Consider the following 72,089-nt stretch of genomic DNA (forward strand, 5'->3'; position numbering starts at 1 on the left):
GTGTGCTGTATAAACCATGTTTTGTTTAAGTTTCTTGCAGTAGATGAATTTGTCTTATTGTAACAGCTAAAACTATGTGAGTGGCCACGAATTGATGAATATTTTTAATAAAAGCTTTATGCCGGGATGAAAATATTTTGCTTGTAAAAATTATATAATAGCATTATATTGTTGACGATAATGCAAAACATGATTTACAGAATATCGTATTGAATTGGATACGGTATATGGATGTCCGCAGAGCTGGAGAATGTGAGTTCAAATCCAGTTTGCAGCAGACTTCTCATCCTTAAAACTTTATCCCTATGTATATTATTTTCAAAGGTAGTAAGAAACTAGTTTTCAGTGTTGGCAATGATATACGGCCCCGCACCAAGGATAGGCGACGGACATAATGTGGGCGGGGCTTTCGGGAGGCTGTATACAGTGTCGTATAGGGACATGTCCCTATACGACACGGGCTGTATATCGTTAGTGTGGGTAGCGGCGGAAGTGTGCTGATACAAAGACCTTATTATACAGTTAACTTGACAGAATTACCGTAGACCGGTAGAATTGGTAGTCGGTACTCAAATGTTTACACAGCATTTAGAAAAAGTGAGCAAGACTAATTTTTAATTTTTGTTATTTGAGGCCTTTGAAACATTCATAATAATGTATCTGTAGTAGGGTTTAAAATTTTATTCTAACCAACATGAGCAAATACAAAATAAAGTATATGCCGATAGAGCCACGTAGGACTAGACTTTTATCGCAAATAGCCGATGTGAATACGAGATATATTGACAGATAAATTCACTTGTGACATCATTTTGGGCAAGTCTGGGCATGTTTTTTTGGCCTGAGCGTTTTTACGGCGACCATATTTTTCCGATTTTAATCTTCAAATATCTTGGCAATGAGATTGCCTAACACAACATACAACATATCAAATGATAGAGAAAAAAATGCTTTCTTTTAGGATCAACTCAAATTTGACACAACCACATTTTTAACAGTAAAAATCCTACCAACAGAAAACAGTATAAGCCTACAAGTGTTGCGAGGTAGCATCATATCCTAAAAAACAAATGAGCTAACAACGACTCTTTTTTATATATGTTGGGTAATATGTGATGTGCTCTCATGTGTGACACAACAGTTGTGATGCAGTCCACCAAAAAAATTCACAGACGTTATAATTAATCACTTTTTGTCAGATTTAGCTTTCTGTAGCAGAGTTTAATGTATGACACGAGCTAATTAAAGTTATCAAAGCGTTTTTCATGAAAATATTAAAATGTTGATATCATCTACATGTAAATTGTTGCAACTTTTACCTACTATTTATTGAGTATAACGCATAACTAATCTTGATGTCATTATTTGGCAAATAATTTCCATAAACTTTTTGAAACAAATATTTTGAAAGGGTCCATTACATAAAATTTTAAAAAGTGTTTTAAAAAACTTTTGGCATTTTTCAATTTGTTGAATTTCTGCATGTGGTTTTATGTGATTTGGTTGCTGGGATGTTTCAAAATTAAAATTGTTAACATTTAAGTGCAATTATAAGGCTCAGAAGAAAAATATTTCTCCAAAAATTATGTCAATCGTTGCACTTCCTGTTTTTTCCTCCCGTGATGCCATCGGCTATTGCAGCCAAGTTGCAGTGTTATGCATCTTTATTGACATACATCTTATTTTGCGTTTGCTTATGGTTGTTTAAATGAAAATTAAAATATAGGCCTATACTTAGACACATTGCTATAGCTGTTTCAAATTTTTCTAAAGATAGGTTGATTAGAATTAGTCCCATTGTTTTCCATTAACTACTGTATGAACACATGAGGAATCATTGATGATGAGACAGTATGTGTATTTTGATAAACAACAAGCATGACTATTGATGTAATTTTTGAAGTCTGGGCACATTTCTTTTCTTGTGAGCATTGTAACTGGAATTGAGTTTCGCAAATTTTAATCTTAAAATATCCTGCTTGTCCAAACTCCGAAAACCACCAGCAAAATTCCATATGATAAAAAAACTTCAATACTTTTTGATTAACTCTTCAAATACTTGACAGGTAAAATTGCCTTAAAGATATTAAAGCAAATGAACTATGTATAAAAATTGAGACTAAAATGTCACAAGCATCTTAATTACTGTTTAAACCACATAAGAATTGCTGACATTTCGGGAAGCACAGCGAGAGTTATATTAACGTGAAATAAACAGCAAGGAGAACCACACGTTTTTAAAAAGCTTGCGAAAAATCATGGCAGCTTTGACTATCCATCATAAGTGGCCTCTGAGCACAAGTTTTCTCATCCTGCATATATGCAAAAGCTACAAACAAGATGCCTGGATGCTTGTATAGGCAGTTCATTAGCTCAGCCTTTTCATTAGCCTTTTCATCACCCAATACAAATTCCAACCAGTTATATTTGTAGATGGATGAGAGTGTAAACTAATCAGTGGTAGTGTTCTTTTAAATAGTTTTTACAAATTTTTGTTGCTCTTTGCTGATTTTCTAGCCATAGTACAATATTGCTAGGAGTGTTCTTGGTCAGTGTGACGACCTAATCTTCTAAGTTCTCATTATCCTTGTGTTTTTCTTTTAACTTTCTCTGGCAGTAATGTTTCATGAATGGGCCAAATTCTAAAAACTATATCTCAGCAAATTATCACAGCAGGAATTTATTTTTCAAAAATAATGTTTGCGTTGCAACTTTTCAGTCTTAACCTATTACAGAAAATTTTATTAAATTTTGCATGCTTGTCACACAAACTAAGCAAACAGCCCATTTATTCAGTAGTATCATTTTTTAAGCGACACAGATAATTGCTTGAGAATAGCAAAGCACATCTGCCCTTTATCTTTGGTAAACGATATTGTTATGAAAGTAATGTGCAAGCTATCTTCACAACTAACTGTCAACCATGGTAATGTTATGCAGATGTAAGTGTGTCATGAGTAGATTATCAACAAACAAGTTTTTCCAAACTGTTTATATATACCAGTACAGCCTACACTAACAGATGTGTCAATAAAGTATAGTGAGTATGCCTAGGCAAACAATTTAAACCAATTGAAGCTGAATGGTCGACGCTGGTAGCGGCATTCTTGGGAATCAGTTTGCATGTTGTAGGTTTGACTTCCCTATTATGCAATGTTTATCCCAAACCTCCAACCATGGCTTGGAACCAAGGAGGTCCAGGGCTGTTATTACCAGAAAACTAGTAGCCTACCCTGTCAGTCTGGCACGTTGAATTTACAAAATTATTACACATAGCTGCAAGGTGGTTAAGCTGAGCCATCGTTAGGGTGCACAGCTGCTCCGCCAAATATTTTGAGTTCAATTTTCCGTGCAATGTTTTTCCTAACCTCTATATTTAGCTTTAGACAGATGGACAGACACGGCTTTTATTAATATTTTTAGTATCATTCTAAAAACTGTCTTCACAACCGAGTGGCTGGTAGTTGGTGAGCCAAGGCCTTAGCTTGAGGAATTTGACTTTAACGAGTCCTTCTACTGAGGAGTCTTCCTTAAAATTTGACATAAATATTCCTATAAAGTATACCTATATGAGTATAGTCACTGATATGGACCATTACATAAAGAGGGCTCTTGTTTGTAAACTAAGGAAAGAGAAGATAATTCTGACAACTTATGGAGAAGTGCTTTCTGCAAATCCTACTATTTTAACTGATTTTAGATTCATCAGTATTCATAAGAAATCTAGCTCTTAGCAGCACTGTTTTCTAAGTTGTTTGAAAAACTGTTGAGCACTGCCCTCAGAGAGATATGAGAAAAGCTAGCTGATTAATGTCTCAATCACTCCAATTACTACAGATAACACTTTCGCTTGGACATTCTCCAGCCTTCAAAGCTCAAATCTTGCCCTTTGTACATCTTCTTAATATCTTTTTTTTACTCTTGCATCACCTGGGATGGTTATATAACTAATCTTAACCCATGTTGTTTCTTTTATGATTAGTTCTAAACCTTTCATTTTGTCATTTTCAGACACTGGCTCTACCCTATGGTTATACCAATATGCTGTGTGTGGCATGTGATGCTTCTCACAGAAAGTCCAGCAACCTGCTGCAGTCACTTGATCATGTTGATGGTTGTATTATGTTTGTGCAATCTTTGAGCACTCATTTACAATATGGCTGGTACATCTTTTGTCTTACACAATCTGAATTTAACATCATTCATACTCTCCTCAATCCATGCTTTCCTGGCATTGGTTTGCAGTGCTTAGTCTTGTGCTGCTGTTACTAGACTATCTACCTCTTTCTAAAGGCTTCTTCTTGTCATCCACTTTTGTGTCCCCGTACTCTCTGATTACTTGTTTTTATTTGTTATTTTTCATTCATCAGTTTCGGTGTATATTATCTAGCATAGCAAATTTCCGTTTTTCTCTAAATTCTATATTTGTATTCCTTCTTCATTATTAGTTATCAGTTCGTTTAAAATATGTATAATTTCTTCACTCTGGTCCTTGTGTATTTCTTCAGAATGCGGCCTTCATACTTTACAGTTATTATTGTTATTATTATTACTAGTCCCATGGCAGTCCGCTGTATCTTGAGGAATGGTCGTGTGTGTCGATAATGTGCAGAGGATAAGTATATTTTTGATTATTCTATCCTTAAAGAAGGCAGCTCATTATTGCATGCATTAAGGTAGTTGACTCTTAAGCTGTATACCACACATTTGAAACCAATAAAAACAACGATTTCTAAATCTCTAACCCTGGCTTCAGAGGCCCAGACAAAAATTCCATATACTATAGAAATGATTGACTAGTGTCTGTTCTGTTTGATGTGCTGTTATTAAAACAGGTAGAAAAAGAATGCCTGAACTGGTTCTTCATTAAATGAAGTAATGAGCTTAAACACTCTCTGCTTGATAAGGTAGCATTTTATTGGCAAAAGGCAATGTTTTATTATTTACAATTATATAAATATAAAATGCTAGTAGAAGCAAGAAAATATCTTCTTTGTAACTATTGATGCATCATTGTAGTAGTAGCCAATGAACTAAGACAAAATAACTGGCGTTTTGCTGCCTTCATCGCAAAACTAGCTGCATGCGATTCTCACAGTATGTTTGTTCAATTGTAGACAGGACAGTGTAAGCTTGTTAATTAGTGGCATGCTTAATGGCCTGTTCATGGTTTTCTGAACACCTGTTAAGAAGTCGATTAACACTTTCAAGCAGTATAGGCCGTGCGCCAAGGCAGTTTATCTTGCATTTCCATTTGCACCGTTTTTCAGGGGAAATTTATGCAGTGCTTTAGACTAATTGTTGTATGGATAATTCAAAGCTGAAGAAGTGCCGTAGCTGTCATTTCCACTTCTATGAGAGATTTGATAAAAATGATTTTTTAGGATTTATCTCCCCTGTAAAAACGATTCGTTCCATAGAAGCATCAGATTAGCAACTTTTTCATCAAAATTATTTTGCAGTGATTTAGAATGTCAGGGTGAAGTCAAAATTTACTTTCTATCTATTGTTGAACATTCCATATCCTATGATTGTTACATGCGCACTTAAATTATATACATGTACATACGTATATGTACATAGGTATATAACCTTAGATTTCAATAGCTTGATTTTACAATTCAAAATAAAAACATTATAACTATGTTTTATAAACTGACACTGATGAATCATACAAAATAATAAAAACACATTGTGAACATTTTGTATGTGTTTGAATAATGGTGTTTCTACTTTTGTAGAAATTATCTTTCAAATTTATTTGTTATTGTATCGTATTTTTTTAATTATGTATCAATATGTTGTTGATTAATTAACATTAATAACCAAAGACAAATTTTTTAGCGTAGTTCTGCATGATCATACTATGTTTGCATAAACTTATTGATGTGTGCTATTTATTTTTGGCACCCTTGGGAGGTAATAAAATTCAAACTAATTTAGTTGGTTTTAATGCATTTACAACTTTTTGGATAAAAATGTTAGGTAAACCAGCTGTTCTAGTACCTACCATTCAGTCCCTTTTTGCCATGACCATAACCAGTCAGCCAACATCCACATTTGCAAACTATATTTGTTGTGCAATAAATAAAATGCTATGAATTTTTGTACTTTGTGGAAAAGTAGCCAATTTACAGACAAGTTCGAAAGATAGACTACCATCATCGAAATCAAACCATCAGTTTTGTGGTTTTATATTCCCAAACCACTTCTTGGTAATTCAATTCATAATTGGTTTGTTTTTCTTTTACATCACAAAACACTTTGATTTCATGCCTGATAAAAGCCTGCCTATAAAAGCTCTGCTGGCAGCTATCAGTTGTGCATTTTATGGCAAACTTTGGTGTAAGGAGACTTAACTTTTGTAGTGTGAACAAATTTTACCAAAGAATTCATTAATTTTGGACACAAATCAACGAGGAGACAACTCCAAGTTCAAAACTACCTCTAACGAAATTAAAAATATATCCACGATAGGAGGCAAAATTGTTCCGCCTCCTATTATCAATTTGCTATACACATTTTAAACAATTTTTATATATACGAAGGCCTCTTATTAGGGGGCCTCCCATCCTACATATTTTGAGTATATATATATATATATATATATATATAGTTGTGTGCGAAATACTTTGGACACCTATGCAATTATGCTATAAATGCTTACATAATGTTTAAATTGCTCTAGACTGAGTAATATTGAAGTTAATCTTATAATTGTACACATCAATGAAAAGCTCAAAGTGTAAGGAATGCACTCATCTTACTTTCGACAAGATGATCGGCTTTGATTATTGTACTCATCGTATAAGTTATAGGCGCTATACAAGCCAGGGTCTTGTCTAAGGATTGCCAGAAGGGTACAGTTGTTGTGGTTTGAACCTAAAACTTAAGGATCACTGTCCCGATGCCTTACCAAATGCGCTATCCGTCCTGTATATATGTATGGATATATATATATATATATATAAATATATATACATTTATATACATAGATAAATCTAAAAGTTATTCTGTCATCTGTGGTTCATATGTCTAGTTATAGCAATAAAGTATTAGCAGCGACAATTCACCTTCAACTGGACTTGAACTCACAACATTTATATCACAACTCTACTAACAAGAGCACATAACTACAAGCTAAGCGGCTCTTATCACACCCATTACTCTTACATCATACTGTATATCCTTTTCGCGATTGTAAAAGCCAAAGTTTTGTTTAATACACTGTGCCAATGAGTTATGATCTCCTTGTTAGGAGATATTTTTGTCTCACCCAATGGAGCATGATGTTTTTTCGTACTTGCTATACTAAAGTGAGTTCTTTTGCGGGGTTCGATATCAACCAAAAGTTTATCTCGACATTAAGATTTGACAGTCAGTGTACTGATTATAACAAAATAACGAAATTGCTGATATGCTGTTTGCAGAAATCCCTCTCACAACTCCCAAAAGAATTATACTACGTTTGTTCTCTCAGTTCAGCATTATTCCGTATAGGTTATAATGAAAGCCAAGTCGAAAACAGATGAGGGATAAAATTCTAGCCTGTGGCAAAATCAAAGTTTAGTTTACTAAAATACATACTAAATTTAGCTTCAAGTAAGTGTTCAAATATTTGTAAGTAAGCTAGTACGGTATCGTATTTCTCAAAATGATCAGCTAAGAAAGTCAAAACGCATTGAGAAGTGATTTTCAGTTACATAGTAAACAAACAATCGATTAATAGTCAAGTTATATTGCCACGTAGACTTTCTTATTTATAGGGTTATAAAAAAAATAACATATAGTTTCTGATAACGATACTCTTATATATAATATATATTACATATTATTTTCAGAATATTACATTACAACCTTGTAGAGAGAATATATAGTTAAAGAATATAGTTATTCTCAGTTTAGTGTTTTGTCTTAATGCGATTAGCAGCATGCAGATATAGAACTACTACTCTCTATTTGGTTGACTAAAACACAGCTATTTAAACTGACAAAATACTTCATTATAAAATTATTATTTGATTTTGTTTACTATTAGGCAATAGGAATTTTATCAGCACAGTATACGAATTAATTTTAATCAACAGGAAATGAAGCGATACACACTCTAACCAAATTTAATAAAAGATTGATGGTTGTATTTCACTTCGATTATGGGAGAACCATGGTAAACTATTATGGGAACCATGGAACCTGGTCTAATTTCTTTATCAATGATGAATCTGCTAAGTATAGACTTAATGTAAGTACATATGTTTGTCTAAAATACTATATACCTAATGTAAGTACACACCTATATATGAGGAAGTGAGTATATACTCCTAGCATGACGAAAACTAGCTGTCTGTATTATGTGGGTTAGAATAGGCACATCTCATTACTGTCTTAGACAACAATCTACTTAGATGTAATATCTTAAGGAAGATTGGCTTAATTAAAGAGAGGAACACTCTTTATTGAAATAATGTTTACCATGCATGACTAAATAGTAATTTGTCTGAAGTACTTAGCAAGGAATTATTTTGCCATTAAAAAGTTCCTAAATCTACAGCATTTGATTAGGTATATATGAAGGTGGGTAAAGTAAGAAGTTATTAAACTGAGTCACTATTATTACAGGTACGAAACAGTAGCTACAATGGACAGCTACATGAATCCTTCATTGATGAGTTGGACAACCAGAAATTTAGCACTTTTGACAGAGATAACGATATGGATGATAAAAACTGTGCAGATCTGTACAAAGGTAATGCAATTGTGGAGAATGTGCCCTTATGATGAGATAATTTCAGGGAATCTTTGCCTGGGTTTGCTAATTTGCTATGAGAACTACAATAGTGGCAATTGATTTATGTCGAAAACAGTATATTTTAACTTATTTTACTAGTATCACTTGAAACAATGATGTAACATTAGTGACAATAGTGGTAAATAATAGTTGTAAATATTTTAATAATAATAGTAGTAAACTTAGTATCTGTGGTATTAGCAGTAGTAGTAATGCTAGTAGTTGTATCAGTAGTAGTATTAATAGTAGTAGTAGTAGTAGTAGTAGTAGTAGTAGTAGTGTTAATAGTAGTAGTGTTAGCAGTAGTAGTAGTAGCAGTGCTAGCAGTAATATTAGTATTAGCAGAAGTAGTATTAATAGTATTAGTAGTAGAATTAGTAGTACTAGTATTAGTAATAGTAGTAGTGTTAGTAGTAAGAGTTGTATTAGTAGTAGTAGTATTAGTAGTACTAGTACAATTATTAGTAGTAGTGTTAGTAATACTAGTATTGGTAGTAGTACTAGTAGAATTATTCGTAGTAGTATTAGTAGTAGTAGTAGTATTATTAGTAGTATCAGTGCTAGTATTAGTAGTAATAATAGTAGTAATAGTATTAGTAGTAGTAGGATTAGTAGTATTAGTAGCATTAGTGGTGATAGTAGTATTAGTTGTAGTAGTATTAGCAGTAGTAGAATTAGTAGTTGTAGTATTAGTAGTAGTAATATTAGTAGTAGTAGCAGTGGTAGTAGTATTAGTAATAGTAGTAGTAATAGTAGTATTAGTAGTAGTAGTTACTACTAGTACTACTACTAATACCACTACTACTACTACTGTATTAGTAGTGGTATTAGTAGTAGTACTAGTAGTAGTAGTTGTAGTAATAGTAACGATTTAATGATACCGCCGTTAAGCCTTTACTGCTCCATCTGGAACAAACAGATATGCTCAAGTATAAAGATGTACATATATTGCTGGATAAATGAATGGCTTGGAATAAAAAACTGCTCATCGTCAGTGGAAGGTAATGTAAGTAGGGTGAATTGGCTAACATGAAAAAGCTAGTAATAATGACTATCTACCTGATTATATTTTGTATTTCATGTAACTTTATGGGTTAGGTTGTTGGCTTATGAACCAGAGGTTTTGAGATCAAATCCTTGGCAATGTGTATTTTTCATTGCTCGACTCTAATAGCTATAACTGTACCCAGGGACGAGAATAACAAGATAAAAAATAATCAACATATTCATTACATAAGTTAAAATACTCAGCGCTCAAAATACTAAAAGCGCTTGGGGTTATGAACTGGCACTGTTGATCATTTTGCGTAACAGAATGATTATTACTCGTATGCAAACACAGCATGTTTTAGTAAGGACTAGCTGTATTACCCACCTACAGGAACAGATTCATGTGCAGCATAAGGTTTATTGAGAGTTGTCTTTCATACTGTATAACAACTCCATATATGCAGTCTACTGAAATTGCTGCCCTGATGTACATGTATTATTATGTATATTGTCTACTGAAATTGTTGCCCTGAATATGCATACACATATACATGTACATGTCAATAATGTTCGGGAGAACAATGGAAATCTGCAATGTGTTTTACAGCTAGATGCGGGTAAAATCTAGTAAATATTCTAGATTCCTGTGTCTAGATTCATGCATCCGTTCATACCCGTCTATATTTGCAGTGGACAATGGCGCACTTCCTCCGCCAAGCCTCCACCTTGGCTGACCAGTCTTTACCGGTTAATCGTGCTCTTGCACTCGCCTCCCAATCCATTGCCTCGCAAAAAATCGCCTCGCAATTAATCGCCTCGCAAATAATCGCCTTGCAATTAGTCACCTCGCAATCAATCGCCTTGCACTCGCCTCGCAATAAATTACCTCACACTTGCCTTGCAATCAATTGCCTCGGACTCACAATCAATCACCTCATAATCAATCGCCTAGCACTCAATCACTTCACAATCAATCGCCTCGCTCTGGCCAACTCATTCAACTGGAAAGCCGAGCCTGGATAAACTCGCTGTACTCGGGGCAAAAAAGGTCTCCTGCCCATCCCCGAGTGACACCACAGCCCCAAAGCAATAGCTGAATTACCCATCCACGGGAACAGATTCATGTACAGCAAAAGGTTTATTGAGAGTTGTCTTTCATACTGTAAAACAAATCCAAATATGCAGTTTTCTTAAAAATTTTCCCTGATCACACTATGCATACACATACGCAGTCATATATGTCAAGAATGTTGGGGAGAAAAATGGAAGTTTGCAATAAGCTTTACAGCTAGTCTACAATGCATCAGTCTCAAACCACTCATATCAGAGTTACCCTGTTTGTGTACAGAGAACTGAACATTGTTGACAACATTGCTGAAAAACTTTACATTGTTATGCAAACTGAAGTTTTTCAAACTAGCAGTATTGAGAAGCTTTGCAGCTTTTGAAAAATTTTACAAATTTTTTTGCTATTGCCAGCATTTATTGAATAGAGACTTCTACATGCTAAAAACACAAATTATGGCTCACCAGTTCTTTGTCTATAGCCTGTGTTTTGACATGTATATACAAACAGTAATGAGGTTGTGTCGATAAAATTTAAATGTATAACAGCACAGACAGTATGATGTCTAGACAGATACAGCATTAGCACCTTACAATAATACAACATAATGCCAAAATGATAGCCTTTTATGGGATACAATAAGGAAGATGAATGCATAAAATATATATACTGAAAAATAAGTTAGAAAATGCTGCATGTGGTATAGCAGAACATAAAGAACATAGCATGACATAACAATAACACAATGTTAGCTCAACGCAACACTTGCGGATAGACAACATTTTTTGTTTCTCTGTTGGGTGTATGAACAAACAGTTTTCGGCTTGTGCCTACTTTTGAGCAGGCGACGTACAGCTGGTCATGGCTAATGCAAGGTGACAGTAAGTCGATACCAGCTGCTCTCTTTCTTTTCACCATCACCTATTGCAACCCTCGGAGTACTCTTGCAAGTTCTGTAGTAGTAAGTTACAGTAGGCCTACTCGAAGCTGGAAAAAAAATTAGTAACTCACCTGCTGAAGGAAATTAACTTGTCCCACTATCACGAACAGTAGCAAATACAACATTATTAAGTAGTTGAGGTGTGGCAATTCATATACAATACACTACAACATTGAATGAGAAGTACTTACCTCTTTGAAGTAGAAGTTCAGTAGGTAAAACGCAGTAGCAGTACCGTGCAATTTTTGTAGTAGCTGTAGTTCTGTTTACTATCACAAACAGTGGCAAATCCAACCTTTTTAACCCTTTCCCTGAAGTAGACTCATTTATGTGTTTCCGATTGTCGATTGTGTAGACGCATTTTTGTGACTTTACCAGCAATTGCTAGCAAATGAATTTTATTATTCGTTGATAACATAACCAACGGTCTTTAGGACTTTTATGGTAGTGACAGTGTTGTCCTAAGATTTTACTATAAAATTAGCCTAAAGTTTAATATTTTTATCTTTGTTTGGGTATACCAAATTAAAAACTAATATTTTTGTGTAAGTTTATCAAACGCGTCCAAGTTAGAAAACAAATAACTACTTATGTTGATGTCATCATAGCACTGGCAGCACTGACTCTGATGGCGATGAAAGTAATCGTTTTGTATGAATAAGGAACATTGTAGAGAATCGTTTTGCTTTGTAGCTTCACATCGCTTTATCAACGCGCAAAGTATAGATACAATTAATTTTTTGCATAGCAGTGCTAGTTAACATGTTGGCCAAATGAAACATATAACCAAAACAAACGTTCTAGATGTAGTTTGAAATTGAAAAAAATATTATATACATATGAAGCAATATCGGCAAAATGGCTGGCAGTAGGCCGATAGCTAAATTTCTACATCTACGCAAGTGAAAAGGTTATGTAGTGGAGGTGTGGCAGTTCATAGACATTGAATGAGAAGTACTCATCTTTTTGATAAATAAATTTAGTAGGTGAGAACAGCGTTTGTTCCAGTAGCTTCTTGGTACATGTTGGCAGTAAATATTATTTACATGTAGATTAATACTAACACTCATCAATCTATTTTCTTTAGTGAGTAGTACATTTGTATTGCTGTATAGGCACCTTTGTGTAGGCCGCAAAACTCGGGATTGGGCTTTTTAATGCGGCAGCAACATTGCTGTTTAAAACGGCACTGTAAAGAGGCGCACTAACTGGAGATTTCGGTTAGTGCACCCTGGCAGTAGAAGAAAAACTACAGAATCGCCGCACCTTTATATAAGCCGCTTGACTCAAATCATCAGAAAGAAGTAGTGGCTAATAGTCAAAAAGTACGGTATTGATTACTCATATTAATTCAGTTGACTTCAAACGACCAAATGGAACAAGAAAGACCGCTCCATAATTTATTTACTGTTACTACTCATATTAATGCGGTTTGCTTCGTACGACAGAATTTCGAACGACGGGAAAAGAAAACACCGCTCTATAAGGCCGACACACAGACAACGATTGTCGTTTATATAGTAGATTATGCAAACACAGGAATTGTTTTATTAAATTAATTTTACTATCTGGTTTCAGTTCAGTAGGTAATTATTTTGTTACTTATGCAATGCAGGTCATTTGGCTAATATATGTATAACTGCTGGCCATGTAGCTGGCACATGGCTTTCAGTTTGGTTTGCTCTGTCAGTCACAGTTCCTGCAGCAGCAGTATTAGTTATAACAGAAGCAGAAGTGGTAGTAGCAGTAACAGTAACTGTACATGTAGTAACAGCAGCAGTAGTTGTGACAGTTGTATCAGTAGGAGTAATAATAGCAGTTATAGAAGTATATTTGAAATATTCAATCCATATGTTTGCATGTCCAGTGTTTACATATAATACTCGTTGCTATCAAAAGAATATATGTAATTGAAGAGTCCCTTCTATAAAAATATAATTTCATGAATACTTTTACAATGATGCAAACATTGATTATTTGCTGAAGGTGGATGGTGGTACAACCGATGTAGTGTACCATCAGGTGGTGAGGATGAAACGCAAGGGTCATCAAATACAGTTGAATCAGCTATAATGAAAGTAACCAGAACCTAAAATGCCATCCGAGGCAGCAGCAAGACTAGATGACAGCAAGTGGCAGCGTACAATTACACAATCAACTCCATATATTAAATTCTCTGTTTAAATACTTGTGGTTACAACTATAATACCTTCATCATAGAATATTATGTATATACAAATTAAAATATAAACATATGTTTAATGAAATGGGATGCCCAGTTTTTTTTTAGATATTCGGTTATTTGCAATTGAAAAAGTTGGGTATCTGTTTGTTGACTAAGTTTATTGAGTTGTAACTTGAATACAATAGCTCTAGTAACAAATCAGGTAGCAGATAGTACAATCTTGTATGAAACTAGCAGATAGAGTAGAATATAACTGAGAATTACTACTATATTACTATACTGCATTATATTATATGGCTCTTTTGGATCTACTCATTTCTCTATTTCTGATAGAACAAAAAATTCTCAAAAATCTTCCAGTTTATGCCTATTTGCAATTAAGTAAGTTTGATATATGTTTGAATACTAAGTTCATTGATGAAGATGTGACACAAACACCTGCTAGTAGATAGTATTCAGTATTACTATAGTACAGTGCACCCTCAAGATAGGATTTTGATTTGTTCCAGGGTTGGCATCGTATGGTGAAAATTGTATGTAGGGATATAGAAACCATAACAATTATATAATGCAAACATACCTTGGTAAGAATTTTCAAAATTTTATTTAAGTGTGGTACATATTAAAGACTATTACCAAGATGATATTCTAATCTTGGTAACCATAGTTACCTACAGTAACTTTATGCATTTAGTGGGTATGATCTGCAATAACATCTAACATTATAATGTACCGTAGAGAGTTCTTACCTTCAAAACAGAAGTAGGTATAACATAAACTTTGAATTCACTTCAAATAAGTTTACCTTCCTAAACAAACACACATAAAACTAAGCTACAGTGCATATTCGCAACTATTTTAGTGAATTTCAACTTTTTACCACTAGAATTTTGTCACTTATCAGCTTCAGTCTTCGATTTCACTATAAAGTTTATAAGGCCCCTTTAAAAAATTGTTCAACCTAAATTGGCAAACAAGCCCGAACGATGCTGTTTTTGTGATGAAGTGGAGTTTTGTCTGCAGGTTAGGAGAAGTTGTCTGACCTTCTGTTTGAAAAGATCATAACTCTAATCTTGCTACTGGTTTAAAGGAAAAGTATCGCTGCTTTTCAGATAGCAATTGCTCCGCTGAGAGAAATCTTTCATGTCTTTATTATTTTGACATATGTAATAAGTGCATGACACCGACTGCCAAAATTGTTGAATTTGTATGATGAAAAAAGATTTGCCTGGTGAGATAAGAAAATCCTCATGTTCCACTTCTTAGGATGACAAATTCCTATATCAATCCTATTTAAAGAAATTATACTTGTATCCTGAAGGTGCACTGTATACAATATGACTCTCTTGGATTTACATATTTTCCTATTTATTTTTTAATATAGAGTCATATTTTCTTAGAAAGAATAACTAACAGTGTTAATATCTCCTATATTCAGATGTTTGATATAATCAAGTGATTATTTTACTAAATATAATAGAGTAGTTCTAAATGTAATCCTTTCTATGTATTTGGTATTGTCTCCTCTTTATATATCATGTATAGATATTAATTGTACGGTAACCTGCAAACATATAGTAAACCATGACTATAATAATCTGTGCTATAGTCCACCGCGGTTATTATAAACTTTGCTATAGTCAACCGTAATGATAATATTCCTTATTATAATGAATCAGATAACTGGCCTTGTATTGAAACAAATAACTTTTCCTTTTGTTTCTGACAACCACATGCATTAATAATATATTTATAATAATAGAAATAAAATGCAAGTAAAATAGATTGTAATAGAAAATGAGTAATTAAGTTAGTAACCAGTGAAGCTCTCTGTCACCCTGTAATATCAAGGCTATCATATGGTATTATGCCATAGTCTAGAATGATGATGTTTTTGACAGTTAGATATGATGAAGTAACCCACCAGCATGAAATTTAAGTCGGTTGTCTTCAGCATGATCTAATGAACTATTAATTGCTGGTCTTTTCAAATCGTCATCATTTGTGAGATTTTCGTTATAAGACTTGTTTGTAACTTTATAGATCACAAATATATTTCTAACATTTAGGAGTTGCGTTCTCCCTTAATTACTGATATTTCGTCTTTGACCTACTTTTCAGACCACTGTTTGCTAATGTCACTTGTATTTTTGTTAGCCAATCATAGGTTAGTGACTTATCACATGTTATAAAGATCAGGGTTGGCAAAAATATCGATATTTTTAAAAATATCATATCTGTGATATATATCATGAAATTTATTGATATTTTTGATATTTATTGATATTTATGACATTTTTGAAAAAAATTGAAACAAGGTTGAACTTGTATGGTGTTTACATTGTGATTGATGTATTTTATAGGTTGCATGGGACTAGTCAGCAATGTTTCATACCAAACACTTGATTTATTGTAGGCCTAGTATAGTAATAATATTTATAAATATGAAAATGTTCTTCAAACGTTGGATAGAAAATAATGAAATGAATGCAAAGTGCAAACAAAATAATACAAATAGTAAATACACACTATGATAGTCCAATCATGCTTTAATGTCCTACTCTTGTTTAGTTTGGGTGTTTTTAAACAAACACCAGCTTGCCAGCCTTCACCACACCGAGACAATTTCTCAACTTGCTGTGGACCAGTCCACATGATGACAACACACACTTAACACTAGCAGTCAGAGTTTCATCATCTTATTTATCGATTTTATACTGAGCCAGAATCCTTTGAAATATTGAAATATTTCGAAGTTTCTCATTGAAATATTTTTACAGAAAATGATGATGAGATACTCTGTCATTTCAGCGAGTCAGTGTAATATGCCTACAATTCTGTTTCTGGGTGTCAGATTGTTCAATTCAAAGTCATGGATTATGAAGTTCAAAGAATTTTCAACAAGCTGGTTTTCCAATAAGGCAATACAATACAACAGTTTAACATGAGATAATTAGGTTAGGGAGATAATATTACATGATGAATGATACAGTACTACGGGATGAAGGGCTACAATTTAGATCTGAGAAACTCTTCTCAACTCAATCACAAATAAATTGGTCTAGCCAATGTCACCTAATGGTCTGGCTGTCTTTTTTTGTCTGTGTTGGGTAAGCCTAATAGACCATTTGCAAGTATTTCATGAATTTAGGTATTATTTAGCATTTTTAGACTGTTAGCAATAGTGGTAAAGTGAAAACGGAATGACTAAATGGATATTTTCCAAGAACATCACTTTTTTTTAACCGAAAATATCATATCTATCAGCAATATATATGGATCATATATATCAAGCGATATATATCAAACCAATCCTGATAATGATAATCATTTACTTTGCTTTCTGTTCTCTATTTGGGTGGTCACAATAACGTTAGTTCACCTCCAGACTAGTTCTGAACCTCTATCAGGGATTAAAGAACCAACAAATAAATCCAACCAATCACAGAACAGTTGAGCAACATACAAATTAGACTTCAATTTAGAGGAACTATAGTTGGGAAGGCAAGCCTGGCTACTACAGAACTCCCTGAATATGGTTAACTCACTCCTAGTTAGTTGTCTGTGCTTCAGTGTCATCTTGGCATCATTTCCAGGTGAGTGATTCTTACACAGAAAATAACACTGCTGCTTTATCAGTAGAGTAACAGTGTGTGTAGAATTGTAGATGTACATGATGTTGTATCAATAGTAAAGCATTATAACATGTTTGTAATTATAAACTATCTATATATATAGTTATCAAAGTTTATGTGTCTGTGTATGTCTAGCTATAGCTATTAAAATCTAGAAACTACAATTACACATTATTATAGATTCAGACCCACGGAGAATGCAACCACAAGTTTAAATCCACACGCTCTACCCCTGAGCTATGCAAGAGATATTGATAAAAGGTGTTATCATATACCGTATAGTGTAAACACACGCTAAATGACCTATTATTCGAAACTCTATGAACTCTATTAACTCTTTGAAACACTATTTTTAAACATGCTTTTTCGTGCTTTCACAACTTTCATATTCGGTTTTTCCACCGCAGGTTTGTAATCCAACTCTCTAACAACGGGACTATATAAGCTCTTACAATTCAACCTTCTTACTACATAATGTATACACACTTTTCCATTTTAGCCACCAAAAATGATGTAATAATTAAAACTCTATGAACTCTTTTAGCCTCATAAAACATGATGAATTTTTGTGCTTTGACGATCTTCTGTTTCAGGTTGTTAAATTACTAAATTGTGAACAAGGCCAATTACTTTTTTCGTGGGCAGTAGTAGTATTTCAAGTAAAAATAGCCTCATCTAAAAATATTTTATACACACACTTCTATGAACGATTTTTTATTATTAATTCAGCATATTTAGGTTTTTTGTTTGGTTTTCTCAGTTCTTTTTGTGTCATTACCAAATCGTCTTTTATTGTAATCGTAGCAAAACCAACTTAATTTAGCTATTACTTGCCAATTAATTACTTCACACTTACATTAAACCCTTTTATAATTGCTTTGCCTTTTTAAAAATATTTTAGACCTTCACCAAAGCTTTTCTTATGATATGAAATTTGAAAGTTACAGTTGTTTGACAAAGTTTAAAAAACATCACAATTTTATTTCATTTTCTCTTTTAATTTATTTTAACTACACAGCTTATATTTGTCATGATATGAAGTTTGAAAATTAGAATGGAAAATATTCACATATGATAAATGCAAACAAATTTTTTGTCCAAAGACTTTTTTATTACTGGTCAGTAAGCTAGTATGTATATATAAGCAAAAGAAACAGCTGTTTTTTGGTGTTAACCAGTAACTGCAGCTGTTGTAGGTCAGTAGTTTAATTACTGTACTGGATTTCAGGAAGAGCACCCGGTCATTAATTGCTCTGGCACCCTGAGATACAAAGATTCTTTCATGCCATAGTGGCAAACAGAATATGTTAAAATATCTTGGTTAAAACAAATCTATGTATAGCCTTTTCCTCTTTATATTCTCCAAATCGTATAATATATACAAATGCGTATTTGTAGGAAATATTTAGATTCATACATTTCTCAACTTTGGTTTAAATATATAGTCATGATTCTTTAGAAAGAGACACTAACCGAGTTAGTATCTACTATATTCAGATGTTTGATAAAAGAGAATGATTATTTTACTGAAAACAAAAAATTAGTTTAAAAAGATCCCTTCTGTGTATTTGGTATTGTGTCCTCTATATATCCCAAACTAGCTGTACTACCTGCCATTGTCCCGGTAACAAAAAATGTGGACAAAAAATTGATTTGTATTTAACATATAACAACATTTGCCATTTTAACTTTAAAACTACATATATAGAGAGACAATCAGTGTTTTGTGTAGTTGAAATAATTTAAGAGAAAATATAATCAACTATCAAGGATTTCGAAGTTTGTCCAACAACTGTAACTGTCAAACTTTATATCATGAATAAAATATTTTGTGCAGGTCAAAGAAATTAAAAAAGTAATAGCTAAAGTAAGTCTGTTTTGCTACAATTACAATAAAATATGATTCGGGGATGATACAATAAATAAAAACTGAGAAAACAAAATAAAAATCATGAATATGTTGAATAGATAATAACAATTCATGCATAGAAATGTGTGTGTATAAGAAAATTACTGTTGCAGCTGAAGGTATCCATCAAAACATTGAATACAACAATACTGGTAGCTCTCGATACAAGTACTAATGTAAAAGTGAGATAATGTACTGTCTCTGTCTGACCAAACAAAGAGTAAAATTTGAGGCTCTTGCCACGAAGGTAATATAACTATCGGCATAAAAAGAATTGGCATTGACATCAAGTATCGTATTTGAACTGCACGAAAAACTAAAAATGGAAGTTAAAAAAAAACACAAACAAGCATTACGTTTCATAGAGTTTATGGAATTCATAGAGTTTAAAATATAACGCCATTTAGCATGTGCATATACCATACTGTATATCATTGCAGATAGCCCTAAACTCTCAATGGCAAGCAATGAATATCTTCGAATAACGTATATGATCAGAAAACTAATCCAGAAACTTTAATTTGAGTGAAGATATCGTTGATATCATTTGGCAGCGAAAAATTGCTTTAACAAAAAATTGTCGTGTTTCGTATAGTTAGGCAAATAATATTTTGTAACAGGGGCATTGTACTACATGGGGCAATACTAAAATAATACATCATTTAGCGTGTGCATACGCTAATCTGTATATGATAACGTCTATAATCATCATGCCTTATCTAGCTCAGTGTTAGAGCGCGTGAATTGAAATCTCACCGTATCACCGTGGCAATCTCCACAAGTTCTAATTAACCATAATGCAAAATTTTAAATTCCAAGATTTTTATAGCTATAGCTGGACAATCACAACAAATACACATACAGACAAACTTTGAAAACATTATGTATAGATAAAAAACAATATAAAAAACAATATATATATATTAAAGATATAGGTAGCTAATAACAATATAGTTGCACCAAATTTTAATTAAAACTATCATAATGTATTTGTACTATTCTAATATTTGCGACTGTTTTTGATGTTTGAGCCTGACTACTAAGATGTTTAAATATAAAAAATAGACAAAACATTATCAACTGCTGAAAGGCTCAGAAGATAAATATGTCCTCAAACTTGCAAAAAATGATATATATAGCTGCAAGGCTGCCTGTCTCTCATTTGTATTGCATTGGTGATTGCTATCAAAGTTGAGTATATGTGGCTCTTTTAGTGTAAATTTTAATTTATATTTGCTCATAAATTTTGGAATATAGTTTTAAATTGAGCTACATATATGTTGCTAAAGATTTTCTAACCATCTCAAATGATGAAAATTAAATTTTGTCACATTAGTTCCATATTAGGGCAAATCTATAAAGACAAATGTGACATCAAATTGTAGCAGTTTTGGCCTTATATTATTTTTAACTTTATTTGAATGACTTCAATGATGCAACCACATATTTAAAACTGTCAGTTTTTAGTATTATCATCAGAGGTGATAATTTTAGTGGTTAAATAATTGTGTTAGTGAAATAGAGTTTCCATTTTGAAAAATATTTTTTCAATAACGGAAAGTACCACAGATGAATGTGTAACTAAACATATACAATAGCAAAATTAAACAAGTTTGATATTGTTATGTTAACTGGCTTGAATTCAGCTCAACCATATAACTCAAACAAGCGATTGATATCTCACCATCTCTATTTTTATAGACAGAAGCAGAGACGGTGTTCGGTGCTCGCCGATCTTTAACAAAGATAATTGAACTTATTCTAAGCTCAATAATCTGCTTATAGTTTAGCAAACACAATGATTACAACGTTGACTAAGAATGTGACAGAGAGATAATATAGCAAGTCTCTGGAGGCTTAAAAAGGAATGCACTGATTCATTACATCAACCTATTTTGTTTTACTCAGACTCTCTAACAACCTTTGACAACCGATATAATCAATCATACACACAAGCCTGCCTCAGTTCTGTTGTTAATACATAGTTAAAATTATTTATTTCCTTCAACTCGTCGAATACATAACACGCTATGCGCAAAACTGTTAAAAGCAGTTGTGTTTATAGCCTGTGCTCCACCATTATGCCCTTATTATTGAAATCAACCTAACTTCATAGTTTATAGCTTGTTTTCATATAATAGAAACTAATAATTCAAACCAAACGGCACCTGTCAAACATAATGTTACAAGGATTGTTGGTCAATTGAATGACCAATGTTTCCTCAACCTTTTCACTGCTATCCTTGTACAAACTTGGCTATTGGTCTACTGCCAGCCATTTCACAGAATATTGCCAAGTTGGCTGCAACGCTGTGTATAAAAAATTTCCAATCTCAAACTCTAACTTGAACATTTTTGTTATGTATTTCATTATGCCAACCTATCGGCAAACAAAGCTATGCAAATAATTCAATGTATCTATGCTATATGCAGTTTGATAAAGATGATAGCTAAATTTGTACATGGGTGGCAGAGAAAGGGCTGACTACAACCAATAAATATAAACTGTTAAAGACATGAAGCAGCTTCCTCTGGCATATTTATTTAAAAATCTGCAACAATTTGGAGAAAAGTTTGCGATTTTCTTGTTTCCAAAAGGATTAATGTTGCATCACCCAATGGAGAGTTCATATTATAGGTGACACTCAATTCGCGCATGAAAGGGTTAAATTTATTTTCTCAATATTCTGACGAGAAGCTTGAATAATACAACACTATCCTTTTTTTGAACATCACCTCTAATAGAGCATCGCTATAAGGACCAGGTTTAAATATAGAGAACTAATTTTAGATGTGTATATCTAAAAACATATATTCCTATGTCTTTGGATAAACATATATATATATATATATATATATATATATATATATATACCGCGGTAACTTGTTGCACATTAACTTAGGTTTGATGTTTTTTGCAGATTCAGTTCCAATAGACGAGGGCTATAACAATAATAGAACAATACGTTCAGATACGCCATTGTACATCACCACCCATTCAGGTTACCCAACTTATCCTTACAGAAATAGCATTGATTCATCCCTAATGCTCACTGGTGTATCCAAAGACTCTATTCTCAGACTAGATATGGTCATCAGATCTGCAATTGACCTCGAACATAACTGTTTTGACTACCTGGACATAATCGGAGTCAGGTCTCACAATTACACAAAAAAAGTTTGCGGGAACCAAAGTGATCAATTGATCCTGTATCTTCACCCAGTTGCTGACAGTATAACCTTCAGATTCGTATCTGATAGAAGCGGAACCTTCCATGGAGTGCTCATCAAACTTCATAGTGAGTATACATTTAATCATTTCTCTCTTAGCTGGCACTATTCAAAGTTATGCTAGATGGAAATGCTGCAAGAACTAAGGCTACAACCTTATTGTGTCAATTTATTTTGTAGCTACATGTATATACATAAATCACAGTGTCTGTCTGTGAATTAAGATTCAGTCTGTCCAGCTATAGCTATTAAAATAATGGAAAGAAAAATTCATATCCCAGAAGATTGATTTCGGAATCTTCCTTTTGCCAGGCCATAAACTAACCAATTTATCTGTGCAAAAAGCACTAGATTCATTGGATGATACGAGAGATCACCTTAGTTAATATAGCGTAGAGACACTGCATTACATTACAGCGGTGTAATGCCCTTCAAGCTTATGGCTCTTGTTAGTAAGTTTATCAATACAAATGCTGAACTTACGTACTTACTTGCTCAAATTAGCCATTGGCTATGTGCCAGGCTATTGGCAAGGGGTTGGCAACTACATTACCTGCCACTGTTTATAAGCTGTTTTAATCCCCATGCAAATGCTAGGCTTTCCACTAGTAGTTTCATATTGTATCATATCATATTGTAACGCATCCTGTTGTATCATATCATATTGTATCATATCATATTGTATCATATCATATTGTATCATATCCTATTGTATCATATCATATTGTATCATATCATATTGTATCATATCATATTGTATCACATCATATTGTATCATATCCTATTGTATCATATCATATTGTATCATATCATATTGTATCATATCATATTGTATCATATCATACTGTCTCATATCATATTGTATCATATCATACTGTATCATATCCTATTGTAACACATCCTGTTGTATCATATTATTTTGCATCATATTGTATCACGTGATGTCATATCATATCTACTTAAATAGATTTAAATCAAGGCATGAAGAATTAAAAAATGATAACGAAAAGTTCTAATATTGAAACAGTTTCTATTCAAAACAAAATATAATTAAACTGCACATCTCATCAGATATATTCTATATAAGAGCTAGATATGACATTCTAGCGTGTATTTACTAAAAGATGTTAAATTGGGAGTTAGATTAATTGCTAGTATAGTTTAAAAAACGAGTACATGTTTAACAGAGGCAGAGTGTGCCAAGCCAACAATTCAAAGCTTTGTATCTAGTAGTTGAAGATAAGCATTGATCAACTGTTTTCTTTTACTTTTACAAGTGAAAAGTGACCGTAAAGTCTAATCAGAAACCTAATTTACTAGCTAAAACTCCCGAAAAAACTTGAAGCAAATATTATAGCTAAGTGAAGCGATAAAAAGTTATGAAATGATGACTGGTGACAGCGAAAAGTTATAATTTTATTAAGTTGTAGATGTATTCATGAGTACTAAAATTATTACCTTTAGTATATTTGACCCTGTTCATCAATCTAAGCTATAATATTGCTAGATGCTATAGATTAATTAAAAAGCTGTCAATTTAACAATCACCAACCACTAATTTGTAGCAAGACCTCACTGGGCATTCGTATCTTGCACTCGTGCATAGGAAATTACATTATAGTCTCAACCAGGGAAGTAGAATATGAAAGAGAACGCAACAGAATATATATATATATATATATATATATAACTCAAAGTTAAAGATAAATTTATTTCCAATATCCTATCTTTCTAAGCATCATAACACTGCTGATGACTGTCAGGTCTAGCTATAAGCTGACTTGCCTTATGTTTTAACCACTTGATGCTCAAAAAACACAGAGTCCTCTTTGCAGGAACTGGAAGCAGTGTTACAATTATGTTGTTTGTCAATAAAACGTGTCAATCCAGTAATTATGTAAACTAACTATGTCAATGAATTCAGTAAATATTGATGTCGATGCGCAATCTATTGATTGAGTAAAATCCCTAACTTCGAGATGACAGACAATGAGTTTTATGAATGATAACATTTAATATGATCTATATAAAGATTTATCATGTATACTTGACAAAAGAAGATATCTAATATCCAAACTCTTTTCACATGTATCACTACATATGTCACAAATTGAGCACTCCATCGAATGTGAGCAATTTAAAAGTTGACTTCATTTAAATGCTAATATCTCTGGACAGGGTCTAAAAAACAAAAATGACATCAACATTTAGCTGATGTTTTAACCTTTTATTGACCTTAGTTTCATTTGATCAAAACTTTTGACACAACCATATCTTTAATTCTGCCTTTACTAGGTGAAACCTGATGATAGTTTTGCCAGAAACTCTAAAACTGGCCTTGATTTAGAATTCAATCTTTTGCACTTTGTCTTTTTGCATTGGATAACTTTTACATGCACATCTTCCGAGCTCATCAATATTTTTAACCTGTCCATAGTTGTCGGGTATCTTTTTGAGCTCTTTCATTGCCTGACTTTGTAGGATATAAAATGAATCATTATTCCGAGTGCGTCAGGTATGTGCCGCACGCATGATGTTTTCCTGATGTATGGCTCATCCACGCTGTATTCGTGCAGAGTATTTGGTCTATTTCCACTTTTTGTAAGAAGTACCTGGCAATCTGTACAAAGTTTTTTGCTGGTCAAACACTGTGAATTTCTCATTTGTTGGCAAAGTTACTGAGAAGCTGGCTGTAATTAGTCTTGTTCCCTGCACAAAAGAGACAAGCCACTCCAATATTTCATTGCAGTTGCGTCTGTGGAAAAATAGAAATGTAAAGATGGATGACATGAGTGAGATAAACAAATAATATAAACAAGCAACACTAGCAGGTGACATTAGCAGGTGACACTAGCAAAGGACACTACCAAAAGTCTTTAGCATATGACACTAGCGAGTGACACTCACAGGTGTCATTAGCAGGCAACAGTATCAGGTGACACTAGCAAGTGACACTAGCAGGAGACACTATCAGGTGAAACTAGCAGGTAACACCAGCAGGCGACACGACCAGGAGACATTAGCAGGTAACATTAGCAGGTGACTTTAGCAAGAGATAGTAACAATAGACACTGGTAGGTAGCACTGGTAGGCAGCACTTGTCATTAGCAAGTGCTGTAGCAGCGATAAAGTGCAAACATAACTTCTGTCGGTAAGGAAGAAACTAATTGTCATAAGATCTTCGGAATATTCGGTGATGTTAACTGCATGCTTTAACCATTTTAATATCTTTACACAGTTTTCTGCAAACTGCTATTTCTCTCCTATCGTTAATAGTTGCCATTTTTATGACCAACTTTAGAGGTTGCCTAGTGAAGCCGGTAGAGTAATCATAAAAAATGAAGAAACAAATTTTGGTGCAAAGTTGATAAATTTATAGAAATGTATGAGTGAATTAACTGCTAGTATCCTTAGAGATTATCGAAAGTACCCTACCTAAAAATGGCAAAGAGAAGATGTCTTATCTTTGTACAAATGCGGTCTATAAACAGGACTTGCAGCAAACTTTTGATTTGAGATTAATATTACAAAACGTTCAACTCTTTCATTCTGCTCACGTGTTTATGTAGGCCTCTACAATATTTGTATATCGGTAGAAATACGGATGTCTATGTAGTCCTCTACACTAGCAGTAAATTGTGGAAATAAAAATGCTGATGTCTATGCAGTCCTCTACACTAGCATTGCACTGGTAGAAATATAAATACTGATGTCTATGTCAGCCTCAACACTAGCAGTACATTGGTAGAAATATAAATATTTATGTCTATGTCAGCCTCAATACTAGCAGTATACTGGTAGAAATATAAATACTGATTTCCATGTAGTCCTCTACACTAGCAGTACACTGGTAGAAAAATAAAAGTAAATATTAATGTCTATATGTAGGCCTCTATACTGCAGTACACTGGTAGAAATATAATTACTGATGTCTATGTAGTTTTCTACGCTAGCAGTATACTGGAAGAAATATAAATACTGATGTCTATGTAGTTCTCTACACTATCAGTTTACTGGTAGAAATATGATTATTCATGTCTATGTAGTCGTATACATTTGCAGTATACTGGCAGAAATGTTAATACTGAAGTCTGTTTAGTATTTTATACTAGCTCCAAAAGCTACAAAAAACTGCTTTCAATAAATTTCGAACCTGCAACTTGTAGTTTAGTAAATCAATTATTTTCCAAATAAGTCTGCCAGTCAGTTGAATTGAGGAACACCACTGCAGTGTTACTTTTGATACTTTATTTTTACACTGCAGTCCTTGTTTAGCTTACCTGACAGTCTCTACACGATTGTCAGGTAAGTACACAAAGCTGACTGTCTGGTTCATGTGTAATATGCACTTTTTTGCATATGTAATATACATTTAACATGCATACTTATATATGTTTATTCATGTCCATACATCTATTTGTAGGTATATTTACATGTATATGTAGGCGTATATAGGTATATACATATATCAATGTATATGCCTATACATATGAACATGTAGAAAAATGTACATGTACATGTGTTACATAGTTATACATACTTGTAAATGTATCTAAATCAATGTATCTATATGAATACGTATGTTTTATACACATATCTAGTTAATTAGTTTTAGAAATAGTAAGTATATAGCTTTCAGCTACTGTCAGTTTCAAGGATCTGGTGTATACTCTCTTCAGGGGAATCAAGTTGAGTTCTCTTTTTGGCAATGTACATGTAAAATAAAATGTAATGTCCTAGAGGTTACAACTTCACTGATGTGTGTAGGTAAAAGTGTTTATTTTCATTGAACCTTGACTTTCAACTGCTATACAATTATGAAGTCTAAACACAAATGTAAGTAAGCAATACAAAAGTTTAAAACTAGGACTAGTTAAATGATTAGTAACATACCATATTTACACAGTACAAGTATTTTCAAATGGAAGAACAAGAATTTGATTAACACACAGATGAGAAACGTATTATAAAAGATCATAACTAATACTGATTGCCTCCTGATAAATAACTTTGGGACTTAGCGTAACAAGAATTAGCATAACTGGATCATTTTGAATGCGCAAGCTGACTGCTTGTCTGCTAAAACAAAGTTCGCAGATCGACGACCAGCTCATAAATCACAAACCACTGGCTAACACGTATGGTCCATTTGCACCAGCCAGTCATGCCAGAACAACACTGAAGGCCTAGCAAACGGTAAACTGATGCACATGCTACGCACCAAACCGTGGCATGGCACCACACCGCGACTCAAGATTACTCTGTATTAGAAATGATGATGCAATGCGCTTGTTTAACCAGGAAAAAAAACTCCTTCTATAGTAGATTCTGAGAAACGAGCCTAATAATATACAGGTATTCTAATTTTTATTAGTTTTATTCAATTAATTATCTTTTGGATAGCTGTTTTACAGAAAGATATATAAATATATAAATAATATATTATTTCTATTTTACATTATTACTATCTCCAAGTTATCACCAGATGAGACGGGTCTATATGTACTTTGAACAAATTTGTGGTGATTGACTAGTGGTTAAGTGCTTTTTATATATAGTTTAATTGGAATTACCTCTAGCATTAAAGCATCGACTGCTTATTTATTACTATTCTGTATAAATTTAATATTTTATACTTCAATAAATAATATATGAAGTATGAAAATAGTTTCTGACAGTAATAAATGAAATATTATGTATACATAAAACATAAAATATATACATGTTATATATGCATACATGTATATTTAGAGGTATTTACAACATAATATCAACATAAGATTCAATAACTTTATAACAAAGACTGAGCTAAAGAAATTGAGATTTCGGATTTTAAGCATACAGTCTGCGTACATTCTAAATACTTTCATATATGCATACATACATTCTAAATTCCCTAATGCTGATGAGTTAACTTTGTTATGAGATATTTGCTTCATACAATACTCAAATCGCATCTCCAAACTACCTGACCTTCTATTTCATTGGTACTTTCTCATAAAATCCACTACCTCTTAAATTAAAGACTAACACCTTCACATTATATATTGTCATTATGCAAAAACAGCTTTTAATTCTGATACCTATATTTTATTTTTAATATTTTATTTTATAGTTTGCATCAACCTCTAATTTTTTTAGAGCGGCATCGACCGGTGACGGTACTGGTGGTTGACTTTGGCTGGTTATACTATAATTGAGGCACTCTACACAAATTTATATTTCTTTCTGCAGCAGTTCTCTCCATAGATGTCGGTGGAGTTTATGATAGAAAAGCTTTAGCCATAACTCCTTTGTACATCTCGACTCATGAAAACTATCCGCAAACATATCGTGACAACCTGAACTCAGCGCTTACCTTGACTGACATATCTCAAGACAGCCCCATCAGATTGAGATTTGTTGCTAGAAGTAGTATTGCCTTAGAGAACAACTGTCATGATTATTTGAACATCACTGGAGTTAGGGGATATGACAGAAACACAGTACAGATCTGTGGTACTGAGGCTTCCCAACCAATGCTTTACCTTCGGCCGATACAAGAAAACCTAACATTTACATTCGTCACAGACTACAGTGAAGGTTTTGCTGGGTTTGTCATGGAATATTCTGGTAAGTTTTTGTTTCCATATAACTTCACAAATATTTGTATCAACTCTGAAGTTCAAGATAATAATAATTATTGATATGCCGTACATTAAAAATAATGATCTACTCTATAATACATACTGTTATTGATCTGCTCCATTGCTCTATATTCAAAATATTGATTTTGGATATATTAATAATATTCATCTACTATTATATAATAGGTATTTATTATATATCAATAATATTGATCCACGATATATCAATAACAATGATTTACTATATATAATAATATTGAGTTACTATATATTAATGATATTGACCTACATCGTATTAATAAACTTGATTATATATATATAATATATATTATAGTTATATATATAAAATGTTATTATATATAACTATATATTACCATAAAACGATTGAATTACAGCTTTTGAGTTAAAAGTTGCTTCAACATGTCATTTGGGTTATTTATATTATTTTAAACTTTTACTGATTTCAGAAGTCGAAGGGATACTAAGTGATGGGTACAATCCTGCTGCTGATGTCGGTATGCGCTTTCTTACTTTCTGATTAGGGCCTTATGCCTTTGAATTATACATGAATAGATTGAACTTTGTAAAGAATGAGGTTTCTACTATATAGTGTAGAGAAACTAAACACTGCTATTTAAAGGAATGCTCTGTTTAAAGTCAGCATCTGCTGTAGTTGGTCATTGTCAGAACAGCTAGTTACAAAGTTTTTATGAGTTCTGATTAAAATTCAACCTAATCAGAAGGGTGATATTGAGCTATTGTTGTAATGTGAGATGGTACCTCATAAGGCCGTCTTCTAAAATTTTGACAACCACCTACTGGTGCTTTATGTAATCAAGAAGAAAATGACATGTGATCATTGGCTGAAGTAACTTGCAGTTTAAACTGCAGATTTTCTGGTTTACATTGTGGCAAATCATTCGCTAGTAACAATTCTGGTGACAGGATGACAGCAGCTGCAATAAAAAGGGAACGGACATTTGTTTATTTTATTTATTATGCTTCGGAGTAACAAAAACTATGAGTCGACAATATTGACAATAGTCACATGACAATATATATGCTAATTGCATATGTTAACATTACCCATGTTACCAAAATACATGTAGTATTCACACGTCTCAATAATTCATATGCTACTACTATATATGCTAACGAGGTATATGTTAACTAAATATATGTAAATAATGTATGTGTTAACAATACAAATGTCAACTGTAACACTGAAAAGCAGTGTGAAAATAATAAATAAGTTTTTGTTATGCAGAGATGATTCCTATACAAAGAGGTGCCAACTGCCAAAGTACAGCTCCAACGAGACACCTTATGCACATTGTTACCCACAAAGGCTACCCAACACTACCTTATAGCAGCAACATCAATTGTTCCCTCACACTGACTGGTGTGTCAGCTTACCCCCTTTACAGATTTGACTTGACAGCAAGGTCAGGTATTGAGTTGGACAGCAATTGCAGCAACTATCTCGAGGTGTCAGGTAACATCAGAATCTGTGGAAGTAATTTTGAAGATTTGACATACTACTTAACTCCCATTACAGACAGTATGTCTTTCTGGTTTGTTACAAGCCAAGAACAAGCTTATCAAGGAGTTATGCTTGTTTACTCAGGTAAGAATTACTGTCACAAGGCATACAAAATAATTTTCATTGCAAATGCATATGTCTTTTTGAAAATGCGATTTATACAAAAAGAGAAAGCCGGCAATATACAAAAGCCTAAAAAAGGCACCAAATAAAAACAAAAATTTGAAAATTGCAAAATCAAAACTGATAAATCATATTGAACCACAGACCTGCCACCTGGTAATCGTTTTTCTTCATTCTTCAGCTGCTCTTACTTTTCCAGCGGTGCTCCCCATATATTTGGATAAGCACTTAAACCGTAGAGTCTCATCACAAGGGCTCAATTACATCGCCACTCACAAAAGCTACCCAGGCCGGTACAGTGATGACATCAACTCCGCTTTGACCATAACTGACATCCCACCACAGTCTCAAATCAGACTAGATTTTACAGCTCAAGCCAACATAGCCTTAGAGTCCAGGTGCTTCGACCATGTCAACATCACTGGAGTGAGCGGGTATGAGAATAACACAATACAGATCTGTGGTACTGAAGCTCCTCAATCAACGCTCTACCTCAGCCCGATAGACCAAAGTTTGACCTTCATATTTTTTACCGATTACAAAGACAGCTACCGTGGCTTCGTCATGGAATATTCTGGTAAGAGAAACTACCTGTAAAAAAAGAGAGAGAATAACAAAGTGCGTTTTTTTTACTAGTAGATGTGATGCCTTTAGGTAATCCAAAAAGTTTTAAAGAATTATATGTGCTTCTTGACCTTATGACCTTGTTAGAGCTACTAAACTTAGCAAGTAGCATAAAAATATATAGTTTGACATGTGAGTTTAATATTTTCTAAGAATAAGCTTGTATTTTAATGTTCTTGCATCTCAATGCATCATTTTTATATAAATTAACTAAATACAAGGGAATTCATTCCCGTGCTATCAAAGAACAAGCTGAAACAGGATACTACGTTATTACATGAAGATAACATTTTTTTAAGGGTTGTAATTCAGTACCTATGCTCTAGAGTAGCAAATACCAATTTAGTAGTTATGATCTGCAATAAAATATAGCATTACAATGTACAATACGGCACAGAGCTCTTACCTTCAAACAGACACAGTTGCTAACAGTGATATGAGACGCTGCCTGAGATAGCAGCAGCGTTGAAGTCAATTTGAATAAATTTATTTAGACAAACACTCAAAGATCAATTTTAATCATTTACTAAACTTAACATTGATTATGTCTTCATTGCAATTTGTATTTTCTGTTTCCGGTTTGGCACTTTTTGTCTCACTTTCAGTATAAATTTTAACCAACCAATTTTTAACCTTTGTAAAAATTTTAGACTGTTCTGATCTCAGACTGAATGATACTGTTATTGAAAATGACCTTTCGTATGCTTGGCTATGTATTACAAGCTCGTATACTCTCATATCTCAACTGTTCCTTGTATGTCAATACAAAAAGAATTGCCATGAGAGTTTTCTTGTGTGTCGCGTTATGCGCATCGAACTACATAAATTTTAAAAATTGCTAGAGTCGTGCTCGCCAACCAACAATAGCACAACCTAAACAGTTTCATTCTGTGTACTATGTTGAATTGAATCGGTGATTTTATTGTGTGTTGTAATGCGTGTCTTTGACTAATTGCTAAAGCTGTTATAATCGTTCTCCAAAATAATTTGTTAAGCTAGTTAAAAGCCTTTCGTCGACGAGTTCGATGGGCATGCACAGCTCAGATAATTTGGTAAATTTCAACCAAATAATTGTGTGTTTTTCGGTCGGAACTCGGAACCAACGAAATATTTGTTTCGTATAGCTGTATCTTCCTTCAGTAAGCCTACTTGCACAATCATCGTCGCCTCGTCAATGCCACCTGCAGTGATAAATGGTCATCTCGTCTGTAACTTTTCCAATATCCTTGTCGTCGGGTCGTCAAAATCGTCACAAACCATGGGAGAACCCTCAATATCACCCAAACCCAAAAATTAATAAATACCTATCTAGTACTTATGATCTGCAGTAAAATGTGACATTATTATGTACAGTGCTGTTTGGAGTTCTTACCTTTGAAATAGACAGTAGCGGGTTATGATGGTGTGAAAAAGACATCACAACAAAATGTTCTGGTAGGAGTGTCAAATAACTCATGGAGAGTGTACAATAGCTCAGGAAGTGTGTTGAATCAACTTTGCATGTAGATATGGTTTTATTGATCCCAGTCTAGCTTGATTGGTAAGCTGCATATTTTTAAGCTATACATTTAAGCTATATACATCACTGTTGTAGTGATTCCACAATCAGACACTACAAAGCTAATGAGCGCAACAACGGTCACTTTTGAGTCATCTCCCCGTGTATCCAATGATCCAATGGCATCAGCAATCTTTGTAGAGACAACAACAGCTGTTTTCATTGCATCTTTCTGCACTCTCGTAATCATCATCATTGTACTAGTTGTCATTCTGGTGAAATACAAAAGAAAAGCTGCTCTGTAAGTACCGACCTACCATTTACTGTTTAATGTTCACCGAGCCTGAGATCATCATCTGACAAATATAGAACCGTTAACACTTGTCCAAGAAGAGATTAGTAGGTCAAGCGAAAACATCTCAATTTATCACGTAAAACCTTCATTTTTGTCACGCTTGTGTAGTTTTGTATAAACTAGTGCTAGAAGCTAGGAATGTTGTAAAGGAACCTCGAACGACTCCTGTACTATTCAACACACTAAAGCTTTATCAACAACAAGCTTGTGTTCAAAAGTGCTATTTGTACAGCTGCATGTAATAACATAGAGCAGTTTCACATATCTAAGCAATATATATATATAGATATATATAAAATTGAGTAAAAATGAAAGTTAAAGTTAAGTTTAAAACAACTTTATTACTAATAGTTTCATATTGCCATGCAATAATCATCAGATAAAATTGTTAGCACTGAAAACGACTTATATATAGATGGAAATAAAAGCGTAGGTCTTAAAATACCTAAATACACCACTGATACGTAGGATTAAAATTAGCAAGCAACATGATTTAAAGCCTCAACAATGCAGAAGTTTAAAAGTTAAGTCTTAAAATTGCTTAAAAGGAATTTGCCAGCATGTTTTTACATGTTGAAACTAGTTCGCAGCGTTTGTTTAAGGTAGCAATGTTAGGATTGTATATAATATAAAATTTCTCATACAGACATAGGTTGGATCTGCCTGTGGTCTTGTTGTATGATGTAGCTCTTTTGACTATGCTCCACTTGATGTTATATTCTATGCCTTGGTCTTTTAAGGTCCAGATGTGCTTACTGAGCTCGGTGCTTGATCTTTTCTCTACATTTCTAAAGGTTGTCATATGATAGGTCAACATACCACTAGGTATAAATAGGAGACTGAGCAGCCTGTCATCAGACAGCTCCACATTTACCACCGAAACTGACATATACCAGCAGGCACTCAATCTAAGCGGACACAAACACAAGCTTGTGTTTCAGCCTGCCCCGACAAACAATGCGCAAAACAGAGACAAGAATACCAGACGAAGACCGATACTATGGTACAACCCGCCATTCAGCAAAAATGTAGCTAATAACATCGGTAAGATTTTCTTTAATATCCTGGACACAGAGTTCCCTAAATCACACGCTCTTCGTAAGATCTTCAATAGAAACTTTGTGAAATTAAGCTACAGCTGTATGAACAATGTGAGCAGTATCATTAGCGCTCATAATACCAGATTGCTGCAGCATCACAATGAGACTCCTATAACTACAGAACCAAGAGAATGCAACTGCCGACATAAGAATGGCTGCCCACTACAAGGAAAGTGCCTGAGCAAGTCAATTATATATAAGGCGACAGTCACCACCAATGATCAATCTGCGGACGAACATTACATAGGATTGACTGACACCACATTCAAACAACGCTATTACAATCATATGACAACCTTTAGAAATGTAGAGAAAAGATCAAGCACCGAGCTCAGTAAGCACATATGGACCTTAAAAGACCAAGGCATAGAATACAACATCAAGTGGAGCATAGTCAAAAGAGCTACATCATACAACAAGACCACAGGCAGATGCAACCTATGTCTGTATGAGAAATTTTATATTATATACAATCCTAACATTGCTACCTTAAACAAACGCTGCGAACTAGTTTCAACATGTAGACATGCTGGCAAATTCCTTTTAAGCAATTTTAAGACTTAACTTTTAAACTTCTGCATTGTTGAGGCTTTAAATCATGTTGCTTGCTAATTTTAATCCTACGTATCAGTAGTGTATTTAGGTATTTTAAGACCTACGCTTTTATTTCCATCTATATATAAGTCGTTTTCAGTGCTAACAATTTTATCTGATGATTATTGCATGGCAATATGAAACTATTAGTAATAAAGTTGTTTTAAACTTAACTTTAACTTTCATTTTTACTCAATTTTACATCGCCCTATTTTAATATTGAGCACTTTCATGCAAGAGACTGTTCATACTGCATCTACTGTATATAGATATATATATATATATATATATGTATATAAAGATGTACATATATATTTATATGTATATATATACTTATATATAAAAATATATATGTATACATAAACATATATATTTATATATACATATATACTTATATATAAACATATATATATATGTATATATAAAAAATATATATATATATAAATATATATATATAAATATAGACAAAGTGGATGCTGCACAGTTCCTGCACAGTTTGGAGCGTCTAAAAAGGGAAGCCACAATAGAAGCTCTAGAATCTGCCAAACAGCAGCTAGTAGCACTCTCGGCACGACTGAAGCGGTACACCAAAGAGCGGGATAACAATAGAATGAACAAACTGTTCATTAATAATCCATCTAGAGTGTATTTCCAGTTCAAAGGTGAACTGCAGAGTCTAATGTCTGAGCTTCCCCGATCTAGCACATCTAAGTTCTGGAAAGACATCTGGGAGAAAGAGACTACTCATAAAACCACTGCAAATTGGCTGAAGAGGCTTAAAGAGAGCCATCAACACACTGTGGCTCAGCAAGGACTCACCATCAGCAAAGAGGACATCAAGTGCAGAATGCAGCATATGAAGAACTGGGCAGCACCTGGCCATGACATGATTCAAGCCTTCTGGTTAAAGAAATTGACATCACTTCACACTAGAATGGCTAAGCAGATGGAATGCCTAAAAGAACAAGATGACTATCCAAAATGGCTGACCAAAGGACGAACTGTACTTTTGATAAAAGATCCAAAGCAGGGTCCGATTCCCAAAAACTATCGACCAATAATAATATATATATATTTATATATATCATATATTTTTATATATTATATATATTATTGGTCGATAGTTTTTGGGAATCGGCCCCTGCTTTGGATATTTTATCAAAAGTACAGTTCGTCCTTTGGTCAGCCATTCTGGATGGTCACCTTGTTCTATTAGGCATTCCTTCTGCTTAGCCATTCTAGTGTGAAGTGATGTCAATTTCTTTAACCAGAAGGCTTGAATCATGTCATGGCCAGGTGCTGCCCAGTTCTTCATACGCTGCACTCTGCACTTGATGTCCTCTTTGCTGATGGTGAGTCATTGCTGAGCCACAGTGTGTTGTTGGCTCTCTTTAAGCCTCTTCAGCCAATTTGCAGTGGTGTTATGAGTAGTCTCTTTCTCCCAGATGTCTTTCGAGAACTTAGAAGTGTTAGATCGGGGAGGCTCAGACATTAGACTCTGCAGTTCACCTTTGAACTGGAAATACACTTTAGATGGATTATTGATGAACAGTTTGTTCATTCTATTGTTATCCCGCTCTTTGGTGTACCGCTTCAGTCGTGCCGAGAGTGCTACTAGCTGCTGTTTGGCAGATTCTAGAGCTTCTATTGTGGCTTCCCTTTTTCGACGCGCCAAACTGTGGTTAGATCTCTCACTGAGCCTACTAACTTTCTTGCGCAAGTCCTTGATCTTATTTTGTAGCCTCAACTGCCAGGGTGGAATGGTTTGAAGCCTTGTTGGAAGTGGCTTAATAGCCATCTCCTCCAAGATGACGGTTGCTGTACTGTAGATTAAGGCATTAGTCTCACTGATTGATCCCGCATGTTTATCCACAGTTGACACATTCTTCCCACGTAGCCCCACTTTTGAGGTTCACTCATAAAGTAGCACTGCATGAGGTCCGTGTTATCAGTCCGAGTCCATTTCATCCGTTTTGAACCAGTAACCCATTTTTCACTGCCTTGTCCTGGTTCAGCTACAGGCAGCGCGGACCTTGTTTGACCAGGCGACGTCCGAGCCGGCATGGCTTCGGTTATTGCACTCATCATAGAGGTTGTAGACGTTATACAAGCAAAGGTCTTGTCTAAGGACCACCAGAAAAGTGCAGTTGTAAGGGTTTGAACCGACGACCTAATGATCACGGTCCCGATACCTTACCAACTGCGCTATCTGTCCTATATGGGTACAAGTTTAAGAGTGGCACCAAAATAAACCATCTCTTCTACATGGATGACATCAAGCTGTACGCTAACAAAGAAAGGGACATTGATTCGCTAATACACATCACTCAGGTATACAGCAAGGACATCGGAATGACCTTCGGTATTGAGAAATGTGGAAAGCTAATTCTTAAGAAAGGCCATTCTATGCTCACAGATGGCCTAAGAATTCCAAATGGTACCATAAAAGATATAGAACAAGGGTACAAGTACATGGGGATTATGCAAAGCAACATCAACCACGAAGCCGGGGTACGTCACAAAGCCATTACCGAATACAAGAAACGCCTTCGGCAGGTCTTACGGAGCCAGCTCAATGCCAAGAACCAAGTCATGGCAATAAATACCTACGCACTGCCAGTAATAAGATATCCAGCAGGCATAATAAAGTGGACTGAGGAAGCCATCAAACAGATATAGCAACTCGTAAACTGCTGACCATGCATGGAGCACTCCAAACAAAATCTGAAACTACTAGATTGTATCTTGATAAAAAAGATGGCGGTAGGGGACTCAAAAGTGTACAGCAGACAGTGAAAGAGGAGGAGCAAAGCATCAAAGCATATGCAGCCTCCATGGCCATCTCAGATAAGTTGCTAGCTGAATTTCAATCAGCTGCTCTTACAATGGACCTACGCCCTGATGATAAGGAAATTGACTGGCACACGAAACCTCTTCATGGTGCTTACCACCAACAAATATCTAAGGTTGGCGATCTTCACCAGACATATATGTGGCTGAACAAAGGAAACCTAACGGCCAATACAGAGTCGCTAATCATGGCAGCCCAGGAGCAGTTGCTCCCAACAAGGCAGCTTCAAACGAAAATCTATCACACTAGAGACGATCCTAGATGCAGACTGTGCAAAGATGCACCTGAGACCATCCAACACATCATCAGTGGATGCAAGCAGCTAGCAGGGAACGCATACACTGAGCGACATAATCATGTCGCAGGTTTTGTGTATAGAAGTCTATGTGATGAGTATGGCCTTAATAAACCACAACACTGGTGGGAAGCTCCGGGTAAGGTCAATGAAATGACCGTGCTAAGATCCTCTGGGACTTCTACATCCAAACTGACAAGCATGTCCTAGCAAACCAACCAGATATAGTGGTAGTAGACAAGAAGAACAAGAGAGCTACTATAATAGATATAGCAGTACCCAATGACTACAATATAGCCAGCAAAAAAAAGAAAAGGTAGAGAAATATCTCCCTCTTAGAGAAGAAATTGAAAAATGCTGGAATGTAAGAACAACTCTAATCCCAGTAGTCATTGGGGCACTAGGCGCAATAACACCGGCGCATAAAATGTGGCGTGCCCAAATACCAGCAACAATCAACTCAGGTGAGTTGCAGAAAAGTGCGCTATTGGGAACAGCAAAGATCTTGAGGCGAGTGCTCAAACTCCCAGGTCTCTGGTAGGAGACCCGAGTTAGAACAGAATTTACCACCCATACGGGGTATCCGGGGTGAGGAAACAATTATATATATATATATATATATATATATATATATACATATACAGTCAAACATGAATAACTCACCCATGGATAGCTCGAACACATGGTTAATTCGAACATTTTCTTTGGTCCGTTCCCATGTAATGATAAATTGCTAGAGACAACTCGAACACAACACTGTTAACTCGAACTGTTTTTTGCCCAACGGCTACCAAAACCGTTGTTATCGCTTTAGAAAATCACTTTATTCCAAGCCATAGAGGTAAACCTCATCTTTTCGTAATTCATAGGCGTCGTTATTACCACTATCGGCAAAATATTTTTGTCAACAACTTTTCTAAAGGTTTGGTCAAATTTGATTTATACCGAACATCCGCTTAGCTATCGTCCTTCGGAAGCAAGGAAAGTGGTATTCGTTAAGAGCAACACTCCGTGTCAGTTCAATTAGAAGTTTTATGAGGTTTTACGATACATTGTATATCATTCACACTTTTTGAATGGATACTTATTGAACGTAATTGTATTCTGTGTTTAGGTCAAACGATGAATAGTTTTTTTTTAGCTAAGACAACGTATGCGTTTAATAGCAACAATTTTTAAGATGTTTTCAACATTCAACATTCCGACGTTGATTCAACACGGAATCAACGTCGGAAAACTATTCATCGTTTGACCTAAACACAGAATACATGTATGTTCAATAAGTATCCATTCAAAAAGCATGAATGATATACAATGTACCGTAAAACCTTGTAAAACTTCTAATTGAACTGCCTCGGAGTGTTGCTCTTAACGAATACCACTTTCCTTGCTTCCGAAGGGCAATAGCTAAGCGGTTGTTCGGTATAAATCAAATTTCACCAAACCTTTAGAAAAGTCGTTAAAAAAATATTTTGCTGATAGTGGTAATAACGACGCCTATGAATTACAAAAAGATGAGGTTTACCTCTATGGCTTGGAATGAAGTGATTTTCTAAAGCGATAACAACGGTTTCGGTAGCCCTTGGGCAAAAAACAGTTCGAGTTAACAGTGTTGAGTTCGAGTTTTCTATGGCAATTTATCATTACGTGGGAACGGACAAAAGAAAATGTTCGAATTAACCATGGGTTCGAGCTAACAATGCTTGACTATATGTATATATACATATATCTACATGTATATTTCTCAAAGTCCATGTGTCGTTGGTCGGAAATCCGGCTATAGATCTTAAAATCTTGAAATAAATATTACCTACCGATGAGGATTTGAACTCGCACCAAGCCGTTCTCAGGTCTTACGTTTAGCCCACTAGACTATGGAAGTTGAAGTTTCTGACCTACCAATAAAAGGCATTATATCAGAGCTATACCTAACAGCTTTACGTATGACGCGGGTCATAGCATAACGTCACAAGAAACTGTTCGCTCACGTTATTAAACCGCCTAATGGCCCTAATAGCAAAACTCTCACTACTTCTCAATGTTTATAAGACAAAAAACCTTTCTCACGATATGTAGTTTGAAAGTTAGAATGGCAAATGTTGTTATATGTTAAATACAAATCAATTTTCTGTCCAAATACTCTTCTATTACACGGGCAACGCCGGGTGGCACAGCTAGTATATATGTATATATATATATATATATATATATATATATATATATATATATATATATATATATATATATATATATATATATATATATATATATATATATATATATATATATATATATATATATACTAGCTGTGCCATACAGCATACAGCTCACACATATATACTGTATGTACTGTATGCAAACTGATATACAGCACATATGTACATACATACATTTTTTCTAGCGAGGTATAAAAGAGAATCTGCTCAGTAAGTACCTGTAGAAAACATACAGCAGTGAGTAGCAATTACATAGCAACATTATAACTCCTGCTGTCTTTACTTGAAGGTCGGCCTCCCAGGCTATGGCTGTTGTATTACCCGAGGTTAATCCACCACCAGAAGTTGAGCCACGCTCCATAGAAAGTGAGTTGTTTCAAATTCCAGTTGAGTTTTTGTCAAATATGGACATTAAGCTAATTTGGTCAGTTACATGTACAGTCAAACATGGATAACTCGAACTTCACGGGACCGAGCAAAAGTGTTCGAATTATCAGAGCGTTCAAGTTATCAGAGCACTGTCACAAGTCCATGTATTTACTTATTTATTAGTAGATACATGTACATATGCAAACTATAATATAAATCAAAAGCACAAATGGTTTGTTTCAAATTAAATGCTTCTAATGTAAAGTTTAAAACGTTTTTATCAAAAAGTATAGATATTTTTCTATCACTTGAGATTGGTTTGTTGTTTGAGGTGATGTTATTGCCAGGACGTTTTTTTAGATTGACATTGGCAAAACTTGATCGTTGTTGAAATGCTCAAAAGAAAAGACATCTTTTTCTTTTGAGCGTTTTACCCACGATCAATTTTGCCGACTTTTCTTGAAGTTTATGCAACTTCAAAAAAAGTTACCAAAGAAAAATCCCTTACTTTACCTGGGATTCGTTAAGAGCAACACTCCGAGGCAGTTCAATTAAAAGTTTTACGAGGTTTAACGGTACATTGTATATCACTCACGCTTTTTGAATGGATACTTATTGAATGTACACCTGTATTCTGTGTTTAGGTCAAACGATGAACAGTTTTTTTAGCTAAGACAACGTATACGTTTAATAAGAACAATTTTAAGACGTTTTAAACATTCAACATTCCGACGTTGATTCAACACGGAATCAACGTCGGAAAACTATTCGTCACAGGCTAGCCGGGTCACGCATTCAAGGATTTTCGCCACGCACATACAAAACAACATGCTGTTTTTGTTTTGTATGTGCGTGGCGAAAATCCTTGCGCGCGTGACCCGGCAAGCCCGTGCTATTAATCGTATAGCAGTGTAAATCAAATTTGACCAAACCTTTAGAAAAGTCGTTGACAAAATTATTTTGCCGATGGTGGTAATAACAACGCTTATGAATTACGAAAATATGAGGTTTACCTCTATGGCTTTGAATAAAGTGATTTTCTAAAGCGATAACAACCGTTTCGGTAGCCGTTGGGCAAAAAAACAGTTCGAATTAACAGTGTTGAGTTCGAGTTATCTATAGCAATTTATCATTACGTGGGAACGGACCAAAGAAACAGTTCGAATTAACCATGTTTTCGAGCTATCCGTGGCCAAGTTATCCATGTTTGACTGTATTTGCTTCACTCGTTAGAGTTGTCATACCTTGAACCAAAGATAGAGGAGCATAGTATTATAAGAATGTGTTATGGTTGGTTTAATTCATTCAAGATCTGAAGAAATTCAAGGTATACTTTAATTAATTCTATGCAGCATTAAATGAATAGATCATATTATGCTATATTTAGTATAATATATTAGAATATACTATGCAAAAATACATCACAGTTTGGAAGTGTAAACTAAGTAATGTGTAGAAGCAATGGTAGGGCGAGTGATACAAATATTTAGTGTGACTTGCTCTATCTTAATTTATCTTACAGTATATAAGCTAAAAAATGACCATATATTGTCTATTGTTGTTGCATTTTATTCATAAGTTTAGTGTTTTAACTTCTATATGCAGAACTGTAATGTTCTGAAAAAAATTGAGGCTTCCCATGTTGAAAATTATTTCTTATGCCAAAGCTAAAACTTGCTCAAACTTTAACAAGTGTGTTGAAAGAGTTGTGAGTAGAGGATTGACTGTACTCATAAGTAGAGGTTTGACTGTAGTTGTAAGTAGAGGTTAAGTTGTATGAATGTTTAGTGAAAACTCATGCAATTGTCATAAGAATGTAATAAATCATTTGAAAACAAGTTGACTCGGTCAGAAGGTTTTAATGAGAAGAACTGTCAGAGTGGAATTCCAATGTTCAGAACCCATTAGCGTTGTTTGTTTCATAAAACGTCTGAGATTTTGACCTTTACATTGTATAATAACTAGTAGGGAAACAGAGCAATTTAGTTCAAGAAGGAGACATAAACAGTGAGGCTTAATAGAAACACTTTTATCACGTTTTTGAGGATGTCTAAATATAGACGAAGTGATTAAAATTTTTTAATGTTCCTTTTACAGTGATAAACCCGGCGTCTATCTCTGGTGAATATTCATTGTAACTATTATAACTAGAGCTAGTAATTGGCCTATTAGAACTCAATCTCATTAGTCTTGGTTTGATTTCAAGTTTGGCTGGATTTGATTTGGACAAATGCAAAAGCTAATCCCGATTGGATTTAAAAACGAAAAACTTAAATTTATAATGTACTTGAAAAAGCTGTACTACGGAGTATTTTTTAGGTACTTGTAGCATATAACTATGTTAGAGAATGAGAATGAAGGCTACCTCAGTGGGCCAGCCGTGGTCCAGAGAAATCATAAATTAGTGGTTCTGGTTATATCTGTTTGGAAGGCGATGCTTCCAAACTGTGGTGTTGAATGCAGTTCTCTATCAACGATATATCTAGGTTAACAATTTAATATTCAAATAATCAGTTTTCATTAGAAATGATAAACAAAAGTTATAGAAAACATAATTTTTAAAAACAACTGTTTGCTGTCTTTGACACTCACTAACTGTCATACATATCTTTGTTTTCATTTATTACCGGATCAAAGTCCGGCGTTGCTCGGGTAATAAAAAGTCTTCTTGCAAAAAAGTTTAGTTTTCTTTAACATATACAACAGTTACGATTCTAAATTTTAGGCTTCATAAAAAAACTGTTTTTGTGCAGTTTAAGCAAATTAATAAAAAGTCAACAAAGAGTACATAAAAGTGTGTGTATAAAAAGAGTTACTAGAAGTTCGCCATATTGAAAGTTTTGATGGATGATGCTGGTACCTTTCGACACTGGTATAAACGTAACAATAAGATATTTGGTTTTCTGAGTCTAATACTTTGTCTGACCAAACAAAGAAAAACTGTAGAGGCAACTTCTTTTTTAGATAATTATTACAATTGTCCACGTAAATATAATTTAACTAATACAGATTCACGAAAACCAAAATTATGATTTTAACGGCGCTATTTATTGATGGCTATTTATTATTGGCGCTATTAGGATTTGAAGTTAAAATGGCCCATTTGAAAGATACAAACTAAACAATTGAAAATGGTAAAAGAAATTAGCTTATAAAAATATTTCACAAAAATAACAAACACAAGAGTTAAATTTAATTAATTATAAAAGGTGCACATTGATAAGAATTTATGAAAAGGATATACAGCATATGGTAAGAGTGATGGGTGTGATAATTACAGCTTAGCTTTGAGTTTAAGTCCGCTTGTTAGTAGACTTGTCATTTGAATGTCGTGAGTTCATGTCCAGTGTGTTGACGATTTTCTGTTGATGGACATTTATTGCTTTAACCGGACATACAAATCACAGACCACAGGCAAACAATAGATTTGTATAAGTTATATAGTAGATGAATGCCCGGCATTGCACCGGTACTATAAACAAGCTTATGAACAGTGGCAGGTGATGTAGTTGCCTGCCACTTGCTATTAACCTGGCGCAATTCCAATGGCCAATTTGAAAATGCTAGTATCTGTGTTGGTGAAAGTGCTAATAAGAGCTGTGAGGGTAAGCTTTAGTGATGTTGCGCGTAACACAGAGTCGCTATCCAGAAGTTAATTCATACAATGATTTATATTGCGCACCGAATCATTTGCATCTTGTGTAACTCAATAAATTGGCATTTTTTTTGGTGAACAGAAGATTCCAAGACAAAAAAAATATTTATGCAATACAAATTTTTCATTGCTAAATACTAATTACTATAGCTGCATCGCACGACAAACTGGAAACTTTGAGATTTATACAGACACATATATTTACAATATATTAGGTTACTGTCCTAATTGATATATATATCTACATTATATATAAAAATGCTTATTAGTAGACTTGTGAATTGAATGCCTCGAGTTATTATCCAGTACAGTCGAGAATTTTTGCTGCTAAAAATTTAAAATAGATAAATGCTATTTATCTTAAAAATTTAATTATTTAAAATAAAAATTTATAAAATTTAATACAAATAAAATTTAAACTTTTGTTTTAGCCAGACAGATGAACGACCGATAACAGAAAGACAACAAACATGGAACTTTAGGTATACGGATTAACATTGGTTGGATTTTTTGATTAATTGCAATTTGTAATATATTAGTTAAATATTAATTGTAACATATACTAGTAATTTTGAATAATTATTAAAGTAGTCTAAAGACATATACATTCCTTATAAAAAGAGAAAACCCGTGGTTTCTTAGCTCACATCGTTGAAGTCTGCTTTGCATCTTCTGTTTCGAGGCCTAACAATTGATCGGAGAAATCTAAACAATTATTTTGAAAATCGCGAAAAAGATCAGCCGACAATGAGCTGGGGGATAATATTAAATGAATTGGTAAATTGTAATAATTAGATTGCTTACTTCCACATCGGGGGATAGGCTGAAATTTGTATATTCTTGTTGGTGAAAGAATAAAAGTGGTTGTAGAACAGAACGAACAGGTAGGTTGTAGGTCATTTTTATAGACTGTGGCTTGTCACCCAAGTGCAAAGGGCACCTTTTGGCTTTTTTTGTGTGAGAAGGCGCACTTTTGACTGATGTAGCACAGAAGCGATCATGGTTGGAAGCCTTTTCTAACGCCTTCGCCGTTTCAATGTCCTTGTCTGATTAATCTAATCTAACCACTAAACTATAGACAACACAACATGTATATGCCATTATACTAAATAAACTTCTCAATAGTAATAATCATATCCGTCTGACAGACTAAAGAGCATTTACCATTTAGCATTTACCATCTAGCATTTACCATCTCACGAGTCCTACAGATGTCTGGTTGGTTATGAAAATGTTATATCTCATTTAACTCCTTCCTCAATTTAAAAACTTACAAAAATAGTTCAAAAAAACATGTTATTTAATGAAGATCATTATACAGACCCTTACACAAAAGAAATATAACAACTATATCATTTAATAATAACCTATATACATTCATATAAATCTCAAAGTTTGTGGTCTGTTGTTGTCATTTGGTGTCTGTCTAGCTACAGGGGTAAAAATCTAGCAATTAAAAATCCACAGAAGTGTTGGTATAAGACCTCCAGTTCACAAGGCGATTAGCTAACCTATTAAGCTACAAGGGATGCAATAAATTCATTAGGCGATCTGGTTCCCTATTTGGGTTAACATGCTGTATGCACAACGCCACTAAAGCTTGATCTCATGGCTATTATTTGTAACTACAGATACTAGCTTTGTCTAATTAGTCAATGGCAACTCCATTTTCTGCCACTGTTTATGAGCTGTTTTTATACCCGTGCAATGCTGGGCATTTATCTACTCTTCACTATAATAAGAGTGAATTTGTCTGTCTGTTCAAAGCCACAGATGAAAGTTAGAAAAAAGATGGTGCCATGTTCAATTTGAACTCATGACATTTAGCTTAGCTACCCAGCATTACCACCTACACTCATGAAATGAAAATAGTTGTGCACATAGTTATTACACTTGATGATTACTCACAGTTTACCGAACTAACAATAATTGATGCAAGGTTTTTATGTGAAAAACACGGAAATTGAAGTATAGCCTTGGAGATTAAAGATATTGGCGGTGTGTCAGAGAAGTAGAAGTAAACATATGGAACCAGTCTAACCTAAACTAAGTAAAGTTTAGATTATCACATGTGTATTAAAGAAACTATTTTTTGTGCTTCTACCACTTCCTGTGTGTTTATGAGATCTATCATTTTTAAAGGACTGCCATGTTCAAATTACCAAAGGGAAGGATAAGACACGGCAAAGAACTGCATACATATGGGCAGATTAAAACTTAAAATTTGTATGTTTAAAATTACCTGCATATCATAATTAATGAAATAAACTATTGAAAATTCATTTTATAAATCATAATGACATAATTATTATAACTTCTGAAATTATAGCACTTATATTTACATATATATATAATATTATAGTTACAAATTATAAATATTATTTATAAAAAATATTATAAAACTGTGTTATGAAACTATTGTAGAGGATGTAAGTTGCATCTACTTCAAAGTCCTTTCACAAGCACTTTCACTTTTCATCTTAAAACCACAAAAGGAAAGAAATAATACTTAATATTGTTCAAATTCCGTAAAACCCCACTATGGGAAGAGCTCTGAACATATGAGCAGACTACAAATCTGAAGAGCTGTGTACATGTGAGCAGACTACAAATCGTACATGTAATTATAATTTACATTTTTGTAAGTCTACTGCATGTACTGTTTTATAAAGCTGTTATTGTTTTGTAAATTTTAATAGCCTAATTATTATAATTCATGAAATTATAACAATTATATTAAACATTATATAATACTATAATTATAAACTATATTAGACTATTAAACTGTTTTAAGAGACTCCAGATGTTGTAGATTACATCTACTTCAACGGTTATGGCAAATATTTACTCAAGTTAACTTCTATGTTTGGATGTCAGAGAATTAGCATGATAAAGTATGTTTAAGTGGGCCTATATTTTGGTAAACTTTAAATTTATCTATTTTTACCAAAAAATTTGTTAAAATAACTGCTGAAAATAACAAAATGTATCAGAAAATTACGGTGGAACTTCAATCTAGCTCAGTAAATTCTTTTTAAACAGCTGATAGTCCGCGATGATAAGCTTTAAACAGCAGACAATTCTTAGAATTTCTATGTGGTCCGCGTTTTCCTTCTTTTACTGAAGACATCGCGCAAGCATTGTATTAAAAATTCTTTGTATTTAAATTGTCATTTAGAATTATATGTAAAATCATTTTATAATTGCTGGTAATCGTCATCACTTTATTACAGCAGACAGGGAACATTTGGAGTTATCATCTAATGCACACAGTCAGCGAGAGGGTATGTATTTAAAGATAAAAACACTTGCATGATATCATTACTGTTAGCTCCAAGTGAAATGACAGGCATGAACAAGTGGTTATAATAATTGTTTAATAGTAGGAGTCTGACAAAGTTCATCAGTATCTAAAGCATAACTGCAAACAATATCCAGTTTTCAGCCATTTATTTTTTATGAACAATAATTTATGAAAACACTTTGGTAGAAATATTAGTATTTGACCTTGTTTAAACTTCAATTTAGTTCAAAGCTCAGAAGGGGAGAACAGAAGGAGAGTGAATAAGTCTGTAAGACGTCCAGTGCACGACACTGATCTTGATTACACTAATGCTTCGTATGTAGACAGGTATGCAAGTGTTTACATGTCTTCTTAGCTGTTAATTCGGAACCACTCTTGTTCATTTAACCTCTTCACCTTTGACGAAACTCAGTAAATAGAAAGCTCTGGCTTCAGTCAGTAACAATAGTCTCTAGAATGGAATAAACAAAACACAAAGTCTATATGACATGCTAAGCAATTATCTTAATGGATCATCGTAACATAGTTTCAGCCATCAAATAAGGCAACTGCCAATCAACTATATTGACTTGTTGAGTATATGAACTGCAGGTAGATGCAGGGAATGGTAATATAAACTATTGCTTTTTAGGGTCAATAATGAGCGAGACTCACACATCTATGCAGATGTTTCTGACTGAAGATATGTCATCGAATATTTCAATATTCCAATATTCCAGAGATTCGGTAATGAGACTTTGTCAGCCACCAATCAATATTTGAGACTAATTCTACTCTCTGGCTTTATAATTTACTGCTTTTTGTCTATTATATTCTTTCCAAATAATTATATTTACTGACTCACTTTACTCACTCAAATATCTGTAAGAAACATAACTTTCCACACAGAAATATATATAGTATACATTATATATAATATAAAAATAATTATTTTGATTATATATAATACGAGATAATTGATTAATATATAACATTATATATATCTGGACTTGTATATATTATGTTTAATATATATTATATATCTATATATATACTATATATAATTACAACTGGATTTTTGCTACATTATAAGGTAATACAGTAAAGTAATACTACGATCAAAGAGCTCTACAAGAAATTGGAGTAAATCGTACTAATCATGGAAGTTAGTTCCACTTATCTTTGCAGCTACTGTCAGTTTCATGACCTCTCCTGTTATTTATCAGGATGCTACTAAAACTCAAGATGATAGCTGATTTTGCTCTATTTTCCTGACTGACCTTCATTTACAATGATTTGCTTATTTATTTCTGAACAGCAAATTCTATCCTGCAAAATAAAACTAAAAATAAATATTACATATGTCCACAATAAAACAAAACAACAAAATATTTTTGCTATAAAGAGCTCTACTAACCATTCTTCGTTTATGTGTACCCACGGGTCAAGGCTGGAATGAAAGGTAACTTTAGACGGTACTCCTACTTGCCACATTCAGATTGGTGAGCTGATGCTGTAACACCTACACCAATCAATCGTTTTTGTATTAAAGAACAATTGCACAAGAAGTGTTCTCTGTTTTGTTGACAATCTATCATGACATAAGGGTTTTACATGTGAGTCGTTTTCTCTTGCAAGTGCAGGGAAGTTGAGTAACATTCAAATCTAACTTGAAAAATTGCCCAACTTGGTACTTTACGTTATGAGAAATTATTTTATGTAGTAGGAAGCTAAAACTTCACATAAACTTTTCACGTTATCTGAAATTTGCGTTATACGAGGTATATGCTATAAGAGTGTTTACTGCGTAGTTATTAAGAGAGTCATCTTCCTTTATCTATATTTTCAGAGGTAATAATTTCGTACAATAGAGACTTTATTGTTTGTGTTGAGGAGTCTCTGTTGGATAATAATTTTTTTGAGTCGTGTCAATAGATTTTTTACATGCAGAGGTACGTAACTTCAAGTCTAAGAATACATGTAAAACTATACATACTGTAAAACCTGTATTTAAACATCACCTTTATTTGAACGCAACCCCTTTTTGACTGCCACTATTAGAGAAGGTTTGTAAAATAGAGCACCACCCTTCAAGTGAACGCCACTTTATTTGATCGCCGTTTTGACATTATTACTTGTTATCAAATTTTTTAGCAGGCTAAGAGAAGTTGTCTGACCTTCTGTTTAAAGAGATTGCAACTCTAACTTTGCTGCTGGTTATAATGAGAAAGTATCGTCGTTTTACACATGCAAAATGTTGAGCTGAAAGAGGTAGGGTCTACTGTTAATGATATAACTCTCTTGGGTTTACACACTCCTCTACTTCTGTTTGATTATGAATAAAGTCATATTTCCTTAGAAAGAGACACATACAGAGTTAATAGCTAAGATATTCAGATGTTTAAAACGATAAACTGATTTTTTTGTTTACAAAAAAATGGATCGGTTTTAAATTTAATCTTTTTATATAGTTGGTATTTTCTCCTCTTTATAAATCACATATAGCTGTTAAAGGGAGTCAGTTTCCTGTACTTATATTATCAGAGGCAATAATTTTAGTGTTTAGATAGTCAAACTAGTACAATAAAGACTTTATTGTTGGTGTTGGGGAGTTTCTATTGGATAGTAATCTCTTTTAATCGGCTCAATAAATTTGCTACATGCAGAGGTACGTAACTTCCAGTTTGACAATACATGTAAACTAAACATACCATAAACATGGTGTTGGGAAGTCTCTATTGGATAGTAACTTTCTTGTGTCGTAACAATGAGAGCATGCGGTTTTTCTACATGCTAAGGGTGCATAACTCCAAAGTTGAGAGTACATGTAAAACTATGCATAACGTAAAACTTATACTTGAACGCCTCCTTTATTTCAACACCACCTCCTTTTGACCGCTACTATCGGAGAAGGGTTGAAAAATAGAGCACTACCTTTTAATTGAACGACCCTTCATTTGACCGCCACTTGTATATTGTTTGATTTTAACAAACCAACAATAGAAAGTGATCAGTGGAAAAGTTTCAGCAAAATCATATAGTAGAGTAGGAACATAAACTTATTTTTCAGCTTTTTCCTTCAGAGAGTGGGCTACTCAAACAAAATTGTTTCATAGTCAAAAATCCATGCGGAATTCAATTATAATGTTTCTACACCTATGCGTTTGCACATTTCTGAGTTACAACGTAGATACTACTTTTGAAAAAGCAAGTTGCAACTCAAAGTTTGCTTGGAAAGCCTTACTAGTTATGCCTGTATTACTTCAACAATAATATATTATTATACTGTTTCTGTTTGTATCGAAATTCATTTTCAAACGCATAAGCTTAAAAGTTTTTTTGTTGAAACTTTGAAGGCAACGTCATAGAAATAATTAATCATTATAACAGGCCAAAAGTAGTTTCTTATTAAAAGTGATCTTGATACTATGACTCATGTAAAAAATGTTTCAGCAATTGCGATGGAATATGTACTACTAGTTTCAGACTGAACCTCGCGCATAGTGAGGATGCGGCTAAAAGGTAACTCATTACTCAAATAAAATGTAATGTTTAAAAGTTTGCCCTTTCAAAGAAATTAATTGGATGCTCGTATCAATTAGGTCAGCAATGCAGAAGAAGAATTGAGGTAAGCAGACACTGTGAAATGTAATAAACCGCCAAAAAATCAAATTGTCCCGACCAAATTGCAACAATCAGATTGCAATTGGCCGAGTAAGCAATGTAGATATTTTTTGTTTTAAAAATGTTTATTTTGTTTCTGCTTGTACATATTATAGAAAATATATTTTATGTCACTTGTTCTTGAAAATAAATTTGTAACATTTGATAAATTATTATATAACATATAAGTTTGCGACACATAGCATATTGTATGATAGCATCATTGCGGTTATCTAAGTTCAACTTACAAAGGATCCACATTCATATACCCTATTATTACTCCACTGTTGTACATAAAAACCAAATCTGGATGCAAACTGTACAAACATCAATGAGTAAATTGATATCTTATGTAACACCGTTAAAATAGTTACAAAATAAAAATATGCCTTAAAATTTTAAAAGAAATTAAAAAATTGAAGCTTTAACAAGGTGCAGCGCGGGCTGTAAGATCCTTGTAGGTTAATTGCAAGCATTACGTGTCAACTGGCATCAACTGTACGTATCAACTGGAGATATTTTTCCCCTTCAAAATGCATAATTATTTAAAGGTTTACAGATAAGTTGAAGGTGAGCTACAGCAAACATCTTGAATCTAAAAGGGTTAATTTCATCCGCCCAAAGGAAAGTGCTAAATATAGGCAACATTCGCTTCGCCCATAAAAAGATCACTTTTATTTCAAAAAAATCCTGACAACCTATTTGAAAAATACAACGCCACCCTTTATTAGAACATAACCTCTAATAAAGTGCCATTATGGAAAAAGGATGAATAGAAGTTGTACGGTATCAGTAAACATATAGTAAACTGTGGCTATAATAAACTTTGCTATTGTCAACAGTGGCTATAACATACCTGTCATAATGAATCATATAACTGTTTTTGTAATTAATCAAATAACTCATGTCAATATCATACACTATTATTATTAACATATTTATAACAACAATATGAATATTATGCAAATAAAATAGATTATAATATAACCTGAGTGGTTAATTACTAACCAGTGACACTTTATGTCGCTCTGTCAAGACCACCATACAGTATTACGCCATAATTTACAATGACAAAGTTTGACAGTTTTATAGTTTATAGTTTTGGCATTTAGGTCTATTGTCTTTAGCACGGTCCCATGAACTATTTATTGCTGGTCATTTCACATCATTAAAATAGGCGGGGATTACAGAGCCTACAAAATAATCCCACCAATAACAAATCAGTTAGGCTACACAAAAGTTAAAACTCGTGTTAGAAGAATTATAGTTAGGAATGCAAGCCTGGCCACTACAGAACTCCCTAATGATGCTTCGCTTATTCCTAATTAGTTGTCTGTGCTTCAGTGTCATCTTGGCATCATTTCCAGGTAAATGGTTCATACACAGAGAATTAAACTGTTGCTTCATCAATAGACTAACAGTGTGTGTGGATGTACATGATGTTGTATTAATAGTAAAGCACTATAGCATGTTTGTAATTGAAGTATATCTATATATTATGTCGATATATTGATATATAGACATAATATACATGTATATCTATGTAAATATTTCTCAAAGCTTGTTCATCTGTTTGAATATCTATCGGTTTGTCCAGCTATAGCTACTAAAATCTTAAAATTAAAATGTTGTTTTTGGGTGGATTAGAACTCACAACAAATGAAGCGGAAAGCGGCTATACCACTGAGTTACATAAGGCATACTGCAAAATGATGTTATAATATTCAGTATATCAAGCGCAAAAACTATTTTAGCATGACACATTACGATGCTCCTGTTAAGAAATATTTTTCGTAAGCTTCAATCACTGTACCTGGTGTCGAGGCCAACTCTTTTCACGTGAAAAGTTTTGGCATTTCCGAGGGCAGACCCTCGACACTGTCTTTCCCTTCTATCCGACAAAGATCGTACAATATCTCAATTTTACACTGGTGCCAGTATCTAGAGGTAACAGTATTGTGGTATTCGAAGTTTTGTTGGATATCTTCTGCTGGAACAGTATCTTTTTTATACACACACGCTTCTATGCAAAAAGTGTTATTATTCATTTAACATCTTAAGGATTTATATATTGTTTTTTCAGTTCTTATTGTATCATTAGTGAATCATCTTTTATAGTGATCGGAGCAAAACCGACTTTAATCAGCTATTACTTGTTAATTATCTCACATTTATATCTAAACCTTTTAATAGTTATATTATGTTTTTAATTTTATTTGACGTAAACCAATTTTTTTTTCAGCATATGAAATTTGAAAAGTACAGTTGTTTGACAAAGTTTGAAAACCTTTACTGTTGATTTTATTTTCTCTAAAATTACTTCAACCACGCAAAACAATTTTGTCATGATATGTAGTTTGAAAGCAAAAATGACGAATGTTGTTATACATGTATGTTGAATACAAATCAATTTTTTGTGCACAGGTTTTTTTACCACCCGGCAATGCCAGCTATTACAGATAGTAATATACATATATATTCTTTTTTATATATATATGTATATATATGTTAAAACTATATATAGACGTAGACAAACATTTAAAACTTATGGTTAAAACATTTTCACTAGTATTAGTTTCATGCTCTAGAGGAGCAATTATCAGATAAAATATGTCAATCAACTACAGCTGTTTATATAATAGAGGTGAAGTAGCTAACATGTTGAAATGTTTAAATACATAGAGTCCAGGCTACCACTGCTTATGCGTTGTAGTTGCATAAAAAAACTAGTCTATATGCCTGCTTGTAGATGACAGTTCATTTCAAAATGAACTGTCATCTACATGCAGACATGTAGACAAATTTTTGTTATGCAATCACAACACCTAGGCTGTAGTAAGACCTTGGACTCTATGTACCTAAACATTTTAACCTGTTAGCTACTTCACCACTATTATATAAACAACTGTAGTTGATTGACATATTTTATCTGATAATTGCTTCTTCAGAACATGAAACTAGTAGTAATAAAAGTGTTTTAAACCTAAGATTTAAACTTTTGTTTATGTATAATAAGACACTCTACTTTATATTTATCATATCGATAACTCTGTGTAGCAATTTTACTCAAAGTTTATGTATATATATGTATATATACACTTTGTATGTAATACACAAACCTGCATCAGTTCGGTTGTTTTTACAACCTTCTACATTCAAGTTGTCTGACGCCTAGCGCACTATCACTAGTGTTACATCTTTTGAATTTTTGAGCTTCGAAACTGAGGTTTTGATCATAGGATTGAGGAAAATGTATTTATATGACATGCAGAAATAGTTGCACAACTCCCAGATGTTTGTAGCTGAAAAGTTTATGTGCTAAGAAAAAATTGCCATCAAACTCTGCAATTTTTTTCTTAGCTTGTAGCGCCTTTAGCTACAACAGGACACACATTATATATCACAGCTGACCCTATTAAAGTGCGTCTAAACTCAAGTGTCAATGTTAAAACGTGTGAAAAATTATAGTTTTAATTTCTGAGTTACATATACACGTACTTTCTAGAATGGTGTTTTAAGTTGCTAATCTTTTATTTTGTTGATAACAAAAGAACAAAAAGCTTTTATTTGCAGGCATATTAGAGAATAAAACAAAAACGGCAAAATCATCCTGAATACAAGTTAGCAGTGAAAAATTGATGTTTAATTTGAGATTATTTGTGTAAAAGATTAAAAGACATTAAAACCACGTACATGTCACAAAGACAAAAAATATGACAGAATTCATAGCATTTAACACCAGCGTATGTGCCGGACTGTTTGAAACAGTTGTGCTTATAGCCTGTACTCCCATGTTACATACTAATTATTCAAGTCAACAGACACCATAGTATATAGCGGGTGAACACAAGCTATAAACAAGCTAAACATAGTTTATAGCATGTCTTCATGCGCTATAAACTATTTATTCAAACCAACTGATATCTGTCAAACATAATGTCACAAAGTCCGTTAGCCAAGTGAATGTCTAATACTTCCTTCACCTTTTCAATGCCATCCATGTAAAAATTTAGCTTTAAGCTTACTGCTAGCAATTTTACTGAAAATTGCTGATTTGGCTGAATGATATGGATACAAATATTTTTAATTGCAAAGCCTATCTAGAGCATTTTAGTTATTTAATTTATTGTCCCAACATATTAAAAAACAGAGCTATAGAAAAAATTCAATTTAACTATACTATATGCATTGCAAAAGATCTGTGAAGCTACCTTCACTACAAAGCTATAACGCCTTCTACAATACTTCTGACTACTATTTCTACCAATCCAATTCAATGTGCAATAGGTATGTGTATCTTGGTACCTTGTACATCTATCATATTATATAGCATGTTTACCAAGTTACCCAGACTAGTTGTCATGCTATATCATGATTTTTTAATCGATTCTAGCAAGAATATTGCAAAGTATTTAATGAAACTTGTTATGTTCCTGTATGAATAATAACACAAGATGTAGTTTATTTACTCTCATAGTACGTATTGCACTGTTGCTTTCCAGACCTAGTTTGTATAACCATTAGCTATGGTTGTTTAATAAATACATGTAGCTAAACATAGGCATCACTTATACTAGATTATTTAGCTATATTAGAATAGATAGCGCAAAGTAAGCTTGATTTAAGCTTTATCATCGCCATCTAACACCTCCTCACTAGTTTGGAGATAATATGAATAGACAAAATGTTATGGATAAAATTGTGCTTGCTGTCTCCTTCTACATGATCTACTTGGGTTATCTGGTCCATAATCACTGTGTAGAGGATGTCAAGGATTTTGTCTCTTTGGTTGACGCACTGGTTCTTCGGGAGGTACCGGGATAGGTAGTCTGTCACTATCTTTATCTGATGCTTGAGACATATCTCCAGGGTGTAGGTCTTCTTCTGTACTCAATCTATGTTGTAGTTTTTCTACATGTCTTCTCCATGTAGATCTACTTGGTCATAATTTAACATTAACACTCTGCTGGCCATAGACATTAGTCCCTAATTCTGGAACCCATCGAGGCTGATTAGAACTTCTAGAGCCACAGTATAACGCATAGCATGGATCTCCAACTTGATAGCTGTGAATTTTGTTTACTGTGTCATTCAGAAGCTGTGCATTTTTAGATTGTCTCCCTTGAACAGAATGGGCTGGTGATGGAATAATTGTGTGAATTTTTCATCGGATTTGCCTTCCATGTAGCAGTTGGCTTGATGAATATCCCACCTTTAAATGTGTTCTTCTAGAATGCATCAGGAATTCTATTAATCCTGCATTATGTGGTAGGGTAGACTTCCTTAAAGCTTGTGTTAACGATTGCATCATTCTCTCAGCAGCTCCATTTGTTGCAGGTTAAGAAGGAGCTCCTGATAAGTGTGTAATTCCTCTTTTTTTGCACCACTGTTGAAACTTTTCTGATTTAAAGGTAGTAGCATTGACTGTAACCAATGTGTGTGAATAGCCAGAGTGTAAAAAATCTTGTTCTAAAAGATAAGTAGTTGATTTTGTTGATGTAGAACTGGTCCTGTAAATGCAGGGATATTTAATGTAAGCATCTGTGAGAACTAGCCAGTTACTTCCCATAACATTGATAGCATGATCTAAGTGTAGACGACTCCATGGTTTCTCATGTAGCGTCCACGGATGTACAGGATACTTTGAAGGTAGTCTCTAAGTTTCAGCACGCAATGTACATAAATTGCTCGTTTCCGCAATGTCAGCATCCATTCTAGGCCAGTATACTGCTGTGCGTGCTAGCTGCTTCATCCTTTGTGTCCCAAAATGTCCAAGATGTAATATCTTCAATACTTCTTTTTGTAGGCTGGTAGGAATTACTAATCTGTTTCCATAAAGTAGACAACCATTAACACAGATAGTGAATTTTCTAACTTCTTAAACTCTTTGATTTCAGTAGTAGCTAGGGTTACTTCCTCTCGATGTGGCCATCCATCTGTTGTATATCTCATTACTCCAGAGATAACAATGTCTTTAGAAGATTCCTTGACTATTACTCCTGGATCTGTAGGGTTAAGTTGAGCTCTAATAGTTTAATAGTGCAAATTATGTCTACATCAGCATTGTTTTCCTTTCTGTCAAACTCAACATCTGGTCCAACAGGTGGCCGACTAAGAGCATCTGCATTCCCATGTTTGTTAGTCTTACTATATTCAATTTCATATTCATATTGACTGAGTAAGACAGCCCATTTTGCTAATCGGTTAGCAGCAAGTGGAGGAGTTCCTTTGTTAGGTGCAAACATTGATATCAATGCTCTGTGGTCAGTAACGATGGTGAATTTTCTGCCATAGAAATATTGGTGAAACTTCTTCAACGCAAATATGATAGTTAGTGCCTCTTTTTGAATCTGGCCATATTTTCTTTAGGTAACCATCAATGTTTTAGAAGCATGCATAATAGGTTGTTCACTATTATCCTCATATCTGTGAAATAAGACAGCTCAAATTCCTTTTTCTGAAGCATCACATGTTGTTCCTATTGGTAACTTTAAGTTGAAATGTTTAAGAACTGTGTCAGCAGTTGCTTTAGCTGAAAAAAACTGGTTTCCTGTTCTGCACTCGACTTCTACTGCACATTCTTTCTAGTTAGCTGGTGTAATGGTTTTGTAATTGTTGATAGGTTAGGTAGGAATTTGCTGTAGAACTGTACTGATCCAAAGAATGAATGTAAACTGTTTATGTTAGTAGGTGCAGGCATCTGTTTAACAGCATCTGTTTTTAGTCTTTTATAAATTCCTTTTGCTGAAAGGTGATGACCCAAATATTCTATCGAGGGTTGTGCAAAATAGCATTTTCCTTTACGACATCGTAATCTTTTCTCATTTATTCTTGTAAGTAGTCTTGCAAATTCTGTAAATGACTTGTAGCATCAGTACAACTAACCAGTATATTATTTAAATATACAGCTCCCTCTGGTAGATCAGCTGTCAATTGTTTCATTATCTCCTGAAAATATCCAGGTGCTGATTTCAAACAGAAATCTCATCTATAGTATTACTCTTTTTTGAGTGCTAAGAGCTAGCTTTTTCTGACTGCTTGGTCCTAGGGAGATTTGGTTGTATACAACAGCCAGATCAATTTTAGTGTATCCGTATCCTCCTCCTAACTTGTTCATCAGGTCTTCGGGTAAAGATTTAGGCTGTCAGTGAGCCTCTAATTGTAGATTGACTGTTTGTGAGTAGTCTCCACTCGCTCTGATCAATCTTTGATGAGTGTTAGAAAGTTGCACTTTCCTGACTGGAAATATAGGCGTACCATATTGATTGGACTGCACTGGTCTCCAAATTCCTCTTTGAATTCCAATATCGTAGGCTAGATTTAGTTGATCTTAAATAGCAAATGGTCGAAGTTTGTGAAACACTGGTTTTGCATCTGCTTTGAATCTTATTGCTAACTTTAATCCTTTAGACAGCCTAGATCGGTGTTAAATAAATCAGGAAATTCATTGCTGAGTTGCTCGCAAGATTGTTGTAGGCTTTTTCAGCTGTTTTTTGTTCTATTACTTTACAAGTTGTAGTAGTTTGTTGGTTAAGCAAATTGTCTATTGATATCCCCAATAGTTTGTTTCCTCGTCTTCTTATCAGGTTAAGATTTAGAACTCAGCTAACTACAAAGTTCAAAGCAATATGATTTCCTTTTATGGTTTTAGTATTCAGCTGGCGCTGTCCAATTACTTCAATAGGATGTTTTGAAGCAGACTCGTAGTTTGTAGTTGTTGTGAAGAGTACATGTTTTCCAAGTTTACTCCACACTTCTCTCTGTAATGAAGTTGTTCCAGGCTCCTGTATCTAACTCCATATCTACCATCTGTTCTGCTATCTCAATATTATTTGAAGTTGTTCCATATGTATTCTTTGAATAGTTTTAAGCTGTTGTTTTTGTGTAGAATTCTGTGCTATAGGCCTTTTATTAGTAGTTGCTTTTCGTTTTCGTCACGCAACTCCTAGATGTCCTAACTTCTGGCAAATATTACATGTAGCAGATCTGTATGCACATCTTTTAGTAGTATGTGTAGTTTTATTGCATCTGTAGCAATTGAAAGTGGTCTGTCTTGGTTCTGTGTAGTTTGAAGTTCCTGCTGGTGTCTTAGTTCTATGATCCAGTTGTACCTTGTTGACTTTTTGTTCCCCTCTATATACGGTTTCCTTGGCTATTTTGGCTGCATCCTCTGTTTCTGTTGCAATTTCAATAGCTCTTTTAAAAGACATCTTGGTCTCTTTTACTTTGAACAGTGCTTTGAGAACTGCTTCATTATTTACTGAGCAGACAAACTGTTCTCATACCTTCATTTAATAGATCATTAGTTCTAGCAAAGGACCACATGGTTGCTTCCTGTCTAATTCTAATCGCCAATTTTTGAATAGTTTTTTCAAGTTTCCTTTTTTTAGTAATCCATAATTTATAACGCTCATGTACTAAAAACCGTGTAGGATCATATTGTTATTTTAAGAAATTATCTATTTCTTCCATGGTAACTTCATTTATAAGTTTTTGAGTCTCCAGTTGGCCAGCCATGTTGCTGATCTGGTGTAGAAAAAAGGTGGCTGATTATTTAAGAACACATTAGCTTTTTTTTCTTCGGGTATAGAGTAAGCTGCTACAAAAGTGCCATATCGATTCAGGTCGGTGGCTGGATCATACTCTAAAAATTTGGGTAAAGCTGCCAATGGTGCTAGCTTAGCTGCTGCTCAGTTTGACCATTCACCAGCAGTTCCATGAGCTCCCTAATTTATTCTAGATAAGTTTGTTGTTGTTCTTGATGAGCTTTTTGCTTCTCTTCCATCTTTTGGCTTTGAGCCGTAATTACTTCAATTAACTTATCCACTTCCGAAAACATACTTCAATAAACTGAGTATGATGTATAAGTTTCAGGGTTATTTTCTTGTAAGAATTTTAGTTGTACCGCTCAAGAACATCCACCCTTGTCGCCAATAACTTCTGTTATGTTACTGTATGGATAATAACACAAGAAGTGGTTTATTTAATCTTATAGTATGTATTGCACTGTTGACTTCCAGACCTAGTTTATATAACCATTAGCTATGGTTATTTAATAAATAGCTAAACAAATGCATCACTTATACTAGATTATTTAGCTATAGTAAAGTAGATAGCACACAGTTAGCTTGAGTTAAGCTTTAAAATGGCAATCTAACAAAACTGTTACATACAATCCTAAAGTTTATCATTAATTTTTATAGGATTACTACCCTCAATCTCTTCAGTCGGTTCCTTGCTGCAGTCTACACAGACACATAGTCATGTGCAAACTAAAGATGCAGTTTTTCAACAGCATTGGCTTTCACATCTACTGGTTGGGTGTTGAACCTGCAAACGAAGGCATGTCAGATGCAACTGCAGGCGACGGTTGTTGCAAAAATATAGGCCAAATGGCAATTATATGTTTTGAAAAGGATACAGTAGCTTGTTGTAGGTACCTCGATGTAAAATGTGGAGTAAGGCGTTTGACAAGCACTTATTGTAATCTAGCATCTACAGTTATTATTACATTTCTTACAGGTGACACCAACAAAATAATAGTCTAACAATGAGCTACATTATTTAGAAAAATAAATGATAAGTGAAGATAATGCAGAATGTTTCAATAAAGAAACATATCTACCTGTTGATTGATAATCATTTGATTGTTTCTTGAAAGATAAAATAAACTGAGTTTGCTATTTTCATACCTTATTTATCACAGAAAGTTTGAAATTCTTTACACTTTGAAAAGCTGTGATACATTGATTCCCTAGCAAACCTCATTCAGCAACCATTGTGGTGTTTGCATGAGTTAAGCTTAGGATGAATATAGTCTTTTTGCTGTGGATTGCTCAGGCTCTTAGCAAATGGTGCTCCAAAGCTCGCAAAAATACTCGACTCTTAGTTGTTTTAGCTTTTCAGGACATTAGAAGATGGTATTTGATTATAGTGAACTATACAATCCATGATAACTCGCTTTGGAAATCAGTATAAATAGTGAAATAAAGTTTTGCCTGTTCCTAAAACGCTGATGAGTCTATGGGCGAGACCGGAAACAAACTACAAACCTTATTTATGCATGATCAAAAACAGAAGTCTGAAAATTTTATAAATAGCTGATGCTTACAGAGTATAATAACTGATAACTGTAACAATCACTGTAACATAATCATGTTCCATAATTGTGACCCAGGCAGTCAGAATGTACAATCGTGCTAAAACCACATTTTTGAGTTATTTGAAGATTTAAAATCAGCACATTCTGAGGATTCTGATGCATTTAAAAAAATTTAAATAGGGTTATTTATGCCCAGGTAATGCAAGGTTTAGTAGAGAAAGTCTCGTGATAAACCAAAACTGTTGTTTTGAGTTTAAGCAGGATAAAGTTGGTGATTTTTGAACTGTTAATCATGGTATTTGTTTACAAATCAAAATGCCATAGCAACCACCACTTAATCTCAACCTATATTGATGAAACCTGGCATTCTCCATGATAAAACCATGAAAAAAATGATCGCTGCATTTTTATTCCAGTTTGATTGACGGTTGACCTCCCAAAGGTCATGGTAAGGTTAACAATATATGTGGCTAAAACCTCACCGTCCTGGAGATATTCATTAAAAGGGTATGCTTCAAACTGGGCACTTCTCATCAAGCTATAGTGTTATGACTGCATATACTGACAGTCCAACAACTTAACAAAGAGTTGAATGTGTATTCAGAATTGTCCACCTATACTGAAGGCCGTGGTAAGGTCAACGAAAAGTGAACACAGAGGGCATCAGGATGCGGAAATATCAACCCAACTCATCAAGTGACCATTCAATCTAGAGCTCTTTTTATGTAGTTTAACACTCACACAGTGTAGCACGAGTGCGCTGCAGATATTTATTGTAGCGCATTGGAGGGGTTTGTTTGTTATACTAGTGGCAATTCGTCCCAACACGACTGTATCTAATGTTACCTTCGGTAATCCTTGATACACAGTTCTAATGAGGCCTAATTGTTCAGATGACATAAAACTAACATAATTCCCTACATTTGCACCCACTTATTAGTTTGATGTCAACAGCTAGAATGGGAACGTTATCAGCAGTGATAGGCTGATCGTTATTCTCTGTAATTGGATTTAATTCATTCGCATTATTGTTAGCAGCCACATATTGCGTAAGCAGCTGTATTTCGGAGGTTGGCCTTTTATTACAATCCTCATCATCGATTTCACTATAATCTGAGGCAGCTGACTCAGATTCTAAGTAGAAATACTCATCTAGCATCAACTAGCCGTAATTTTTGCAATGGTTTTATTTTGTTCTAGCCTGAAGCATTAAAACAGGAAATAGCCACAAACATACGCGCACCCGCAGTTAGAGCCTATATTTATGATCTTGGGTTATGAAAAATTCCATAGCAACCACCAACATGGGTATAGTTGAATGGCAACTATGGCTTTATTATTGGTCAGACACAAAAATAAACAAGACCACGTGAAAGAGCAGGGTTGAATGCACTATAAACCACCGTTTACTAAAATAGTGACGGTGAGTCATATAATAGCGTAAAGCACGCTTAGCGCGCTATTGTGAACAATGCAATTACCGCATGATTGTACATTCTAACGGCCGGGGTCACAATTACTAAAATTGTTTAATCAAGTGAGCAAATGCATGTACATTTACTTCAATGGAAGGACAACTTCTAGTTTACAGATGCCTGTAGATCTCCATGATTGCTCATTGCTTAACGCTAGCGTTATAGCAATAGTTTTATTTATTGACAATACTTAATGATAGATGTTTTTGCATCTAGACCTCCATGGTAGAAGTAGTTATGAAGGTACCATAAGATTATGCAGCAACAAATAAGCCCAACATGAAAGGATTAACAGAGAAAGACGATTCTTAGATTTTGTATCTCACAAAGAGTGCTCTGTTTCTCAAACCTTTCCTTAGAGTGATGTTTTATTAGAGGTGGTGTTCAAATAAAGGGCGGCAGTTTATTTTTCAAGCACCTCGCCAGAATTTTGAGGAGATAAATTCAACCTTTTCGTAGGCGTGTTGATCGTTGGCTATATTTTGCACTCTCCTTTGGGCAGTGCGACATTAACCCTTCTGGAGGCAAGAAACTTGCTAACTTCCTTTGACTCGTCATAGAGTTTTACATAAAAATGCACCAGGAAGCTGATACATATATCACACAGTTTACATTTATTGCTTGTGAATAACCAACCGTGATCTTAGAGCCTGGGTTGCAGTTTGTTGGAGTTTTCAGGTTTTTACTCTATTTTGAATTTGCAGTTATATTTTCTTCTTAAAGAATAGAGAAAGCATAATATTATTATGCTTTATTATTTATCTTGAGGTGTTGACTGATGTTCTAAAAAAAGAATCAAGGAGATTGACCAACCAGAAGCTGAGATATAGCCAGCCAAACACAGGTCTACCAAAAAACAAAAGTGTTTTGGTAATCATCAATATATGACGTATGAAATCGACTTGTGTGTCATTGGTCAATTAAGCCAACTAATGCCCTCTCCTATAACAATCACGGCGTTTTAATTGGTTTAATCCCTGGAAGTATAGAACAATCAAATTGGGCCTAACAATCATCGCTCCTAGAATTCCGAACCAGTCCCTCTGACGTGTAGATTAGTTTTAGCATAAAATAATTACACGCATCTATTATTTCGCAACATTTCGCTATCTTGCTAGTTCAGCTCAGTTTTGTTGTTCTCCTACTTAGCTTTCCTATTCAGACTCATCTTTAGCGTTGTTCAGATTTTTTAACTATAGCTAATAAATAGAATCAATTAAATCAATCATCAATCTCGGTTATCATTTGGAATTTTCTACAAATTATATTAGTTACATCATTTATTCTATACACAGTTATATTATTATTTTGTATAGTATGCATTATGAATATTATATAAATCATAAAAAATAATCATAGATAAGATAATAGATCAATAGAAAAATCAAAGCAAAAGTTATCGTTTTCTTTTCTTATAGCAAGAGCAGCACGGCCAAGTTAATCTTTTTAAGATTATGGCTGTAGTGAACTTCCAGTCTGTTAATAGTGACGATAATCATGAAATTCAACTGAATGCTGCAGTAGATACACAGTAGAAAAATGATGAAGGAACAAAAAGTCCCATTCCTATTTCTTATTCTAAACAAACTGCAATCGCGGATATCGCATATAGACTATACACGCGCCGTTTGTTGAACAGATGATCTTCGGAGCATATCCGTGGAGATCGAGTTAAAATTTGAAGCACAATAGTCAAAATCTGCTATTCTGCTTTAAAAAATCATGGCGAGGGGTGGTGGGCAAATGCCTTTACCACACAATGTTTGGATGATTTTCCTGAGAAACCAGAGCTAGTATGTAAATTATTTACTATCGCGAGAAGCGTTTCACATCTCGTAGCCAAAACAATCATTATAAGTAACGGCGGTAAGGGTGCGCAACTCCGGCACATGACCATTAAGTCGATTTTATACGTCACAGTTTTCGGGATTTTCGAAGGGTTTTCCTCTGATTCTTTATTAGGTAGACCTGTGTTTGGCTGTCTATATCTCAGCTTCTAGGGGGTCAATCTCCTTGATTCTTTTTTTAGAACATCAGTCAACACCTCAAGATAACTAATAAAGCATAATAATATTATGCTTTCTCTATTCTTTAAGAATTAATTTAACAAAACTGTATAAAACTCATTGCACTCATATGATATGTTTGTTACCGTTTGCAGCAAAAACAGGCTTTTTATGTGCAATAGAACATGAGTTACGAGCGTCGGTCTATTGTAAGCTGAGTTCAGGTTACCGCAATCATGCTATCAAACAATATATTATAACTATACAAATTTGTTTATAAGTTTTATAATAACAATAATTTATCAAATGCTACAAATACATATTCAACAACAAGTGGCATAAACGAACCATATCTAAATAACAAGCAGCAACAAAACTTATAATTTTAAAACAAAAAATACTATTTTTAATTTCTTTTGGCCAGTTGTGTTCAGATTGTTGCTTTTGCCAAAAGCCATCTCATATTGTTCTGTCTGCTCGATATTTTCAACCATGTTTTTCGACCTCAATCCCTCTTTTGCACATTTGAGATAGTCGATTTCAGTGTCAAAAGACTTTTTAGCATACAAAAGCTTTTTACGAGACATCGTTTTGAATAGAAGTTTCTAGCGCAAACAAAGATAAACGTTATGTAATCAGAATATTTTCAGAATTCAAGCCTAAAAATACGTAGCAGCACTAGTAGCTAAAATACTACCAGCTGATACAGTTAATAATTACTTCTATGGCAATTTAACGTCAACAGAAACAACGTAGAAATTAACTGTTATTGATCTAATTGAGTCATTATTAGTATGGTTTTGTTGACACTTTTCTACTGATCACTAGCTATTATGCCTGTGGAAACTGGCATGTGTTTGCATGCATATATGTATATATATATTTGCGCAAATAAATATTTAAATAAATTTGGTAAGAAATTAATTAAAACTTGACCAAGCAAAAAATTACTAAAAGTTTCATATTACACAAAAGGTGTGTAACACTCATCAGATAAAATGCATAGTGAGGACTATACACAAAATTCTGCATTAGCTGGCAAGCTGAAATAAAAGCTCAGATATTAAAAACTACATGGATAAGGTCTATTATGTAATGCTATTTCGTAAAACATGTTTCTTAGAATGTCTACACGTAGATATTAGCTCACTACGTTTGTTTAGAGTTGCTTTCTCGGGTCTGTAAATGATGAAATATTTTTCCAAAGTACATAATTTGCAATTTCCGCTGTTTTTAGAGTGTGGCTTGGCGTGTGATAACATGTTCCAGGCTATGTTGGAGTCAGTGCTGCTTTTTTGAGGTCCCATATGTAGCTGCTTAGCTCGGTAGGGTAGCGTTTAGAAATGTCCTTGAGTGTCGGTTAATGACTTTTAGCCTATACTTTAGTGTATATATTTATATATACATGTATATATATGCAGGTATATATATATATATATATATATATATATATATATATGCGGGTATATATATATATATATATATATATATAATAGATAAGTGGTCAGGCCTACTGCTAACAGCACTCTACGCTCTAAAAAGTGCGGAGTGTTATAACTAACTAGAGTGTGGAATAGGTTAATTTTACTTATCTTTATTCCAGATTGATGATTTATTCTGGGGTCACGACAGGTCTGTTTCGTGCTGGTGCACTCTTCAGGTGACTTGTGTTGAATGGCGGGTGGAATTGCCTCTCCTGATGTTGTTGGTTGTGTCTGTAGCTCCGCCTCTGCCTGGATCGTATTGGCTGAGTAGGTATTTCTTGGAGTGTCTGCATGTATTGTTTATTTCATTTCTTTTGTTTAAGGTGGCTGTTTCTGGCCTGCAAATGATGTAATACTTTTCACTAAGGCACAGATGGCATTTCTTTGTTTGGTTTGAATAAGGTCTAGCTTTCTGCATAATTTTCCATTTAATCCTGTAGCTTGCATTGTCATTCTTAAGTTTCCAGATGTGTTTACTAAGTTCTGTGCTGTTTTGCTTGTCACTGTGTGTGAAAGAGGCTGTATGGTTTCTAAATCTGGATTTGAAGTCGGTTGTGCATAGTCCTATGTAGGTGCTCTCGGTGCCCGTATCTTCTTTAGTCACTATGGCCTGGTATATTATGTTTGTGGTTAAGCAGTTTCCATCTAGTGGGCAGTTGTTCCTTACTCTACAATTGCAGGTCCTGTTTGTAGTTGTGCTCTGCTGGCTGCTCAACAGGCGTCTGTTGTGTGAATCTATGTGCTGTTTCATGTTCGGCATGCAAGAGTAGCTGAGTTTTAGTGTGTGTCTGTTAAATACCTTGTGCAGTGGATGAGTAGGCGGGAAGCATGTATCTATAATGTTTATAAATTTTCTGCCTATATTAGTCTGTACGTCGGCGTTAAAAGGGGGGTTGTACCATGTTACGGGTCGCTTACGCTGTCTCTTGTTAGTTGCTGGCTGGGTCGGGATGTGTCTATATTTAAGTGTGTGGTTATAACCACTGTCGTTGAGTGCTTTTTGGTAAGGGGGTGCTGCTTTGCTAAATTCATGCTCATTACTGGACAGTGTAGTTAGTCGCAAATTAATGTTGTGTGGTAGATTTTTTATTACAGTAGGTGGGTGGTTACTGTTTTTGTGGACATAGAGTGTTGTATTGCTAGGTTTGGCATAGGGTGAGTAGGTGTTTGCATTGAGGTTAAAGGTTACGTCAAGGAAATTCACAGACTTTTTATTAGCTTCGATGGTTAATTTCAGTTTGTGCTGATTAAATATTTTGCATATCAGTTTCTTGAGTCGTTCAATATTTTGTGGGCAGGCTGTGCTGATGGCTAGTCCATCGTCTCTGTATAGTCCAATGTTTTCTCGAAGCTGTCTGGGTAGCAGTGACAACATGTATGTGCCAACTAACTCGCATGTTTCCGCTCCGTCAAAGCTGCCCATTGTTACGTCAAAGGTCTTGTTGCTAGAGGATTTTTTTACCCAAGTTTGGTCGTTGTGTACTAGTATGGAGTTTTTGGCATGAAGAATTATTTGCTTGTCTTGGTCGGTAATTTTGACATATTTGCCAGCAAAGTCTAGTGCCTGTTCGAGTAGTTCTTGCGTTATAGATGGGTAAAAGTCTACTACGTCAAAAGTTAGGAATGAGCAAGAATGTTTATTTTTAATACATTTAAACCAATCAATTACGTCGGCTGTCTTCCGCCATAGATTAATATTAGTTTTTACTGTTAGGGTTTTGTTGATCTTCTCAAGAATTCTTTTGCTGATTTTGCCTATTTCTGATTTAGTGGGATTTATCAGTCTGCAAGTGGGTTTGTTTTGGAAGTTAGGTTTGTGGTCTTTTAGTGTAATGAAAGCTGTTTTCTCTGCCAATCTCTCAATTCTACTATCTAAGTCTAGCGAGGTGGCAATGTTTTTGTCTATATTAGTAATCTTGTCAGTGTGGCTATCTGGTGCGAGTTTGTAGGATTTGGTCACATTACTGTGTGTTAGTGAGGTGTACTGGTCTGGCTTAAGTTTGTAGTAGTTTGTAGTCTTGTCGGCTTTGACTAATAAGTTAGTGCAGGTTTTGGTTTGTTTAATGTCAGTTTTCAATTTAGTCTGGAAGCTGTTGCTGTAAGGTTTGAATTTTATGTTATGTATCAGGTCTATAATTTTCTTCTCAAAGTCAGTTAGCTCATGTATGTGTGGTGCTGGTTTAGTTGACCTAAAGCCAAAGGTTTCAGTAGTATTATTCTTAGCTGCAGGATTAAGATGAAAGAAAGCACGCCACCGCAGTCTCTTTATGAGCTGCTCAGTCATTTCGATAAGCCTAAGTCGGTATTGGCTGTGGCTAGCTACAGGTATGTTTTTAGTCGAGTAACCAAAGTTAATCTGTTCCATGGTTGGACTGATAAAGCGCTCAACGGTAAACGGAGCAAGTATAATAGATAAGTGGTCAGGCCTACTGCTAACAGCACTCTACGCTCTAAAAAGTGCGGAGTGTTATAACTAACTAGAGTGTGGAATAGGTTAATTTTACTTATCTTTATTCCAGATTGATGATTTATTCTGGGGTCACGACAGGTCTGTTTCGTGCTGGTGCACTCTTCAGGTGACTTGTGTTGAATGGCGGGTGGAATTGCCTCTCCTGATGTTGTTGGTTGTGTCTGTAGCTCCGCCTCTGCCTGGATCGTATTGGCTGAGTAGGTATTTCTTGGAGTGTCTGCATGTATTGTTTATTTCATTTCTTTTGTTTAAGGTGGCTGTTTCTGGCCTGCAAATGATGTAATACTTTTCACTAAGGCACAGATGGCATTTCTTTGTTTGGTTTGAATAAGGTCTAGCTTTCTGCATAATTTTCCATTTAATCCTGTAGCTTGCATTGTCATTCTTAAGTTTCCAGATGTGTTTACTAAGTTCTGTGCTGTTTTGCTTGTCACTGTGTGTGAAAGAGGCTGTATGGTTTCTAAATCTGGATTTGAAGTCGGTTGTGCATAGTCCTATGTAGGTGCTCTCGGTGCCCGTATCTTCTTTAGTCACTATGGCCTGGTATATTATGTTTGTGGTTAAGCAGTTTCCATCTAGTGGGCAGTTGTTCCTTACTCTACAATTGCAGGTCCTGTTTGTAGTTGTGCTCTGCTGGCTGCTCAACAGGCGTCTGTTGTGTGAATCTATGTGCTGTTTCATGTTCGGCATGCAAGAGTAGCTGAGTTTTAGTGTGTGTCTGTTAAATACCTTGTGCAGTGGATGAGTAGGCGGGAAGCATGTATCTATAATGTTTATAAATTTTCTGCCTATATTAGTCTGTACGTCGGCGTTAAAAGGGGGGTTGTACCATGTTACGGGTCGCTTACGCTGTCTCTTGTTAGTTGCTGGCTGGGTCGGGATGTGTCTATATTTAAGTGTGTGGTTATAACCACTGTCGTTGAGTGCTTTTTGGTAAGGGGGTGCTGCTTTGCTAAATTCATGCTCATTACTGGACAGTGTAGTTAGTCGCAAATTAATGTTGTGTGGTAGATTTTTTATTACAGTAGGTGGGTGGTTACTGTTTTTGTGGACATAGAGTGTTGTATTGCTAGGTTTGGCATAGGGTGAGTAGGTGTTTGCATTGAGGTTAAAGGTTACGTCAAGGAAATTCACAGACTTTTTATTAGCTTCGATGGTTAATTTCAGTTTGTGCTGATTAAATATTTTGCATATCAGTTTCTTGAGTCGTTCAATATTTTGTGGGCAGGCTGTGCTGATGGCTAGTCCATCGTCTCTGTATAGTCCAATGTTTTCTCGAAGCTGTCTGGGTAGCAGTGACAACATGTATGTGCCAACTAACTCGCATGTTTCCGCTCCGTCAAAGCTGCCCATTGTTACGTCAAAGGTCTTGTTGCTAGAGGATTTTTTTACCCAAGTTTGGTCGTTGTGTACTAGTATGGAGTTTTTGGCATGAAGAATTATTTGCTTGTCTTGGTCGGTAATTTTGACATATTTGCCAGCAAAGTCTAGTGCCTGTTCGAGTAGTTCTTGCGTTATAGATGGGTAAAAGTCTACTACGTCAAAAGTTAGGAATGAGCAAGAATGTTTATTTTTAATACATTTAAACCAATCAATTACGTCGGCTGTCTTCCGCCATAGATTAATATTAGTTTTTACTGTTAGGGTTTTGTTGATCTTCTCAAGAATTCTTTTGCTGATTTTGCCTATTTCTGATTTAGTGGGATTTATCAGTCTGCAAGTGGGTTTGTTTTGGAAGTTAGGTTTGTGGTCTTTTAGTGTAATGAAAGCTGTTTTCTCTGCCAATCTCTCAATTCTACTATCTAAGTCTAGCGAGGTGGCAATGTTTTTGTCTATATTAGTAATCTTGTCAGTGTGGCTATCTGGTGCGAGTTTGTAGGATTTGGTCACATTACTGTGTGTTAGTGAGGTGTACTGGTCTGGCTTAAGTTTGTAGTAGTTTGTAGTCTTGTCGGCTTTGACTAATAAGTTAGTGCAGGTTTTGGTTTGTTTAATGTCAGTTTTCAATTTAGTCTGGAAGCTGTTGCTGTAAGGTTTGAATTTTATGTTATGTATCAGGTCTATAATTTTCTTCTCAAAGTCAGTTAGCTCATGTATGTGTGGTGCTGGTTTAGTTGACCTAAAGCCAAAGGTTTCAGTAGTATTATTCTTAGCTGCAGGATTAAGATGAAAGAAAGCACGCCACCGCAGTCTCTTTATGAGCTGCTCAGTCATTTCGATAAGCCTAAGTCGGTATTGGCTGTGGCTAGCTACAGGTATGTTTTTAGTCGAGTAACCAAAGTTAATCTGTTCCATGGTTGGACTGATAAAGCGCTCAACGGTAAACGGAGCAAGTATAATAGATAAGTGGTCAGGCCTACTGCTAACAGCACTCTACGCTCTAAAAAGTGCGGAGTGTTATAACTAACTAGAGTGTGGAATAGGTTAATTTTACTTATCTTTATTCCAGATTGATGATTTATTCTGGGGTCACGACAGGTCTGTTTCGTGCTGGTGCACTCTTCAGGTGACTTGTGTTGAATGGCGGGTGGAATTGCCTCTCCTGATGTTGTTGGTTGTGTCTGTAGCTCCGCCTCTGCCTGGATCGTATTGGCTGAGTAGGTATTTCTTGGAGTGTCTGCATGTATTGTTTATTTCATTTCTTTTGTTTAAGGTGGCTGTTTCTGGCCTGCAAATGATGTAATACTTTTCACTAAGGCACAGATGGCATTTCTTTGTTTGGTTTGAATAAGGTCTAGCTTTCTGCATAATTTTCCATTTAATCCTGTAGCTTGCATTGTCATTCTTAAGTTTCCAGATGTGTTTACTAAGTTCTGTGCTGTTTTGCTTGTCACTGTGTGTGAAAGAGGCTGTATGGTTTCTAAATCTGGATTTGAAGTCGGTTGTGCATAGTCCTATGTAGGTGCTCTCGGTGCCCGTATCTTCTTTAGTCACTATGGCCTGGTATATTATGTTTGTGGTTAAGCAGTTTCCATCTAGTGGGCAGTTGTTCCTTACTCTACAATTGCAGGTC

The sequence above is a fragment of the Watersipora subatra genome, chromosome 6 (assembly GCF_963576615.1).
Source record: "Watersipora subatra chromosome 6, tzWatSuba1.1, whole genome shotgun sequence".
In the NCBI taxonomy this organism is placed as follows: Eukaryota; Metazoa; Bryozoa; class Gymnolaemata; order Cheilostomatida; family Watersiporidae; genus Watersipora; species Watersipora subatra.